This window comes from Electrona antarctica (genome assembly GCF_951216825.1).
Source record: "Electrona antarctica genome assembly, chromosome: 8".
In the NCBI taxonomy this organism is placed as follows: Eukaryota; Metazoa; Chordata; class Actinopteri; order Myctophiformes; family Myctophidae; genus Electrona; species Electrona antarctica.
Genome location: NC_136789.1, coordinates 32,387,229 through 32,459,317, shown reverse-complemented (window position 1 = coordinate 32,459,317; position 72,089 = coordinate 32,387,229). Strand labels below are relative to the sequence as shown.

General features: G+C 40.8%; 2 protein-coding genes across 2 annotated transcripts in view; one reads left to right on the top strand and one right to left on the bottom strand.

Annotated features, from left to right (window-relative positions):
* The window catches only part of LOC306928158 (uncharacterized protein), a 16,555-nt gene extending 177 nt beyond the window's left edge, over window positions 1-16,378 (top strand). Inside the window, exons 1-6 of the mRNA XM_079508085.1 lie at window positions 1-22; window positions 147-194; window positions 13,011-13,565; window positions 15,054-15,196; window positions 15,402-15,514; window positions 15,939-16,378. The exon at window positions 1-22 is cut by the window's left edge and continues 177 nt beyond it. Of these exons, the coding sequence (XP_079364211.1) occupies window positions 1-22; window positions 147-194; window positions 13,011-13,565; window positions 15,054-15,196; window positions 15,402-15,514; window positions 15,939-16,068 (1,011 nt within the window). The 3' untranslated portion in view covers window positions 16,069-16,378. The remainder of the gene's footprint in view (window positions 23-146; window positions 195-13,010; window positions 13,566-15,053; window positions 15,197-15,401; window positions 15,515-15,938) is intronic.
* Window positions 16,379-32,759: 16,381 nt separating this feature from the next.
* Window positions 32,760-62,296, bottom strand: slc25a14 (solute carrier family 25 member 14). Its single transcript, XM_079507771.1, has 9 exons — window positions 62,103-62,296; window positions 56,312-56,509; window positions 52,650-52,788; window positions 51,123-51,217; window positions 49,987-50,072; window positions 45,549-45,644; window positions 40,470-40,594; window positions 34,919-35,132; window positions 32,760-33,554 (listed from the first exon to the last, which is right to left on the bottom strand). The coding sequence occupies exons 2-9, from the start codon at window positions 56,373-56,375 to the stop codon at window positions 33,513-33,515; spliced, it is 861 nt and encodes a 286-aa protein (XP_079363897.1). The 5' UTR covers window positions 56,376-56,509; window positions 62,103-62,296; the 3' UTR covers window positions 32,760-33,512.
* Window positions 62,297-72,089: the final 9,793 nt, after the last annotated feature.

The window sequence follows — 72,089 nt, the reverse complement described above, 5'->3', positions numbered from 1 at the left end:
TGGTCCTCCAAAATCATTGCAGGTGAGGATGTTTAAAAAGCTATGACACGTGTAGTGTGAAATGTGATTTAAAAGTGGAGCTTGAAAGTTGTGAATTGTGAATGTGTTTTAAAATAATGTAATGTTTTGTTGTGATTTTCCCTCAGATCTGGCTAAGCAGGTGAGCGTCCTTCAGAACAACGCTGTGGATAAAGGTAATTACCACCAGTGGTGGAAAGTAACTAAGTACTTTTACTTAAGTACAATTTTGAGGTATTTGTACTTTACTTGAGTATTTCCAATTTCCAGTACTTTTACTTCTACTCCACTACATCTCAGAGCCAAATTTGTACTTTTACTTCACTACAAGTATTTGGAAACTTTAGTTACTAGTTACTTTGGAGATTTTAATTTTGGTTAGAAAACATACATTAACCACTTCAACCCTATACATTTTGGCAATTTGAAAATAGCCGATCTACAAGCTCACAATGCGTCACAACGCGACGCATTGTGAGCTTGTAGATCGGCTATTTTCCATAGATTTTGTACACATTTTGAACTTGTGAAATGGGACATTCTGCACATTGAGTACTTTTACTTTTAGTACTTTAAGTACATTTTGATGCTGATTCTTTTGTACTTTTACTCAACTACATTTTCATTTCCTTATTCCTTGTCCTTATTTTTACACAACAAGGTTATTGTATTGGTTTGTAATGAAAAGGCATTTTTTCTTTTTAAATTATTGTTATATATGCCTATAGCGATTTTTAACTGGAGGGTGGGCCGGGGGCCGTTTGGTAATTGGTAAAAATGCTTTTTTCCCCCACGACAAAGCAGGCTATATTTGACTCTGCAAGGCTGAAGGCACAAAAAGGTCAGGGCAGAACCTCTCCCCTGAAATGTTCACATTGGTATATATATATATATATATATATATATATATATATATATATATATATATATGATAGATGATATAATTGAATATAAACTGATGTGGAAAAACTCAGCGCAGAGGTTCTGCCCTGGTCTCCATGCCTTCAGCCTTTAAACAGCAATTTTTACCAATTTCCCTAATGCCTCCACCCACCAGTTAAAAGTGGCTAGAATGATATAAAGCAATAGACCTACATTAATGTGTTTTATATGATAGCACTCATTGCTATAGAGTGTTTGTTCAAATTGTTCAGGTCTCCATGTCTCTCCAGCTCTTTATTAGCCCATTTAGGCCTGACATCGACATTTAAAAGATGTCTTCTACATCATGACAGTTTTCTATTTCAGTGGTGCTCAATATTTCATGTCAAGGACACCAAAAATGATATTGGCCGCCGACCCCCATCTGAAAATATGTTGTTCCATACTTATATTCAAAGACTTGAGGCACATTTTCACGATTTTTCAACAATAGCAGCTCTACAAGCTCATAGCGCGCCACCGAGTGCCGCGCTATACTAGCTTGTAGATCTGCTATTGTTGAAAAATCGTGAAAATGTGCCTCAAGTCTGCTGTTTTTCAATAGCTAAAGCATAACATAATGCTTAAAACACCAAAGGGGGTTCCCTTCCCGCCCAGGATGGGTTAAACAAAAATGGATTGGCATACCAATGTTATGATAGAGAACGCAGTCAGGATACAGATTGAACACGTGGAATTGTAAGTGATGACACAAAGAAATGAGCAGACACATTTTTTAACTGGAACACTATAACAAATTGAAGCTCATAAATAGCTATACTCTCCTGATTGACTGAATCTTTGTCACCTATACTGAAAATATATCTGAATGAATCTTGGATCTGTTTATTGGAGATAAACTGGAGACTGGAGAGACATGGAGACTCGAACAAATACTATATAGCAATGATTACTGTCACAATATAGTGATTTAACTTTTTTTGTTTGTTTTTGTTTTAACCAAACAATAGCACTTACCCTACATTTGATATGTTGCCATTGACATGCACGAATGGAAAAAAGGCAATAGCTCCCATTCAAATGTTTCCTTTTCAAGTAGCCCATCATAAATGTTATATAAATGAAACACTGATGTGAAGCATTACAGCCCCCGGAGATACACATTGAAAACTAAAGAAATCACACCCATGGTGACGTGAGCGCTGCCTTTGAGTAGTTCATTTTGTTATGCAATATACAGTATGACCTATAGGGCAGTGGTCCTCAAAGTGGGTTCTGGGGACCCCCCAGGGGTCCTTGAGGGAGTTCCAGGGGGTCCCCAGCTAAATGATCATTTGTAACCAAATGGACCCTTATGGGTCTGTACGAATGGTTTAATTTGTACACACACTGAGTTAAATTAACATTGATTTGACACACAGAGCCAAATTTGTACTTTTACTTCACTACAAGTATTTGGAAACTTTAGTTACTAGTTACTTTGGAGATTTTAATTTTGGTTAGAAAACATACATTAACCACTTCAACCCTATACATTTTGGCAATTTGAAAATAGCCGATCTACAAGCTCACAATGCGTCACAACGCGACGCATTGTGAGCTTGTAGATCGGTTATTTTCCATAGATTTTGTACACATTTTGAACTTGTGAAATGGGACATTCTGCACAATGAGTACTTTTACTTTTAGTAATTTAAGTACATTTTGATGCTGATACTTTTGTACTTTTACTCAACTACATTTTCATTTCCTTATTCCTTGTCCTTATTTTTACACAACAAGGTTATTGTATTGGTTTGTAATGAAAAGGCATTTTTTCTTTTTAAATTATTGTTATATATGCCTATAGCGATTTTTAACTGGAGGGTGGGCCGGGGGCCGTTTGGTAATTGGTAAAAATGCTTTTTTCCCCCACGACAAAGCAGGCTATATTTGACTCTGCAAGGCTGAAGGCACAAAAAGGTCAGGGCAGAACCTCTCCCTGAAATGTTCACATTGGTCTATATATATATATATATATATATATATATATATATATATATATATATATATATATATATAGATGATATAATTGAATATAAACTGATGTGGAAAAACTCAGCGCAGAGGTTCTGCCCTGGTCTCCATGCCTTCAGCCTTTAAACAGCAATTTTTACCAATTTCCCTAATGCCTCCACCCACCAGTTAAAAGTGGCTAGAATGATATAAAGCAATAGACCTACATTAATGTGTTTTATATGATAGCACTCATTGCTATAGAGTGTTTGTTCAAATTGTTCAGGTCTCCATGTCTCTCCAGCTCTTTATTAGCCCATTTAGGCCTGACATCGACATTTAAAAGATGTCTTCTACATCATGACAGTTTTCTATTTCAGTGGTGCTCAATATTTCATGTCAAGGACACCAAAAATGATATTGGCCGCCGACCCCCATCTGAAAATATGTTGTTCCATACTTATATTCAAAGACTTGAGGCACATTTTCACGATTTTTCAACAATAGCAGCTCTACAAGCTCATAGCGCGCCACCGAGTGCCGCGCTATACTAGCTTGTAGATCTGCTATTGTTGAAAAATCGTGAAAATGTGCCTCAAGTCTGCTGTTTTTCAATAGCTAAAGCATAACATAATGCTTAAAACACCAAAGGGGGTTCCCTTCCCGCCCAGGATGGGTTAAACAAAAATGGATTGGCATACCAATGTTATGATAGAGAACGCAGTCAGGATACAGATTGAACACGTGGAATTGTAAGTGATGACACAAAGAAATGAGCAGACACATTTTTTAACTGGAACACTATAACAAATTGAAGCTCATAAATAGCTATACTCTCCTGATTGACTGAATCTTTGTCACCTATACTGAAAATATATCTGAATGAATCTTGGATCTGTTTATTGGAGATAAACTGGAGACTGGAGAGACATGGAGACTCGAACAAATACTATATAGCAATGATTACTGTCACAATATAGTGATTTAACTTTTTTGTTTGTTTTTGTTTTAACCAAACAATAGCACTTACCCTACATTTGATATGTTGCCATTGACATGCACGAATGGAAAAAAGGCAATAGCTCCCATTCAAATGTTTCCTTTTCAAGTAGCCCATCATAAATGTTATATAAATGAAACACTGATGTGAAGCATTACAGCCCCCAGAGATACACATTGAAAACTAAAGAAATCACACCCATGGTGACGTGAGCGCTGCCTTTGAGTAGTTCATTTTGTTATGCTATATACAGTATGACCTATAGGGCAGTGGTCCTCAAAGTGGGTTCTGGGGACCCCCCAGGGGTCCTTGAGGGAGTTCCAGGGGGTCCCCAGCTAAATGATCATTTGTAACCAAATGGACCCTTATGGGTCTGTACGAATGGTTTAATTTGTACACACACTGAGTTAAATTAACATTGATTTGACACACAGAGCCAAATTTGTACTTTTACTTCACTACAAGTATTTGGAAACTTTAGTTACTAGTTACTTTGGAGATTTTAATTTTGGTTAGAAAACATACATTAACCACTTCAACCCTATACATTTTGGCAATTTGAAAATAGCCGATCTACAAGCTCACAATGCGTCACAACGCGACGCATTGTGAGCTTGTAGATCGGTTATTTTCCATAGATTTTGTACACATTTTGAACTTGTGAAATGGGACATTCTGCACAATGAGTACTTTTACTTTTAGTACTTTAAGTACATTTTGATGCTGATACTTTTGTACTTTTACTCAACTACATTTTCAATTCCTTATTCCTTGTCCTTATTTTTACACAACAAGGTTATTGTATTGGTTTGTAATGAAAAGGCATTTTTTCTTTTTAAATTATTGTTATATATGCCTATAGCGATTTTTAACTGGAGGGTGGGCCGGGGGCCGTTTGGTAGTTGGTAAAAATGCTTTTTTCCCCCACGACAAAGCAGGCTATATTTGACTCTGCAAGGCTGAAGGCACAAAAAGGTCAGGGCAGAACCTCTCCCCTGAAATGTTCACATTGGTCTATATATATATATATATATATATATATATATATATGATAGATGATATAATTGAATATAAACTGATGTGGAAAAACTCAGCGCAGAGGTTCTGCCCTGGTCTCCATGCCTTCAGCCTTTAAACAGCAATTTTTACCAATTTCCCTAATGCCTCCACCCACCAGTTAAAAGTGGCTAGAATGATATAAAGCAATAGACCTACATTAATGTGTTTTATATGATAGCACTCATTGCTATAGAGTGTTTGTTCAAATTGTTCAGGTCTCCATGTCTCTCCAGCTCTTTATTAGCCCATTTAGGCCTGACATCGACATTTAAAAGATGTCTTCTACATCATGACAGTTTTCTATTTCAGTGGTGCTCAATATTTCATGTCAAGGACACCAAAAATGATATTGGCCGCCGACCCCCATCTGAAAATATGTTGTTCCATACTTATATTCAAAGACTTGAGGCACATTTTCACGATTTTTCAACAATAGCAGCTCTACAAGCTCATAGCGCGCCACCGAGTGCCGCGCTATACTAGCTTGTAGATCTGCTATTGTTGAAAAATCGTGAAAATGTGCCTCAAGTCTGCTGTTTTTCAATAGCTAAAGCATAACATAATGCTTAAAACACCAAAGGGGGTTCCCTTCCCGCCCAGGATGGGTTAAACAAAAATGGATTGGCATACCAATGTTATGATAGAGAACGCAGTCAGGATACAGATTGAACACGTGGAATTGTAAGTGATGACACAAAGAAATGAGCAGACACATTTTTTAACTGGAACACTATAACAAATTGAAGCTCATAAATAGCTATACTCTCCTGATTGACTGAATCTTTGTCACCTATACTGAAAATATATCTGAATGAATCTTGGATCTGTTTATTGGAGATAAACTGGAGACTGGAGAGACATGGAGACTCGAACAAATACTATATAGCAATGATTACTGTCACAATATAGTGATTTAACTTTTTTTGTTTGTTTTTGTTTTAACCAAACAATAGCACTTACCCTACATTTGATATGTTGCCATTGACATGCACGAATGGAAAAAAGGCAATAGCTCCCATTCAAATGTTTCCTTTTCAAGTAGCCCATCATAAATGTTATATAAATGAAACACTGATGTGAAGCATTACAGCCCCCGGAGATACACATTGAAAACGAAAGAAATCACACCCATGGTGACGTGAGCGCTGCCTTTGAGTAGTTCATTTTGTTATGCAATATACAGTATGACCTATAGGGCAGTGGTCCTCAAAGTGGGTTCTGGGGACCCCCCAGGGGTCCTTGAGGGAGTTCCAGGGGGTCCCCAGCTAAATTATCATTTGTAACCAAATGGACCCTTATGGGTCTGTACGAATGGTTTAATTTGTACACACACTGAGTTAAATTAACATTGATTTGACACACAGAGCCAAATTTGTACTTTTACTTCACTACAAGTATTTGGAAACTTTAGTTACTAGTTACTTTGGAGATTTTAATTTTGGTTAGAAAACATACATTAACCACTTCAACCCTATACATTTTGGCAATTTGAAAATAGCCGATCTACAAGCTCACAATGCGTCACAACGCGACGCATTGTGAGCTTGTAGATCGGTTATTTTCCATAGATTTTGTACACATTTTGAACTTGTGAAATGGGACATTCTGCACAATGAGTACTTTTACTTTTAGTACTTTAGGTACATTTTGATGCTGATACTTTTGTACTTTTACTCAACTACATTTTCATTTCCTTATTCCTTGTCCTTATTTTTACACAACAAGGTTATTGTATTGGTTTGTAATGAAAAGGCATTTTTTCTTTTTAAATTATTGTTATATATGCCTATAGCGATTTTTAACTGGAGGGTGGGCCGGGGGCCGTTTGGTAATTGGTAAAAATGCTTTTTTCCCCCACGACAAAGCAGGCTATATTTGACTCTGCAAGGCTGAAGGCACAAAAAGGTCAGGGCAGAACCTCTCCCCTGAAATGTTCACATTGGTCTATATATATATATATATATATATATATATATATGATAGATGATATAATTGAATATAAACTGATGTGGAAAAACTCAGCGCAGAGGTTCTGCCCTGGTCTCCATGCCTTCAGCCTTTAAACAGCAATTTTTACCAATTTCCCTAATGCCTCCACCCACCAGTTAAAAGTGGCTAGAATGATATAAAGCAATAGACCTACATTAATGTGTTTTATATGATAGCACTCATTGCTATAGAGTGTTTGTTCAAATTGTTCAGGTCTCCATGTCTCTCCAGCTCTTTATTAGCCCATTTAGGCCTGACATCGACATTTAAAAGATGTCTTCTACATCATGACAGTTTTCTATTTCAGTGGTGCTCAATATTTCATGTCAAGGACACCAAAAATGATATTGGCCGCCGACCCCCATCTGAAAATATGTTGTTCCATACTTATATTCAAAGACTTGAGGCACATTTTCACGATTTTTCAACAATAGCAGCTCTACAAGCTCATAGCGTGCCACCGAGTGCCGCGCTATACTAGCTTGTAGATCTGCTATTGTTGAAAAATCGTGAAAATGTGCCTCAAGTCTGCTGTTTTTCAATAGCTAAAGCATAACATAATGCTTAAAACACCAAAGGGGGTTCCCTTCCCGCCCAGGATGGGTTAAACAAAAATGGATTGGCATACCAATGTTATGATAGAGAACGCAGTCAGGATACAGATTGAACACGTGGAATTGTAAGTGATGACACAAAGAAATGAGCAGACACATTTTTTAACTGGAACACTATAACAAATTGAAGCTCATAAATAGCTATACTCTCCTGATTGACTGAATCTTTGTCACCTATACTGAAAATATATCTGAATGAATCTTGGATCTGTTTATTGGAGATAAACTGGAGACTGGAGAGACATGGAGACTCGAACAAATACTATATAGCAATGATTACTGTCACAATATAGTGATTTAACTTTTTTTGTTTGTTTTTGTTTTAACCAAACAATAGCACTTACCCTACATTTGATATGTTGCCATTGACATGCACGAATGGAAAAAAGGCAATAGCTCCCATTCAAATGTTTCCTTTTCAAGTAGCCCATCATAAATGTTATATAAATGAAACACTGATGTGAAGCATTACAGCCCCCGGAGATACACATTGAAAACTAAAGAAATCACACCCATGGTGACGTGAGCGCTGCCTTTGAGTAGTTCATTTTGTTATGCAATATACAGTATGACCTATAGGGCAGTGGTCCTCAAAGTGGGTTCTGGGGACCCCCCAGGGGTCCTTGAGGGAGTTCCAGGGGGTCCCCAGCTAAATGATCATTTGTAACCAAATGGACCCTTATGGGTCTGTACGAATGGTTTAATTTGTACACACACTGAGTTAAATTAACATTGATTTGACACACAGAGCCAAATTTGTACTTTTACTTCACTACAAGTATTTGGAAACTTTAGTTACTAGTTACTTTGGAGATTTTAATTTTGGTTAGAAAACATACATTAACCACTTCAACCCTATACATTTTGGCAATTTGAAAATAGCCGATCTACAAGCTCACAATGCGTCACAACGCGACGCATTGTGAGCTTGTAGATCGGTTATTTTCCATAGATTTTGTACACATTTTGAACTTGTGAAATGGGACATTCTGCACAATGAGTACTTTTACTTTTAGTACTTTAGGTACATTTTGATGCTGATACTTTTGTACTTTTACTCAACTACATTTTCATTTCCTTATTCCTTGTCCTTATTTTTACACAACAAGGTTATTGTATTGGTTTGTAATGAAAAGGCATTTTTTCTTTTTAAATTATTGTTATATATGCCTATAGCGATTTTTAACTGGAGGGTGGGCCGGGGCCGTTTGGTAATTGGTAAAAATGCTTTTTTCCCCCACGACAAAGCAGGCTATATTTGACTCTGCAAGGCTGAAGGCACAAAAAGGTCAGGGCAGAACCTCTCCCCTGAAATGTTCACATTGGTCTATATATATATATATATATATATATATATATATATATATATATATATATAGATGATATAATTGAATATAAACTGATGTGGAAAAACTCAGCGCAGAGGTTCTGCCCTGGTCTCCATGCCTTCAGCCTTTAAACAGCAATTTTTACCAATTTCCCTAATGCCTCCACCCACCAGTTAAAAGTGGCTAGAATGATATAAAGCAATAGACCTACATTAATGTGTTTTATATGATAGCACTCATTGCTATAGAGTGTTTGTTCAAATTGTTCAGGTCTCCATGTCTCTCCAGCTCTTTATTAGCCCATTTAGGCCTGACATCGACATTTAAAAGATGTCTTCTACATCATGACAGTTTTCTATTTCAGTGGTGCTCAATATTTCATGTCAAGGACACCAAAAATGATATTGGCCGCCGACCCCCATCTGAAAATATGTTGTTCCATACTTATATTCAAAGACTTGAGGCACATTTTCACGATTTTTCAACAATAGCAGCTCTACAAGCTCATAGCGCGCCACCGAGTGCCGCGCTATACTAGCTTGTAGATCTGCTATTGTTGAAAAATCGTGAAAATGTGCCTCAAGTCTGCTGTTTTTCAATAGCTAAAGCATAACATAATGCTTAAAACACCAAAGGGGGTTCCCTTCCCGCCCAGGATGGGTTAAACAAAAATGGATTGGCATACCAATGTTATGATAGAGAACGCAGTCAGGATACAGATTGAACACGTGGAATTGTAAGTGATGACACAAAGAAATGAGCAGACACATTTTTTAACTGGAACACTATAACAAATTGAAGCTCATAAATAGCTATACTCTCCTGATTGACTGAATCTTTGTCACCTATACTGAAAATATATCTGAATGAATCTTGAATCTGTTTATTGGAGATAAACTGGAGACTGGAGAGACATGGAGACTCGAACAAATACTATAAAGCAATGATTACTGTCACAATATAGTGATTTAACTTTTGTTTGTTTTCGTTTTAACCAAACAATAGCACTTACCCTACATTTGATATGTTGCCATTGACATGCACGAATGGAAAAAAGGCAATAGCTCCCATTCAAATGTTTCCTTTTCAAGTAGCCCATCATAAATGTTATATAAATGAAACACTGATGTGAAGCATTACAGCCCCCAGAGATACACATTGAAAACTAAAGAAATCACACCCATGGTGACGTGAGCGCTGCCTTTGAGTAGTTCATTTTGTTATGCTATATACAGTATGACCTATAGGGCAGTGGTCCTCAAAGTGGGTTCTGGGGACCCCCCAGGGGTCCTTGAGGGAGTTCCAGGGGGTCCCCAGCTAAATGATCATTTGTAACCAAATGGACCCTTATGGGTCTGTACGAATGGTTTAATTTGTACACACACTGAGTTAAATTAACATTGATTTGACACACAGAGCCAAATTTGTACTTTTACTTCACTACAAGTATTTGGAAACTTTAGTTACTAGTTACTTTGGAGATTTTAATTTTGGTTAGAAAACATACATTAACCACTTCAACCCTATACATTTTGGCAATTTGAAAATAGCCGATCTACAAGCTCACAATGCGTCACAACGCGACACATTGTGAGCTTGTAGATCGGCTATTTTCCATAGATTTTGTACACATTTTGAACTTGTGAAATGGGACATTCTGCACAATGAGTACTTTTACTTTTAGTACTTTAAGTACATTTTGATGCTGATACTTTTGTACTTTTACTCAACTACATTTTCATTTCCTTATTCCTTGTCCTTATTTTTACACAACAAGGTTATTGTATTGGTTTGTAATGAAAAGGCATTTTTTCTTTTTAAATTATTGTTATATATGCCTATAGCGATTTTTAACTGGAGGGTGGGCCGGGGCCGTTTGGTAATTGGTAAAAATGCTTTTTTCCCCCACGACAAAGCAGGCTATATTTGACTCTGCAAGGCTGAAGGCACAAAAAGGTCAGGGCAGAACCTCTCCCCTGAAATGTTCACATTGGTCTATATATATATATATATATATATATATATATATATATATATATGATAGATGATATAATTGAATATAAACTGATGTGGAAAAACTCAGCGCAGAGGTTCTGCCCTGGTCTCCATGCCTTCAGCCTTTAAACAGCAATTTTTACCAATTTCCCTAATGCCTCCACCCACCAGTTAAAAGTGGCTAGAATGATATAAAGCAATAGACCTACATTAATGTGTTTTATATGATAGCACTCATTGCTATAGAGTGTTTGTTCAAATTGTTCAGGTCTCCATGTCTCTCCAGCTCTTTATTAGCCCATTTAGGCCTGACATCGACATTTAAAAGATGTCTTCTACATCATGACAGTTTTCTATTTCAGTGGTGCTCAATATTTCATGTCAAGTTCACCAAAAATGATATTGGCCGCCGACCCCCATCTGAAAATATGTTGTTCCATACTTATATTCAAAGACTTGAGGCACATTTTCACGATTTTTCAACAATAGCAGATCTACAAGCTAGTATGAGCTTGTAGATCTGCTGTTTTTCAATAGCTAAAGCATAACATAATGCTTAAAACACCAAAGGGAGTTCCCTTCCCGCCCAGGATGGGTTAAACAAAAATGGATTGGCATACCAATGTTATGATAGAGAACGCAGTCAGGATACAGATTGAACACGTGGAATTGTAAGTGATGACACAAAGAAATGAGCAGACACATTTTTTAACTGGAACACTATAACAAATTGAAGCTCATAAATAGCTATACTCTCCTGATTGACTGAATCTTTGTCACCTATACTGAAAATATATCTGAATGAATCTTGGATCTGTTTATTGGAGATAAACTGGAGACTGGAGAGACATGGAGACTCGAACAAATACTATATAGCAATGATTACTGTCACAATATAGTGATTTAACTTTTTTGTTTGTTTTTGTTTTAACCAAACAATAGCACTTACCCTACATTTGATATGTTGCCATTGACATGCACGAATGGAAAAAAGGCAATAGCTCCCATTCAAATGTTTCCTTTTCAAGTAGCCCATCATAAATGTTATATAAATGAAACACTGATGTGAAGCATTACAGCCCCCAGAGATACACATTGAAAACTAAAGAAATCACACCCATGGTGACGTGAGCGCTGCCTTTGAGTAGTTCATTTTGTTATGCTATATACAGTATGACCTATAGGGCAGTGGTCCTCAAAGTGGGTTCTGGGGACCCCCCAGGGGTCCTTGAGGGAGTTCCAGGGGGTCCCCAGCTAAATGATCATTTGTAACCAAATGGACCCTTATGGGTCTGTACGAATGGTTTAATTTGTACACACACTGAGTTAAATTAACATTGATTTGACACACAGAGCCAAATTTGTACTTTTACTTCACTACAAGTATTTGGAAACTTTAGTTACTAGTTACTTTGGAGATTTTAATTTTGGTTAGAAAACATACATTAACCACTTCAACCCTATACATTTTGGCAATTTGAAAATAGCCGATCTACAAGCTCACAATGCGTCACAACGCGACGCATTGTGAGCTTGTAGATCGGTTATTTTCCATAGATTTTGTACACATTTTGAACTTGTGAAATGGGACATTCTGCACAATGAGTACTTTTACTTTTAGTACTTTAAGTACTACATTTTCAATTCCTTATTCCTTGTCCTTATTTTTACACAACAAGGTTATTGTATTGGTTTGTAATGAAAAGGCATTTTTTCTTTTTAAATTATTGTTATATATGCCTATAGCGATTTTTAACTGGAGGGTGGGCCGGGGGCCGTTTGGTAATTGGTAAAAATGCTTTTTTCCCCCACGACAAAGCAGGCTATATTTGACTCTGCAAGGCTGAAGGCACAAAAAGGTCAGGGCAGAACCTCTCCCCTGAAATGTTCACATTGGTCTATATATATATATATATATATATATATATATATATATATATATATATATATATATATATATAAATACAGTGAGGGGAAAAGGGGTGGGTGGTGGGGGGGGGAAATCAGATTTTACTTCAATGTGGAATGTGTCTCAAATGTTTCATCATCTCACCACTGTCATTGGTGTAAAGTAACTAAGTACATTTACTACTGTACTGCGTCTTTTCTACTTTTGGTACTACATTGCAGCATTGACCCTGGAGATGGCCCAACTGAAGGCTGACCTGACCCTGGAGATGGCCCAACTGAAGACTGACCTGACCCTGGAGATGACCCAACTGAAGATGACCCAACTGATGGCTGACCTGACCCTGGAACTGGAGATGACCCAACTGAAGACTGACCTGACCCTGGAGATGACCCAACTGAAGACTGACCTGCCCCTGGAGATGACCCAACTGAAGACTAACCTGACCCTGGAGATGACCCAACTGAAGACTGACCTGACTGAAGGTCAGTCTTCCCTGGATCTGGAGATGACCCAACTGAAGACTGACCTGACCCTGGAGATGACCCAACTGAAGACTGACCTGCCCCTGGAGATGACCCAACTGAAGACTAACCTGACCCTGGAGATGACCCAACTGAAGACTGACCTGACTGAAGGTCAGTCTTCCCTGGAACTGGAAATGACCCAAATGAAGACTGACCTGACCCTGGAGATGACCCAACTGAAGACTGACCTGACCCTGGAGATGACCCAACTGAAGGCTGACCTGACCCTGGAGATTACCCAACTGAAAAGTTAAGTAAAGAAGCTGAAATGTAAGACAGCAGGAGAGAGAAGTTAAACACGATTTTGAATAAATATTAAATTGTGTATTATTGATATTGTAATCATTACCAGGGATTTAGAGGTAGAAAATCTGAGTAAACCCATCACTACTGCTGATACACAAATCTTAACAAATCTTATTATATACTCTCCTCTAAGAGTAGTAGTAGTAGTAGACAGTATCATAAACATTGAAATACTTCACTGAAATACCAGAAAGGTATACTTGAGGATAGGCTAAACAGTGTTGGGAAAGTTCATTTATGAACTAGTTCAGTTCACAGTTCAGAAATTTAAAAAGGAACTAGTTCTGTTCATAGTTCCTAATTCAACATTTTGAACTAAAGTTCATGGTTCCAAAAAATGAACTATTTGTTCTTTTTTGTTCTTTTTTCTTTATTTTTTTTATTATTGCCACAGCCCGTAGCCATATAGAAGCCGCCCCGCGTCCGAAACGGTTGAGAAATGACAGAGTTACCGGGTGCCGGTGGTTGCACCTCTCAGTTCACACGGGTGTGATTTTTTTTTTACATTTTGGGAAAGAAATAGCTCTTAGCAATGTGAAATGCCACCGAATTTAAGGATTGATCCTTTTCCTTGTCTTTATTATGGGCCAACTTGTGAAAGCTACATGCTTTTATTGTGAAGGGTCTCAGTTCTTACAGCCTGCAAGCTCACAGCCTCACAGCCACAGCCTACAAAATAGTTGTAGATCAACTATTTTCAGCATGGAACACGTGTACGACGAAGAATAAATCAGGCATCACTGCGCTTCTGTGGAGGGAGGGAGATATATTTTGTTGGCCGAACGAGGCGATTATGTATGGACAGTTGGACACGTACGACATACCTCATCGACGCAAAAATAACAAGCAATTGGAATCTATTTTCCGTGGCACATTATAAACACGTTTACTTTACCTCCTCAGTGTTTGGGTCGGGACATGTAGGACTGTATGTGTCTGCTGTCTGCGTGCATATGTGCGCTGCGCGCTCCAGTGAAATTGTGCGGCTTGAGAAAGATTAGTTACTTAATTTGTGTTGGATAAGGGCTTATTGGTGGGTTTTCCGCTAGATATTAAGGAGTGGTTAGGGTGTGTTTTAGCGGGGGTTTCGCCTGGAAGGCTCACTCACTTTTGAACGAAGTTGAACGTGAGAAAGTGACGTTCACACACGCCAGAAATGAACGCGTTCACAATGACGTTCATCAGGCAGAAATACAGTACGTTCAGTTCACGTTCAGCCGAAATAGGAACGCGTTCGTGAACTATCGTTCAAAGAACGCGTTCGGGTACATCACTGAGGCTAAATAGTAGAAAACACCATTGATATAATAAGTGAATAGTTTTACCCTCCACTCCATCTCTGACTACTATTATTATTACAACTGTATGTGTTAGAATTGATTATCAGTACATTGAAAATCCATCAGTAAATGTCCTGTTTGATGTTTTTAGACCAGTGTCCCTTTGGATGGATGAGGACAGGAGACAGCTGTTACTACTACAGCGAGTACGAAACGAAAACATGGCAGCAAAGTAGAGACTACTGTCAGAACCAACGAGCCGATCTGGTGGTCATCAACAGTAGAGAAGAACAGGTTAGAGTTTGTTTGTGTGTGTGTGTGTGTGTGTGTGTGTGTGTGTGTGTGTGTGTGTGTGTGTGTGTGTGTGTGTGTGTGTGTGTGTGTGTGTGTGTGTGTGTGTGTGTGTGCGCGTACATGCTGTAACCTACTCCATCTAGTTGAGACACACATCTAGTATTGTACACATTGTACTTCAGTAACCAGCTGCTTGTCTGTCCAGGACTTTCTTGACAGACTCGTTGTCAACAGAGACAAGATGGTGTGGTTTGGATTGACCGACAGAGAGACAGAAGGAGTGTGGAAGTGGGTGGATGGAACACCACTGACCACAACGTAAGACTTTACCTTCATTATTCTACTGAGGCCGATTCTATAAACACCTTCTAAATACTGACCTACGTTTTCTGAGAAACTTCAAATATTTATATAGCAGCATCACATGTTTTTAATACTGTACATACTGTAGTACAGAACCCCAAGAGGGGTTCCCGCCCAGAATGGGTTAAAGAAAACATTTTAACTACATTTATTTATACTACATTTCACATTATTTAATCTTCATATTTATTTCTAAATGGAATCAAAGTCTATAATACAACAGTTACTCTGTATCCGTTGTCTATTTCATTGTCCAGTTAATTTGTACGTAAATATATAATGTAATATAATTTGAAGTCATGATTAAAAAAAACTAAACATTCAGATGAAATCCTTGTTGTGAAGGTATTGTAATGTATTAATGTTTCTACTTCTACAGGTACTGGAAGCCTGGTCAGCCTGATGACTGGAGACAAGGAGAAGACTGTGCTACGTTGGAGAACGATGGAACATGGAACGACATTCCATGTGGGTTAACACGCAATTGGATTTGTGAAATAGTTTTATAGAGATATGCATTAACTAGTAATAGTTGTGTATGTGCAGCACCTGATTAACCCTTTGTGGTGCCTGGAGCTACCACCCGCATGTGGGGGGGTGAGGGTGGGGGGTTTCAAATAGACAATGAGCTTGTAGATCTGCTATTTTGGTAAATGTTCCCCCCATAATAGTCATGCTGGGGTTCAAGAGGATAATTCATATTTCCATTATTCAGATAAAGGGGAGACTATGTAATGTAACATGTAATCAATAACAGCCATCTGTTCCATTTTAACACCACAGACAGATAGATCAATAAAGTGTTTGTGATGAAACTGGGTTTGGTCCAAATCAGTTTGTTACAGTTAAAGGACCACTTCACCACTTTTCAACCTATCTTCATATAATAGGTCCTCACTAATAATTCTCAAAGATTCTCAAAGATGGCCAGAAATGTGTTTCCGTCAGTGTTGTTTTTGACAGCAAATTTTGATTTTAGTTTTAGTCATAGTCTCTTGAATAGTTTATGTAGTTTTAGTCACATTTTAGTCGCAAATTTAGTAATGTGTTTGTGTTAGTCTAGTTTTAGTCGACTAAATATAAGATTTTAGTCGACTAGATCTACAGTTGATTTAGTCAAACAAAATGTATTTTGGCAGGCCTTGATGCCGTCGTAATGACGGCATAACTTGCTGAAAATAGCCGATCTACAAGCTCACAATGCGTCACAACGCGACGCATTGTGAGCTTGTAGATCGGTTATTTTCCATAGATTTTGTACACATTTTGAACTTGTAAAATGGGACATTCTGCACAATGAGTACTTTTACTTTTAGTACTTTAAGTACATTTTGATGCTGATACTTTTGTACTTTTACTCAACTACATTTTCAATTCCTTATTCCTTGTCCTTATTTTTACACAACAAGGTTATTGTATTGGTTTGTAATGAAAAGGCATTTTTTCTTTTTAAATTATTGTTATATATGCCTATAGCGATTTTTAACTGGAGGGTGGGCCGGGGGCCGTTTGGTAATTGGTAAAAATGCTTTTTTCCCCCACGACAAAGCAGGCTATATTTGACTCTGCAAGGCTGAAGGCACAAAAAGGTCAGGGCAGAACCTCTCCCCTGAAATGTTCACATTGGTCTATATATATATATATATATATATATATATATATATATATATATATATATATGATAGATGATATAATTGAATATAAACTGATGTGGATAAACTCAGCGCAGAGGTTCTGCCCTGGTCTCCATGCCTTCAGCCTTTAAACAGCAATTTTTACCAATTTCCCTAATGCCTCCACCCACCAGTTAAAAGTGGCTAGAATGATATAAAGCAATAGACCTACATTAATGTGTTTTATATGATAGCACTCATTGCTATAGAGTGTTTGTTCAAATTGTTCAGGTCTCCATGTCTCTCCAGCTCTTTATTAGCCCATTTAGGCCTGACATCGACATTTAAAAGATGTCTTCTACATCATGACAGTTTTCTATTTCAGTGGTGCTCAATATTTCATGTCAAGGACACCAAAAATGATATTGGCCGCCGACCCCCATCTGAAAATATGTTGTTCCATACTTATATTCAAAGACTTGAGGCACATTTTCACGATTTTTCAACAATAGCAGCTCTACAAGCTCATAGCGCGCCACCGAGTGCCGCGCTATACTAGCTTGTAGATCTGCTATTGTTGAAAAATCGTGAAAATGTGCCTCAAGTCTGCTGTTTTTCAATAGCTAAAGCATAACATAATGCTTAAAACACCAAAGGGGGTTCCCTTCCCGCCCAGGATGGGTTAAACAAAAATGGATTGGCATACCAATGTTATGATAGAGAACGCAGTCAGGATACAGATTGAACACGTGGAATTGTAAGTGATGACACAAAGAAATGAGCAGACACATTTTTTAACTGGAACACTATAACAAATTGAAGCTCATAAATAGCTATACTCTCCTGATTGACTGAATCTTTGTCACCTATACTGAAAATATATCTGAATGAATCTTGGATCTGTTTATTGGAGATAAACTGGAGACTGGAGAGACATGGAGACTCGAACAAATACTATATAGCAATGATTACTGTCACAATATAGTGATTTAACTTTTTTGTTTGTTTTTGTTTTAACCAAACAATAGCACTTACCCTACATTTGATATGTTGCCATTGACATGCACGAATGGAAAAAAGGCAATAGCTCCCATTCAAATGTTTCCTTTTCAAGTAGCCCATCATAAATGTTATATAAATGAAACACTGATGTGAAGCATTACAGCCCCCAGAGATACACATTGAAAACTAAAGAAATCACACCCATGGTGACGTGAGCGCTGCCTTTGAGTAGTTCATTTTGTTATGCTATATACAGTATGACCTATAGGGCAGTGGTCCTCAAAGTGGGTTCTGGGGACCCCCCAGGGGTCCTTGAGGGAGTTCCAGGGGGTCCCCAGCTAAATGATCATTTGTAACCAAATGGACCCTTATGGGTCTGTACGAATGGTTTAATTTGTACACACACTGAGTTAAATTAACATTGATTTGACACACAGAGCCAAATTTGTACTTTTACTTCACTACAAGTATTTGGAAACTTTAGTTACTAGTTACTTTGGAGATTTTAATTTTGGTTAGAAAACATACATTAACCACTTCAACCCTATACATTTTGGCAATTTGAAAATAGCCGATCTACAAGCTCACAATGCGTCACAACGCGACGCATTGTGAGCTTGTAGATCGGTTATTTTCCATAGATTTTGTACACATTTTGAACTTGTGAAATGGGACATTCTGCACAATGAGTACTTTTACTTTTAGTACTTTAAGTACATTTTGATGCTGATACTTTTGTACTTTTACTCAACTACATTTTCAATTCCTTATTCCTTGTCCTTATTTTTACACAACAAGGTTATTGTATTGGTTTGTAATGAAAAGGCATTTTTTCTTTTTAAATTATTGTTATATATGCCTATAGCGATTTTTAACTGGAGGGTGGGCCGGGGGCCGTTTGGTAGTTGGTAAAAATGCTTTTTTCCCCCACGACAAAGCAGGCTATATTTGACTCTGCAAGGCTGAAGGCACAAAAAGGTCAGGGCAGAACCTCTCCCCTGAAATGTTCACATTGGTCTATATATATATATATATATATATATATATGATAGATGATATAATTGAATATAAACTGATGTGGAAAAACTCAGCGCAGAGGTTCTGCCCTGGTCTCCATGCCTTCAGCCTTTAAACAGCAATTTTTACCAATTTCCCTAATGCCTCCACCCACCAGTTAAAAGTGGCTAGAATGATATAAAGCAATAGACCTACATTAATGTGTTTTATATGATAGCACTCATTGCTATAGAGTGTTTGTTCAAATTGTTCAGGTCTCCATGTCTCTCCAGCTCTTTATTAGCCCATTTAGGCCTGACATCGACATTTAAAAGATGTCTTCTACATCATGACAGTTTTCTATTTCAGTGGTGCTCAATATTTCATGTCAAGGACACCAAAAATGATATTGGCCGCCGACCCCCATCTGAAAATATGTTGTTCCATACTTATATTCAAAGACTTGAGGCACATTTTCACGATTTTTCAACAATAGCAGATCTACAAGCTCATAGCGCGCCACCGAGTGCCGCGCTATACTAGCTTGTAGATCTGCTATTGTTGAAAAATCGTGAAAATGTGCCTCAAGTCTGCTGTTTTTCAATAGCTAAAGCATAACATAATGCTTAAAACACCAAAGGGGGTTCCCTTCCCGCCCAGGATGGGTTAAACAAAAATGGATTGGCATACCAATGTTATGATAGAGAACGCAGTCAGGATACAGATTGAACACGTGGAATTGTAAGTGATGACACAAAGAAATGAGCAGACACATTTTTTAACTGGAACACTATAACAAATTGAAGCTCATAAATAGCTATACTCTCCTGATTGACTGAATCTTTGTCACCTATACTGAAAATATATCTGAATGAATCTTGAATCTGTTTATTGGAGATAAACTGGAGACTGGAGAGACATGGAGACTCGAACAAATACTATAAAGCAATGATTACTGTCACAATATAGTGATTTAACTTTTGTTTGTTTTCGTTTTAACCGAACAATAGCACTTACCCTACATTTGATATGTTGCCATTGACATGCACGAATGGAAAAAAGGCAATAGCTCCCATTCAAATGTTTCCTTTTCAAGTAGCCCATCATAAATGTTATATAAATGAAACACTGATGTGAAGCATTACAGCCCCCAGAGATACACATTGAAAACTAAAGAAATCACACCCATGGTGACGTGAGCGCTGCCTTTGAGTAGTTCATTTTGTTATGCTATATACAGTATGACCTATAGGGCAGTGGTCCTCAAAGTGGGTTCTGGGGACCCCCCAGGGGTCCTTGAGGGAGTTCCAGGGGGTCCCCAGCTAAATGATCATTTGTAACCAAATGGACCCTTATGGGTCTGTACGAATGGTTTAATTTGTACACACACTGAGTTAAATTAACATTGATTTGACACACAGAGCCAAATTTGTACTTTTACTTCACTACAAGTATTTGGAAACTTTAGTTACTAGTTACTTTGGAGATTTAAATTTTGGTTAGAAAACATACATTAACCACTTCAACCCTATACATTTTGGCAATTTGAAAATAGCCGATCTACAAGCTCACAATGCGTCACAACGCGACACATTGTGAGCTTGTAGATCGGCTATTTTCCATAGATTTTGTACACATTTTGAACTTGTGAAATGGGACATTCTGCACAATGAGTACTTTTACTTTTAGTACTTTAAGTACATTTTGATGCTGATACTTTTGTACTTTTACTCAACTAAATTTTCATTTCCTTATTCCTTGTCCTTATTTTTACACAACAAGGTTATTGTATTGGTTTGTAATGAAAAGGCATTTTTTCTTTTTAAATTATTGTTATATATGCCTATAGCGATTTTTAACTGGAGGGTGGGCCGGGGGCCGTTTGGTAATTGGTAAAAATGCTTTTTTCCCCCACGACAAAGCAGGCTATATTTGACTCTGCAAGGCTGAAGGCACAAAAAGGTCAGGGCAGAACCTCTCCCCTGAAATGTTCACATTGGTCTATATATATATATATATATATATATATATATATATATATATATGATAGATGATATAATTGAATATAAACTGATGTGGAAAAACTCAGCGCAGAGGTTCTGCCCTGGTCTCCATGCCTTCAGCCTTTAAACAGCAATTTTTACCAATTTCCCTAATGCCTCCACCCACCAGTTAAAAGTGGCTAGAATGATATAAAGCAATAGACCTACATTAATGTGTTTTATATGATAGCACTCATTGCTATAGAGTGTTTGTTCAAATTGTTCAGGTCTCCATGTCTCTCCAGCTCTTTATTAGCCCATTTAGGCCTGACATCGACATTTAAAAGATGTCTTCTACATCATGACAGTTTTCTATTTCAGTGGTGCTCAATATTTCATGTCAAGGACACCAAAAATGATATTGGCCGCCGACCCCCATCTGAAAATATGTTGTTCCATACTTATATTCAAAGACTTGAGGCACATTTTCACGATTTTTCAACAATAGCAGATCTACAAGCTAGTATGAGCTTGTAGATCTGCTGTTTTTCAATAGCTAAAGCATAACATAATGCTTAAAACACCAAAGGGGGTTCCCTTCCCGCCCAGGATGGGTTAAACAAAAATGGATTGGCATACCAATGTTATGATAGAGAACGCAGTCAGGATACAGATTGAACACGTGGAATTGTAAGTGATGACACAAAGAAATGAGCAGACACATTTTTTAACTGGAACACTATAACAAATTGAAGCTCATAAATAGCTATACTCTCCTGATTGACTGAATCTTTGTCACCTATACTGAAAATATATCTGAATGAATCTTGGATCTGTTTATTGGAGATAAACTGGAGACTGGAGAGACATGGAGACTCGAACAAATACTATATAGCAATGATTACTGTCACAATATAGTGATTTAACTTTTGTTTGTTTTCGTTTTAACCAAACAATAGCACTTACCCTACATTTGATATGTTGCCATTGACATGCACGAATGGAAAAAAGGCAATAGCTCCCATTCAAATGTTTCCTTTTCAAGTAGCCCATCATAAATGTTATAAAAATGAAACACTGATGTGAAGCATTACAGCCCCCAGAGATACACATTGAAAACTAAAGAAATCACACCCATGGTGACGTGAGCGCTGCCTTTGAGTAGTTCATTTTGTTATGCTATATACAGTATGACCTATAGGGCAGTGGTCCTCAAAGTGGGTTCTGGGGACCCCCCAGGGGTCCTTGAGGGAGTTCCAGGGGGTCCCCAGCTAAATGATCATTTGTAACCAAATGGACCCTTATGGGTCTGTACGAATGGTTTAATTTGTACACACAGAGTTAAATTAACATTGATTTGACAACATAAATTGGGGGTCCCAGAGATAGAAATGCCATTAAATGCGGGTCCGTAAACTAATGCATGTCAAACCGGGGGGTCCTTGAAATGAAAATGGTTGAAAATCACTGCTGGAGCCGTAAAAGTCTTCTCTTATGGGGGTCCTTGGCATATCTTTTCAAATGGGGGGTCCATTATTATCATTTTGGGGGTCCTTGTCCAAATGGGGGGTCCATTATTATCATTTTGGGGGTCCTTGTCCAAATGGGGGGTCCATTATTATCATTTTGGGGGTCCTTGTCCAAATGGGGGGTCCATTATTATCATTTTGGGGGTCCTTGTCTTGACATGGGGGGTCCATTATTATCATTTTGGGGGTCCTTGTCCAAATGGGGGGTCCATTATTATCATTTTGGGGGTCCTTGTCCAAATGGGGGGTCCATTATTATCATTTTGGGGGTCCTTGTCCAAATGGGGGGTCCATTATTATCATTTTGGGGGTCCTTGTCCAAATGGGGGGTCCATTATTATCATTTTGGGGGTCCTTGTCCAAATGGGGGGTCCATTATTATTTTTGGGGGTCCTTGTCCAAATGGGGGGTCCATTATTATCATTTTGGGGGTCCTTGTCCAAATGGGGGGTCCATTATTATTTTTGGGGGTCCTTGTCTTGACATGCAAAAGTTTGGGAACCACTGCTCTAACTAATGGCACTAATGGCCCATCCTTGATATATTATATATTGATATATATATTGATATATATATATTGATATTATATATTGATATTATATATTGATATATATATTGATATTATATATTGATATATATATTGATATTATATCTTGATATATATATTGATATATATATTGATATATATATTGATATTATATATTGATATATATATATTGATATATATATTGATATTATATATTGATATATATATTGATATATATATTGATATATATATTGATATTATATATTGATATATATATTGATATATATATATATTGATATATATATTGATATTCTATATTGATATTCTATATTGATATTATATATTGATATATATTATATATTGATATATATATTGATATTATATATTGATATTATATATTGATATATATTATATATTGATATTATATATTGATATATATATTGATATTATATATTGATATTATATATTGATATATATTATATATTGATATATATTATATATTGATATATATATTGATATTATATATTGATATTATATATTGATATATATTATATATTGATATATATTATATATTGATATATATATTGATATTATATATTGATATTATATATTGATATATATTATATATTGCCCATGCAATCCAGAATATTAGTCACAAAGATTTGTCATGGTTAATAATGTACCATGATTGGGTCAATTGTACAGAAAATGTATTTCTCAAAGCAAAATGTGGATGTGTGTTTTCTTCATTACAGCGAGAACGAGAGTCGCCTTCTCTGGCTATTCTCTAGGATCAGGACACCTCATTGCCCCTGAGGAGGATCAGGACACCTCATTGGAGGATCAGGACACCTCATTGCCCCTGAGGAGGATCAGGACACCTCATTGCCCCTGAGGAGGATCAGGACACCTCATTGCCCCTGAGGAGCAAACTGTAAAATTCCATCCTCTCACAGACATTGGCCATAACTACAGTCCGTATACAGGTAAATATTTATTATGGGGCTACAATTAGACCCTCAAAAATATTATCTCTTTTGATGAATTGAAAATGGTGGGCCCTATTGTAAAGTGTAATGCTTTATGGTGTCGTCCACTCACTGTTAACAGTTTTTGTATCGAGTTGTACTTGAAATGTACTGTAATTCTGCAAACTGTTAATAACTCAATCAATCAATCAAACTCTGTAGACGGGCCACCCAGCCAGGCTGACATAAGTTTGAATGATCTTTTTTTTGTTCATGAGATGTTATTTATGTCGCTTCACAATATCACCTGCTATAAACTGCCGTGAATAAATACAAATAAGTTGAAAGTCCAATAATCCTCTGTTGAACCAACAGGTGACTTCACAGCGCCTGTATCAGGCCTGTACTTCTTCACGTTTTCCTATCATGCCATCGGGAAACGTGAGGTCTTCCTTCAAAAGAACGGGAGCGGTGCTATTGGCATGGGCATGGCCACCGCCGCTGAGAACAGAGCAAGAGACCCCTACGCATCCGGCACGGGTGGCAATGCAGTGATCGAGTGGCTGAATAAAGGAAGCACGGTGCGTGTGCGCATTAAAGGTGACTCGCATATTTGGGGAGACATGTGGAGGCATACTTCAGTGGCTTTCTGTTGTTTGAGTTAAACCCACAGGTTATTATTGACTGAGTGGGTATGTTTCATGTTGTACACAATTAAAATCTCCAAAGAAACTAGTAACAAATAATTGTAGTGAAGTAAAAGTACAAATTTTGGCTCTGAGATGTAGTGGAGTAGAAGTAGTAGTAGTTTCTGTTTTCTGGTGTATGTGTGTTTTTTGTAAGATTTCAAATCTGGTTTGCAAGAAATTCTAGAAAATAAGTAAATCAGTAACTATATATACTCTGCATCAGTACAGGCAATTATAGTGTTTATTATAACCTCAAACAAATTGCAACAGAAACTCTTTCAACTTTTTTGTTTCATAAATATGTTAGTAACAACGTGGACAATTTTTCTAAGAAATCCCAGTGGTGTGGGACAACACAACGCAATTCTGATTGAAGTATCAATCAATCAATCAACCTTTATTGATATAGCACATTTACACAACCGAAATTGAAAGTGCTTCACAGTAGACAGATCATCAAGTAGCGTGTGAGGTGATTAAAATGGACATTTCACTCATGTTCACTTGAGGTAAAAGTAAATCTCTTCAGAGCATACTGCACTCCCCTGTACCGCCCCCTTGTGGGTTAAATTTAAGAAAGTAAGCATGCATAAACTGCAGGTTGCCCCAATGCCTATAATGATTGCATTGTTAATAGGTGAGTCAATTTAGGAAGAAATATCCCTTAACCCCAAACAAATTGATACAAAAGGTTTTTCACTTGATTCTGGTAGTATTGGCCATGCTAAATAACATACTAAAAGTCTACCAAAATCTACCTTCAGGAAAGGCTTCATTTTCAAGATGACGTCCAACATGGCAGCCGTGGCAGCCAGCCAAGCTTAAATTGGCTATACTGTATATCTCAATAGAATATATTTATATTAATGATTTGTCAATTGATTCTGGTACCTGTGGACATGCTTATGAACATAACAAAAATCTAGGAAAATATACCTTTGGGAAAGGCTTCATTTTCAAGATGGTGTCCAAAACGGCGTCCGGGAGCTTAAAATTGCTATATCTCAATCCATCTTGAAAATGAAGCCTTTCCTGAAGGTAGATTTTGGTAGACTTTTAGTATGTTATTTAGCATGGCCAATACTACCAGAATCAAGTGAAAAATATTTTGTATCAATTTTTTCTATTGAGATATACAGACTACAGTATAGCGGTGCCGGCTTCCATTTTGAACGGCATCTTGAAAATGAAGCCTTTCCGGAAGGTGTATTTTCCTAAATCTTTTGTATGTTCATAAGCATGTCTACAGGTACAAGAATCAAGTGAAAAATCTTTTGTATAATTTATTTTCAATTGAGATATACAGTATAGCTGTTTATAAGCTTTATAAGCCTGCCATTTTTAACGTCATCTTGGAAATGACGCCTTTCCAAAAGGTATATTTTCCTAAATTTGTAGTATGTTCTTAAGCATGTCCAGAGGTACTAGAATAAGTTGAAAAATACTTTGAAAATGTTTTCCCATTTGATATATGGCCATTTTAAACTCTGTCTGGGACGCAATCTTGAAAATGACGGCTTTCTGGAGAGTAGATTTTGGTAGACTTTTAGTATGTTATAACCTTTTGTATAAATTTTTTGGGGGTTAAACCTTATATTGATTCACCTATAAAGATTTTCAATAGATTTGGCCACTGTGGCCATAGTGTCATACAGTAAATCAGTGTCATACATATTGTGAGGAAAACCTGGAGACTGACATTCAGTGATTGGGTCTTATGATCAAAATGAGAACATTATAATGGTGTGTAAAAATGAACACATTTCCCACGGACATAGTGATGATGGTGGTGTGGCCAATGTCGTTCACAATAAATCTGTTCAGGTGTTTTCATATTTAGACGTGAGGACGATTTTACAAATGTCTTCTAAATCATGATAGGTTTGTCAGTCGTTCTCAAACAATTTAATGTCAAGGAACCCCAAAAATATATGTAATAGGCCACCGACCCCCATCTGAAATTATGTAGTTCCAGGGACCCCCCAAGAAGCACAGATCTGAGTTAAAAACGTTCTGAAAGAATATATATTCAAAGATTTGCGCCACATTTTCACGATCTTTCAAAAATAGCAGATCTACAAGCTCATAGCGCGGCACTCAGTGCCGCGCTATGAGCTTGTAGATCTGCTATTTTTCAATAGCTAGTATAGTATAACATAATGCTTTAAAACACCAAAAGGGGTTCCCGCCCAGAATGGGTTAAAGCTCTGCCACTATGATAATTAATAGACAAATATCCAAGTATCCTGTTGACAAAGTCACGTTTTTAATATAATAATTCAAAGCAACAGAAGAGGATAAATCATTAACACACTGTGCATCAAAACGGACAAACTCGTTTCCTGGTGCATTTCAGGACAAAAGGAACGTAATTACAAGGCACCAAAAGCCTGATGAAACTAAATGAATTGAACACCGAAGACCTTCATATCATCGCTGTCGAGACGGCTGTCGAGACAGACATCACTGTGCGACGGTGGTGTGAAAAAGCGTTCGCTACTTGTGAGAACATAGATTTGCCAGGTTAAACGTGTCTAAGTGTGTGTGTGTGTGTGTTTTATAAATACTAAACCAAAGAAAAGTATAAACGAGAGCTTGCGACAAAAATAATAACATTGGAACATATTCATTTTTTACATTATCTGAAAAGTAACAGTTTTGCACATACAAGGTTTACACCAGACAGCAGCAGCAATCAGTTACACATGTGTTTATTACTCCCCCATGCTGACGACAGCACCAACTATTCCAGTACCGTTATGTCGAGAGTTGAGCCAGAAGGCAAAGCTCTCCGTCTACCGAGCAATCTTCGTTCCTACTCTCACCAATGTTCATGAAGTGTTCCTACTCTCACCTATGGTCATGAAGTGTTCGTACTCTCACCTATATGGTCATGAAGTGTTCCTACTCTCACCTATATGGTCATGAAGTGTTCCTACTCTCACCTATATGGTCATGAAGTGTTCCTACTCTCACCTATGGTCATGAAGTGTTCCTACTCTCACCTATGGTCATGAAGTGTTCCTACTCTCACCTATAGTCATGAAGTGTTCCTACTCTCACCTATGGTCATGAAGTGTTCCTACTCTCACCTATGGTCATGAAGTGTTCCTACTCTCACCTATGGTCATGAAGTGTTCCTACTCTCACCTATGGTCATGAAGTGTTCCTACTCTCACCTATGGTCATGAAGTGTTCCTACTCTCACCTATGGTCATGAAGTGTTCCTACTCTCACCTATAGTCATGAAGTGTTCCTACTCTCACCTATGGTCATGAAGTGTTCCTACTCTCACCTATGGTCATGAAGTGTTCCTACTCTCACCTATGGTCATGAAGTGTTCCTACTCTCACCTATGGTCATGAAGTGTTCCTACTCTCACCTATGGTCATGAAGTGTTCCTACTCTCACCTATAGTCATGAAGTGTTCCTACTCTCACCTATGGTCATGAAGTGTTCCTACTCTCACCTATGGCCATGAAGTGTTCCTACTCTCACCTATGGTCATGAAGTGTTCGTACTCTCACCTATATGGTCATGAAGTGTTCCTACTCTCACCTATAGTCATGAAGTGTTCCTACTCTCACCTATGGTCATGAAGTGTTCCTACTCTCACCTATAGTCATGAAGTGTTCCTACTCTCACCTATGAAGTGTGGGTCACTCATGACCCAAAGAATAAGGTTGCGAATACAAGCGGCCGAAATGAGTTTTCCCTAGAGATAGGGTGAGAAGTTCAGTCACACGACGTGAGAGACTAGGAGTAGAGTCGCTGCTTCTTCGACCTGGAAAGGAGCCAGCTGAGGTGGTTCGGGGCATCTGGTTAGGTTAGGATGCCTCTCGGGCGTCTCCCTATAGGGAGGTCCTCGAGGCACGTCCCCACTGGGAGGAGACCCCCGGGGCAGACCAAGGCTCTGGTGGAGCTGTTGCCCCCGTGACCCGACTACGGATAAGCGGTTGAAGATGGATGGATTAAGTCGGGTATAAAACGGAGTGCAGCCACGCATACCATAAGCCTCTAGGACCGAGGCCGATTCTAAAAGAAATGTCTTCTAAATCATGACAGTTTTCAGAAAAAAATTATGTTTCTATATCAGTCGTTCTCAAACTATTTCATGCCAGATGCAAAGACTTCACTGGGAAAGAATATATTCAAAGATTTGCGCCACAATTTCACGATTTAAAAAAAAATAATATATATAGCAGATCTACAAGCTCGTAGCTTTTAAGGATTTTGTTATACTTTGTTTGTTATACAGATCTACAAGCTGAAAATGTAGCGTGGCACCGAGTGCCACGCTACATTTTCAGCTTGTAGATCTGCTATTTTCTTTAATAGCTAAAGTGTAACAAAATCCTTAAAACACAAAATGGGGCTCCCTTCCTTCACGTCAAGGACAACCCCACATTGATAGTATGTATTTGTAGTCCATGAACCCCCCCCATATTTGTAGTCCGTGAACCCCCCCCATATTTGTAGTCCGTGAACCCCCCCCATATTTGTAGTCCGTGAACCCCCCCCATATTTGTAGTCCGTGAACCCCCCCCATATTTGTAGTCCGTGAAACCCCCCCATATTTGTAGTCCGTGACCCCCCCCATATTTGTAGTCCGTGAACCCCCCCCATATTTGTAGTCCGTGAACCCCCCCCCATATTTGTAGTCCGTGAACCCCCCCCATATTTGTAGTCCGTGAACCCCCCAAAAATCCAAACCAGTCACGTGTAACAGTGCAAACAAACAATGTTACAGAAATACATTCAAAACATTCAACTGATAATGCAACCATAATGGAGAGAAAAAGCAGATCTACAAGCTCGTAGCTTTTAAGGATTTTGTTATACTTTGTTTGTTATACAGATCTACAAGCTGAAAATGTAGCGTGGCACCGAGTGCCACGCTACATTTTCAGCTTGTAGATCTGCTATTTTCTTTAATAGCTAAAGTGTAACAAAATCCTTAAAACACAAAATGGGGCTCCCTTCCTTCACGTCAAGGACAACCCCACATTGATAGTATGTATTTGTAGTCCATGAACCCCCCCCATATTTGTAGTCCGTGAACCCCCCCCATATTTGTAGTCCGTGAACCCCCCCCATATTTGTAGTCCGTGAACCCCCCCCATATTTGTAGTCCGTGAACCCCCCCCATATTTGTAGTCCGTGAAACCCCCCCATATTTGTAGTCCGTGAACCCCCCCCATATTTGTGGGGGGATGGTCCTCACCCTAATGCTCATTATAAGATGGTCCTCACCCTAATGCTCATTATAAGATGGTCCTCACCCTAATGCTCATTATAAGATGGTCCTCACCCTAATGCTCATTATAAGATGGTCCTCACCCTAATGCTCATTATAAGATGGTCCTCACCCTAATGCTCATTATAAGATGCCACCATTTCCACAGACCACCACAGGGACGTGCACACATGGACATCAAAGGGGGCTTCAGCCCCTGCCCTTTTACCCGTCTGTAAAACAACTGCCCTTTTACCCGTCTGTAAAACAACTGCCCTTTTACCCGTCTGTAAAACAACTGCCCTTTTACCTGTCTGTAAAACAACTGCCCCTTTTACCCGTCTGTAAAACAACTGCCCTCTCCAGACCACAAATGCAGCATTTACTATAGTGGAAGAAATGCAAATGCCCTCCTCTCCTTTCCATGCCATGGCGGAAGGCAGCACAGCTATTTTCGTCCGAAAGTGCCCGATTTCAGCCCATGCCCCTCTAGCACCAGTAGAAAGACATGGTGACATCTTATGAGCATTAGTATAGAGCAATTATATGAAGATAAGATATATGATATGATAATGAGCATTTGTGAGGAACAATTAACATAATATATAATATGATGCCATTAGTGACCAATTACGACGATAAGGTTGAAAACGGGTGAAATCCTCTCATTGAATGACCTGAACAAAAAGAGGTTGCCAGGTTTACAGCAGGTCAGAGTTCAGCTGAAACACACTTTAAATTCACCCAGAATCATCATATCTCAACAATGAAACATTGCATTAATTAATTCATATATTTCATAAAACAATAAATACATTGCTTCACAGTGGCGTGCACAGACATTTAGAGGGGCAGGTGCTCAAGTGGAAAAAAGGGCACCTTGTGCAGCGCGTGGAACCGGCCGGTTGCCTTAATAGTGTGAGATTTATAGATTTTGGGGCCTAAATAATATATTAGAAGCTTTATTTTAATCAAGAATTGATCAATGTCACCATGGGCCACATACTGTACACTGTACACTTTTTTTCGGCCACATTGCTGTCCAGAGGGCAAAGGGCAGGTGCTCTAGCACCACCTAGTGTCCATCTGTGCACGCCACTGTTGATTCATAACATCGCATTCATTAAATTAAACAGAAGTCGCTCAAAGGCTTTTGGTTCAGATCACTGACCGACTCGATGACGTCACAAATAAATTAATGAATAAATAATAAGGAGTCTATAATAAATCTCACTGATATGGATTTGGCATTCTTTTCTTTTTTTAAAGGTAGGGTAAGTGATATTGTTTTGGCTAAAACAAAAACAAAAAATTCTTAAAAAGTTACAGCTCTATATTGTGATCGCAATCATTTCTATGGAGTTGTTCAGTAACGGGAGTCTCTCCTGCTCTTTAATAAACAGAAGATACATTTTATAATGCATCGAAATTTAAAAATTGTCTTCTAAATCATTTCATGTCAAGGACCCACAGAATTATATGTAATTGGCCACCGACCCCCATCTGAAAATATGTAGTTCCAGGGACCCCCCCCCCCCCCCCCAGAAGATTTTAGTTAAAAACCTTCGCTCTGAAAGAATATATATATTCAAAGGTTTGCACAACATTTTCACGATATTTCAAAAATAGCAGACCTACAAGCTCTATGAGCTTGTAGGTCTGCTATTTTTAAAATATCTACAGTATAACATAATGCATCCCGACTATGCATAATGCATCCCGACTATAGAATCAACCTGGGGACCACCACCCTGACTATAGAATCAACCTGGGGACCACCACCCTGACTATAGAATCAACCTGGGGACCACCACCCTGACTATAGAATCAACCTGGGGACCACCACCCTGACTATAGAATCAACCTGGGGACCACCACCCTGACTATAGAATCAACCTGGGGACCACCACCCTGACTATAGAATCAACCTGGGGACCACCACCCTGACTATAGAATCAACCTGGGAACCACCACCCTGACTATAGAATCAACCTGGGGACCACCACCCTGACTATAGAATCAACCTGGGGACCACCACCCTGACTATAGAATCAACCTGGGGACCACCACCCTGACTATAGAATCAACCTGGGGACCACCACCCTGACTATAGAATCAACCTGGGGACCACCACCCTGACTATAGAATCAACCTGGGGACCACCACCCTGACTATAGAATCAACCTGGGGACCACCACCCTGACTAAGAATCAACCTGGGGACCACCACCCTGACTATAGAATCAACCTGGGGACCACCACCCTGACTATAGAATCAACCTGGGGACCACCACCCTGACTATAGAATCAACCTGGGGACCACCACCCTGACTATAGAATCAAGGTGGTGACCACTGTTGTGTTCAGACTCTGGGGGGGATATTGGCTAAGATTGGCACTACAATCTTATTAAACTTATGTTAACCGATATATTGATTTGTACCTTATGTATGAGTGAGCAGATACATGTGATAATACGGGCACATTTCCCAATAATTCTGACCCAATGAGGCAATCTGGTACACTTCCCCTTCTTGAGATTCTAACTCCCTTTTCTGTGGAATGTCTTGACCTCCGACTTTCCTGTTACTGACAACATTGACACATCATCATAGGTCACCAGGTCATAGGTCACCAGGTCATAGGTCACCAGGCCATTAGTGCACTTTTTCAGTGGAAGAAAATTAATCTTCACTTTCCTACATTAATAACTGCATGGTCAGGGACCACATGCAATATCTTCACGGACCACCAGGGGTCCACCTTGGGAGTTTGACATACTGATACTGATATTCATTTAGTTCTTGTTGTTTTTATTCCACCTTTTGCCAGGGAAACTATACATCTTCAATACAAGAAATACAATAACAGAATCTACAGCTTGGTTGACTACAGATAACCAACACACCAACATAGTCAACGCAAAAATGTAGGCTATGCTTATCAACAGATTGTCAGTCAATACTTCCGCCTAGTGGACATGAAGCTGGGTAAAGTGAACACTTGGACGAAGTACACATTTGGGACGCAAATTATTTCCGGGTCAAGACCAGAGGACAGAGTGTGGACTGGAGTGGGCGGGAATAAGTTGGGCAGAAAATAAGGATTTATTGGAATTTGGCTTGTATAGCTTAATCATTTTAATACCTTGACATCATTCACAGTTGATCACGTGACCACCCGGTCACATGATTAAAAAAAAAACATTCCATAACTTTTGGAGGGAGTGCGTTCAAGGGCGGTTTGTCTAAATATGATACAAAGAAAACACGATAAATAACAACAACAACAAACAAACAAACAAACAAACCTGTTAAGAAGGTGTATAAAAGCGTAAAGACAGTCAAATTAAAGTGTATAATAATAATAATTATTATTATCTGGTGGAGAGTGAAGGTCCATTGTTACCATGGTTACAAGGGAAGCTTCTTCAGCTGTTCAAAGGTCATGAAGAACTGAGGGTGACGACGTTAAAGAAAACATGGGACTTCAAATCAGCATCATTAAAACTCATTCAGTGCCACCTGGTGGACACCAGTTTTGGCCCTCGTTGCCACCGAAGCCCATTATAAAGAAAAGAAAGAAAATGTAATTATCCGCCAGATGGGGCAGCAGAGAGTCCCCCCTCCTGCTCCCATCTGGGAACTCTCAGGCAGACTTGATGCCCGGCCACAAAACGTCCTGTTGCGTCCTGTGGCATGGAATGAGTTAATAACTCCATCACCATTATTTATGTGTATCCCATGTAGACCTGAGGACGATTCTACAAATGCCTTCTAAATCCTGACCGTTTTCTGAAGAACCATCATGTTTCTGTCAGTGGTTCTCAATCTATTTCATGTCAAGAGCACCCCAAACATTATATGTAATCGGCCGCCGACCCCCATCTGAAAATATGTAGTTCCAGGGACCCCCCCCCCCCCCCCCTCCCAGAAGCAAAGGTTTTAGTTCAAAACCTTCTCCGTGAAAGCATGTATTCAAAGATTTGCGCCACAAAAAGTGTTTTGTATTGATTGTACAGTTAGGACCCTCTCGAAAACGAGATACTATATCTAAATGGGGTATTCCTAAATAAAGAATTTCAAACTCCCAAGTCCCGACAAAGCCTAAGTGGAGGCCAGGGCCACTGACTATTATTCAATTTTGCGTTCACAACAGTGTTGATTTCGTCGACTAAAACTAAGACGAAAAATGTTCGTCGACTACCTTTTTCCACTGACAAAAACTAAATGGAAACTAAATAAAAACTGAGCTGTGATGACTAAAACTAAGACTAAATATATTGACAATTTCGTCAACAAATAAAAACTAGACTAAAATGTTATGAAGGGACTAGTGGACAAGAGATCCAGTATAAGTCATTTCACACTTGGTTGCATGCTGGAAATAGCAGATCTACAAGCCCACAGCACGTTGTGAGCTTGTAGATCTGTTTGTAGATCTGCTATCTGTAAAATCAGTCATTACGACGGCATCAAGGCCCGCCAAAATACATTTTAGTCGACTAAATCACCTGTAGATTTAGTCGACTAAAATCTCCTGACATTTAGTTGACTAAAACTAAACTAACACTAAAACATTCCAGGTGACTAAAATGTGACTAAAACTAAATTAAAACTATTCAAGAGACTATGACTAAAACTAAAATAGTAATTTGCTGCCAAAAACAACACTGGTTCACAATTATAGTAATACAAACACACACACACACACGCGCGCACACGCACACGCACACGCACACGCACACACACACACACACACACACACACACACACACACACACACACACACACACACACACACACACAGCGAAGGATACGATGATGTTCCAGGGCCCCAGTCGGAGCCAGTTGGGCCAGAAGCCCTTGTAGAGCGCGCTGAAGCCCTCGTTCCGGGCGGTGACCATGAGGCCGTCCAGCGTGCCGCGGTACAGCGGCCCCACCGACACCCCACGCTGGTTCATCATCCTGGTCCGAACCACGTCCACCGGGTTGGACGCCAGCGCCCCCGCAAGGCCGCACGAGAAACTGGAGCTGCAGAGAAAGAAAGGACATGATAAAACACGCTTTACAGAGAGAGAGAGAGTGTGTGTGTGTGTTTGTGTCATGATTGTGTGAATGCAACCTTGACTGTACCTTTAATATTGTGTCTGTGTGTGTGTGTGTGTGTGTGTGTGTGTGTGTGTGTGTGTGTGTGTGTGTGTGTGTGTGTGTGTGTGTGTGTGTGTGTGTGCGTGTGTGTGTGCGCGTGCGTGATTGTTTTATAACTATAGAACCAATGAAAGTTATTAACAACAACTTGTCACTCAATAATACCTACATTGTATCCATTGAAACAGAGCTAAAAAAATGTCTTAGTTATTTTTACATTTGCTGAAAAGTAACAGTTTTGGACAGAGGCTAAGAGAGGCTTCCACAACAACATCCTATAGGCTAAGAGAGGCTTCCACAACAACATCCTATAGGCTAAGAGAGGCTTCCACAACAACATCCTATAGGCTAAGAGAGGCTTCCACAACAACATCCTATAGGCTAAGAGAGGCTTCCACAACAACATGAAATGATTACTATATTTACCCAGGGTATCTGGGCTAAGCTCAAGAACTTGTTTCCAGCCAGGCCCTGCTCATAGAACATTTCATCGTAGTGGTTCAATGCCTTGTTCAAGGGCACTTCAGCGGTGGTAATTTTAACGTGTCGGACCGCTGATTCGAACTGGCGACCTTCCGGTATCAAGACCGCTCTGCAATCCGTTCGGCCACCGCTGCCACATCCTATAGGCTAAGAGAGGCTTCCACAACAACATCCTATAGGCTAAGAGAGGCTTCCACAACAACATCCTGTTTACACGACAGTGCTACTGGGCTAGCCTAGCTTGGCTCATGAGACAGCTCATGTCCCGCTTACTTATTCAGTGACTCCTGCATGGATAATAATCCCATGATCCCCCCCCCCCCCCCCCAGCCCCCTCAAAAAATAAAAAAATAAAGAAAGTTTTTACTCTGTCCCAAAAATTGAGGAGACACTGTGGAGGCACTGGGGGGACAGTGGGGACACGGTGGAGGCACTGGGGGTCCATTGGGGAGGCACTGTGGGGACACTGGGGAGGCTCTGTGGAGGCACTGGCGGGACACTGGCACTGGGGAGACACTGGGGAGGCACTGGGGAGGCACTGGGGGGGCACTGGGGAGGCACTGGGGAGGCACTGGGGGGGCACTGGGGAGGCACTGGGGGGGCACTGGGGGGACACGGTGCAGACAGAGTTGGGACAGAGTAAAAAAAAAATGTTTTTTTTTTTTTTTTTGGCGCCCCTCCCCCATGGCGCTCGAAGCCGTTGCTTCGTCGGCCTGTAGGAAGAACCGGGCCTGGTTCTAGCCATGGTTCAGTGGTTCTAATGCTATCGATGCACTGAAAGGGACAACATCACGTTTAATCAGATCATTGCACTGCAGTAGCTACACTAAATCCAACCAACTCGAACGTCATTCTTAAACGGCCACGTAAGTGGTTCATGAGAGACTTGAGGCATCATGCCCCCTACTACACAAAATAATAATGATAATAATATGCACTCGAGATTACTTTTGTTTTGTTATTTTGGTTACACAACTAAGCAACAAAACTTTGTTTTGTTCAGGTAAAACTGTCTACAACTACAAGCACCGTCATAAGACACAGAGTTGAAGGCATCACTGCACAACAACTGACATTCAATTAATAATTTTTTGTCTGCATGTATCACTGAAGGTACAGCAAATGCATGGGACGAGGATCTGTAAACATTAGCTGATAATAATGACAGCCAGTGACACAAATTAAGCTAATTTCCCAAATGATTAGCACAGTTGAAAATGGCAGATCTACAAGCTCACAAACTGAAGGTGGTGGTAAGTTTTGGTAAGTGTTCAGTTTGAGTGAACAAATAATGGTCTGTAAAGTACAACGTATTGATATTGTATTTATGAATAAAATCTGTGTTAGTCATGCAAATAAAGTTAAAAAAAAAGTGAACTTGGCATTAAAGACTGCAAATAATAATAATAAACAACATCAGCAGCAACTACTATGTCTGCTTGTCAAGCCACCATATCACCATGTCCATTATCTGGCTTGGTTCTGGCTGTTGTTAAAGTCAACAAGGGTGCAAAACCTCATTCCATAAACAAGATAGTGATAAATTGCTCGATCCATCTTCTGTCATTACCAATGAGTACTAATCTGTTGTGTCGTGAGTCTAGCTTTCAATGGTGTCACTGGTCGCTAGCTGTACTAAACACTGTAGCCTCAGAGCAAGCCAACAAACAACATGGTGCCCAGAACGAGTCCTTCTAAGGTAGGCTCTGCCCAAACTCCGCCCATTTCTCTTTCCCTATAGGCTAAGAGGCTTCCACAACAACATCCTATAGGCTAAGAGGCTTCCACAACAACATCCTATAGAGCGTCGCAGCAGAGACTGACATTTTGTCGGGACTCCCGCGGGACACGGGATTCCCGCGGGATTCCCGTGGGATGGGATTAATATTTGTATTAATCCCGTGATCGGGACGGGACGGGAATGAAAGTCAACGGGAGCGTGCAGGAGCGTGAATGAAATGAAATGAAATGAAATGAAATTAAATTAAATCTATATTTACCCAGGGTATCTGGGCTAAGCTCAAGAACTTGTTTCCAGCCAGGCCCTGCTCATAGAACACATTTCATCGTAGTGGTTGATGCCTTGTTCAAGGGCATTTCAGCGGTGGTAATTTTAACGTGTCGGACGGCTGATTCGAACTGGGAACCTTCCGGTATCTAGACCGCGCCGCTATCCGTTCGGCCACCGCTGCCACAGAACGTTGGTCGCGCTGCCAAGTTCCAACCAAAAGAACAGAAGCACCCATTTTTGTTGTAGTCATCTTTCTGTGAGCCAACACTCTTTTGACTTGCTGACGCAAATCAAAAGAACTACATACATAGTAAGGTTGGGCGATATGCCAATGTTTTTCAATCGCCCATCGTCTGTCCAAAAATCGCCGATGGACGATATATTCGCGTCATAAAAGTAAAGTGAGAACAGCTCACTGCAGGTCGCAAAAAAGCCAGATCTACAAGCTCCCAAGGCACCGCTTCCTGCCTGTTTTTCGCGATTGACGATAGATTCGTATCGTCACCCAAACCTAATACATAGTTACCCATAATCCAGCAGTGCTAGTGCTTCCACAACACAAAAACCTCCTCCATGCAATCCAGTCGGGCTGGACGTCTTATACAGTTTTATATGAAGACATCGCAATGCGGCCGTGTATGATTCTGCATCGCGCCGGTGCCGTGATTGAATCGATTATTTATAGACAGATCATCCTGATGCATTTGTTTCCCCTGGCAGTGGCAACGTTGCAACTTTCAATTGTGATGCTACGTTAGCTACATGCTAACGCTGTTACTGTAGCTAGCTCCCTGAACAGCTGTCTGAGCGAATGTTCTACAATACATCGTCTCCCTTCTTTCTCCCAACCGAGTCGCATACACCAGTGGTTCCCAAACATTTTCATGTCAAGGACCCCTAAATCGACATTTATTAGCCCGCGGACCCCCATTTGAAAAGATGCCAGGGGCAGGGACCCCCATAAGAGAAGATTTTTTATTACGGTTCTAGCTGTGATTCTCAACCATTTTAATTTGTAGAGTGTACAAATGGAACAACATTTGGTTCCATTTGTACACTCCCATAACATAATTTGTTACAGACCCATAAGGGTCCATTTGGTTCCAAACTATAATTTAACTGGGGACCCCCTGGAACTCTCAAGGACCCCTGGGAACCACTGCCATACACATAGACTTGTACAATGAATAATTATTCATATAGAGTTAAATTAACACTGAGGTTGTTTTTTTATCTTAATTGACAAAGCACTTGTTAACTGTTAAGCTTTAAGTTCTGTTCAGGGAAAAAACGTGTCATAGGACTTAAATTAAGTATCAGGACTGTATTTGGTAGTCAAAGTTAAATCCAACACTTATTTTAATTGTATTGGTAGGCTAGCTGTCTTGAGAAGCCAGAAGTGATAGATAGATAGGCCTATAGATGGATAGATGGATCGATCGATCAATTGCCTAATGACTACAAAAAAAACAAAAACAGGAGCGGGATGGGAGCGGGAGTAATTTCGAGTGGGAGCGGGATGGGATCAGGAGTCATTCTACAGGAGTGGGACAGGATGGGATTTTTTTTTAACTCTGGCCCAGGATTGGGACAGGACAGGATTTTTTTCTGTGGGAGTGGGACAGGACAGCTTTGTGCTTTGTGATTAATTTCCTGGGCCAGGCGTCGTCATGAAAGGGGGCGGGACTGCAACGCTCTATAGGCTAAGAGGCTTCCACAACAACATCCTATAGTCTAAGAGAGGCTTCCACAACAACATCCTATAGGCTAAGAGACTTCCACAACAACATGCTATAGGCTAAGAGGCTTCCACAACAACATCCTATAGGCTAAGAGGCTTCCACAACAACATCCTATAGGCTAAGAGACTTCCACAACAACATGCTATAGGCTAAGAGACTTCCACAACAACATCCTATAGGCTAAGAGACTTCCACAACAACATGCTATAGGCTAAGAGGCTTCCACAACAACATCCTATAGGCTAAGAGGCTTCCACAACAACATTCTATAGGCTAAGAGGCTTCCACAACAACATCCTATATGCTAAGAGGCTTCCACAACAACATTCTATAGGCTAAGAGAGGCTTCCACAACAACATCCTATAGGCTAAGAGGCTTCCACAACAACATTCTATAGGCTAAGAGAGGCTTCCACAACAACATTCTATAGGCTAAGAGAGGCTTCCACAACAACATCCTATAGGCTAAGAGGCTTCCACAACAACATTCTATAGGCTAAGAGAGGCTTCCACAACAACATCCTATAGGCTAAGAGACTTCCACAACAACATTCTATAGGCTAAGAGGCTTCCACAACAACATTCTATAGGCTAAGAGACTTCCACAACAACATTCTATAGGCTAAGAGACTTCCACAACAACATCCTATAGGCTAAGAGACTTCCACAACAACATTCTATAGGCTAAGAGGCTTCCACAACAACATCCTATAGGCTAAGAGGCTTCCACAACAACATCCTATATGCTAAGAGGCTTCCACAACAACATTCTATAGGCTAAGAGGCTTCCACAACAACATCCTATAGGCTAAGAGGCTTCCACAACAACATCCTATAGGCTAAGAGGCTTCCACAACAACATCCTATAGGCTAAGAGGCTTCCACAACAACATCCTATAGGCTAAGAGGCTTCCACAACAACGTTCTGGCCACCCCCTGTCATTGTAGACAGACAGACAGACAGACAGACGTGTGCGTACGTACATGAAGTGCGTCAGTATGGTGTCTCCCATGGCTCCAGAGCCAATCAGGTGCTTCTTTGTGATGTCATAAACGGGAAGCTCCACCCCCACCACGATGGCGGCGCGTTGGGCTGTGGGGATGACGCCCTGAGGAAGACGAGGAGAGGAGAGGAAGATGAAGATATACAGTAGGACCGGTGGTGGAAAACAGGCTTTCTGGTGCGTGCGTGTGCGCGCGTGTGACTGTGTGCGTGTGTGTGTGTGTGCGTTAGGGCTTTAAGCAACTAGTCGACTATTCAACTAGTCGACTATTCAACTAGTCGACTAGTAAATCCACTAGTCGACCTTGTTGGTACTAGTTGACTAGTTGATAAGAAAAAAATATGTTTGTTTTTTTGTTTTGTTTTTATTTTGTAGGCCTCAAGATCAGGTAGATTATAGTTATAGGTCCTCATTCACAACGGCGTTTACGCTCATACCGTTACGTAACGTGAGCGGAGCGTGAGCGGACAGGCATTTACGTGGATTCCCACATTACGTGGGAATTCATGAACTTGAACGTGAACTTGACGGTGACGTCGGATGGTCGGAATCTCCGCTATAAGCTGCGCCACCTCAGAGGGTCGTGTACTGCTTGCGTAGATTTATTCAGAAGGCTTTAGTCTTCATGCTGACTCAATTAAAAGTCCCCAAACCTCAGATAAAATATGTAGGCATGTGTCAACATTGGTCAGCACATAAAAAAAATGATAGCTTATATAAAAGCCAAGTATCACTTGTATGCCTAAATGCAAGCATTCTAGAGGCAGGTTAGCCTAGAGTCCCATACAGAAACTGCCCCTGCAAGCCCGACACGCAACGCGTTGTGAGCTTGTAGATCGGCTCTCGCGGACTCGCGCTGCATGTTAAAAAACAAACTCACAATTATTATAAGAACATACACTTATCTGCATTCTGCACTGTACGAATCCAACGTTGTTTAGTGTAGTAATGCCTGCAGTAGGCCTATTGAAATTGTTTTGTTATGGAGCTCCTTTGAGTCACACTGTCGGTGTGTGTGTGTGTGTGTGTGTGTGTGTGTGGACAGTCCAATCTGGGTGAAATTCACATTGGAAAATGAATATAACGGCGAGCCTGGCCCGGACAGAACAGATTATTTCTATGGTTCACAGACATGCCGGTCTGACAGACAGACAGACAGCAGTCACGAGGGCTAATTAGCCCTATAAAAATATAGAAGTCCACATTATTGCATCAGCGCGTGCAATTCGGCCAGTCATAGTTTTAAGCCAGTGCACCTTAATTAATTATAATATGGGGAACTTATAGCTATAGGCTGTAGGCTACTATATTGATCTCATCATGAGATCAATCAAGTTTGGTGCCAAATGTCCCGTGAATCATTTTAATATGACGACATCATGAAATGAACCTGCACTTAGATCTGACAAAGAGGAGGCTACCCGCCGTATATGGTTGAACATTTAAATAGCTATAGGCCTATGCCTACGTGTCCATGATCAGAACAAATCCATTCTCCACATGGCATTCAGACAGATGACAGTGAGATGATATTAATCTATTCCCCGCATGAATCAATGCAGCTCTGATAAAAATATCGGATATATGTTTTACCTCTGCAAAGGTGTGAGTGAGCAATTGTTCAATAGAAAAGAAAAGGCTTTATAATATAATTGCCAAGTATAGGCTAGCTTGTTGCCTTGGTCCCGAACTTAAATAAATAAATGGCCAAGCTGCATTTTATACCGTAAGTCAGCTTGCCATTGCTGTAGCGGTGCGGAGCAGCGTTCACCGTTTTGTAAGCTTGGGAAAATGATTTATATAGTTTAATGGTAGGCTATAGACAATATAAAGAATCACGCACAAATGTAATGGTATATGGATGTAAAAAAAGAGACTGCAGGTGGTGGTCGTCGCTCCGGCGCTTGACATGGTCAGATCATTTTCTTTTAATTTCCTGTCCTTTGATGGATTGAGTGTCAGTTTGTACAGTTTGTATGGTAGGCCTATAGTGGTATACTTTATACAATGGTGCAAAAACTTGTTTGTGGTCCTGTGGAATTATGAAATGAATAGAGGGCTATATTCATGATATATCTGCACAGCACTGACTGACCGCGGCAGTATAGCCTAATTTCTTTCCAGCAATCATTTTTATTTTAATTTGTGAAGCCACTATACTGGAAAATATCATTATTTTGTTGCATTCCGTCAGGAGGACCTCTATTTCGTTTGAGCTGTACGGCCTATAGTTCTTTTTTGTTTTTTTTACTGCAGTCTGCTGAGTCATGCTTGACGCCTTTTATGGTGTGAAATGGGGCGTGGATCAATGCAAATGAAGTTATCCGCTGATTTTCCGATCATTTGGCACCCGCTCGCATTCACCTGCGTACCTCACAACATACACCTGCGTACCTGTGGTACACACCGCTCTTTGAATTGCACGGCAAAACAACGTTGCGTGATCGGACGGAATTTCCCGCATCTGTTTACGCTTCCGTTACGCTTCCGTTACACTCTGGTGTATTTCTCCTTTGTGAATGAGGACCATAGTCACCAATGTACACAGGTAGCTAAACAACTAGTCAACTAGTCAACTAGTCAACAACTAGTTTACTAGTTGCCTAGTAAACTAGGCAACTAGTCAACTAGAAGAAGGCCTAGTGTGTGTGTGTGTGTGTGTGTGTGTACTTAATATTTTATTATGTCTAGGATGCACAATGTTTCGCAGAACAAGTCCCACCAACATACTGTATCACATACAAATTAAACCTTTGGGATTCTATATTCTGCCAGTAGATGGCGGTGGTGCTCCATAACAGAAACTAGCAGCTATGGTACACAGCAGCCTACAATAAGAGGATTGGGCGATATATAAAGCAATGTGGGCACCGCAATTTATGTTCCTAAATGTAACAATAAAAAAGGGCGCCGTTCCGTAATGTAAACATGATTTAACCCATTTTGACCTGAGATCAGATTCTAAAAATGTCTTCTACATCCTGACAGTTTTCTGAAAAAGCTATGTTTCTATGTCAGTGGTTCTTCGATTTTTCAAAAATGGCAGACCTACAAGGTCGTAGCGTGCCACTCGGTGGCGTGCTATGAGCTTGTAGATCTGCTATTTTTCAATAGCTAAAGCATAACATAATGCTAACACCAAAAGGGGTTCCCGCCCAGAATGGGTTTTAAACATGCTTGAACATTTGACATTATCCCATTAACCCATTTCGACCTGAGACCAGATTCTACAAATTCTAAATCTTCTAAATCATGACAGTTTCAGAAAAACCTATGTTTCTATGTCAGTGGTGCTCAACCTATTTCATGTCAAGGACCCCCAGAATGAAATGTAATTGGCCGCCGACCCCCATTTGAAAATATTTTGTTCCAAAAGCAAAGATTTGAGTTAAAAACGTTCACTCTGAAAGAATATATATTCAAAGATGTGCACCACAGTTTCATGATTTTTTCCATAAAGAATAGCAGATCTACAAGCTCGTAGCGCGGCACTCAGTGCCACACTACGAGCTTGTAGATTATAGTATAACATAATGCTATGAGCAATATTATGTACATTTTAATGACCTTTTTTTTTTTATTCAGACAGCCAGACAGAGTAAAGGGGCCAAAAAGTGCATTTAAAGATGTTCCTAGAAGGTTTGTCATTGGTCGAAAAAAAACCCAGTCGAAATGACTAACCAATCAGGAAGCAGATAGGCAAATTGACCAATGGCAAAGCATCTAGGAAAATCTTTGAATGCAGATTGCGGCCCCTATAGAGCGTCGCAGTCCCGCCCCCTCGAGAGACCCGGAAAATAAATCCCGTTCATTTTCCTCATAGACTTTTCAGAAAGTATTTATTTAAAGACGTTTACGCCGCGGACAAAGACAACTCTTGTCGTGACAAATCATGACAATAAACACAATGTTTTGGGCCAAACAAAGAATTAAAAAACGGCAGGTTACAACACATTTTGTTGTTGTTTTTCTTCTTTGTAATTATTTGTTTGGTCCAAAATATTGTGTTTGTTGTCATGATTTGTCACGACTCGAGTTGGCTTCGTACGACGCTTATAAGGTCTTTAAATAAATACTTTTTGAAATGTCTATGGGAAAAAAAATGTATTGGGAATTATTTCCTGGGCCTGGCGTCGTCATGCAAGGGGGCGGGACTGCGACGCTCTATAGATGTGTCACAGAGACTACATTTTTTTGGGAGCGATTCACAAAAAAGAAAAAAGGGCATATTCAATTATTGCTTATAGCAGCTTTAGAACACCAAAAGGGGTTCTCGACGTCCTGAATGGGTTTAAAGATGAAGTGAAGCTCTCACTAACCCTCCAGAGGCCTCTGGTTTAAAGATGAAGTGAAGCTCTCACTAACCCTCCAGAGGCCTCTGGTTTAAAGATGAAGTGAAGCTCTCACTAACCCTCCAGAGGCCTCTGGTTTAAAGATGAAGTGAAGCTCTCACTAACCCTCCAGAGGCCTCTGGTTTAAAGGTGAAGTGAAGCTCTCACTAACCCTCCAGAGGCCTCTGGTTTAAAGATGAAGTGAAGCTCTCACTAACCCTCCAGAGGCCTCTGGTTTAAAGGTGAAGTGAAGCTCTCACTAACCCTCCAGAGGCCTCTGGTTTAAAGGTGAAGTGAAGCTCTCACTAACCCTCCAGAGGCCTCTGGTTTAAAGGTGAAGTGAAGCTCTCACTAACCCTCCAGAGGCCTCTGGTTTAAAGGTGAAGTGAAGCTCTCACTAACCCTCCAGAGGCCTCTGGTTTAAAGGTGAAGTGAAGCTCTGGTTTAAAGGTGAAGTGAAGCTCTCACTAACCCTCCAGAGGCCTCTGGTTTAAAGATGAAGTGAAGCTCTGGTTTAAAGGTGAAGTGAAGCTCTCACTAACCCTCCAGAGGCCTCTGGTTTAAAGGTGAAGTGAAGCTCTGGTTTAAAGGTGAAGTGAAGCTCTCACTAACCCTCCAGAGGCCTCTGGTTTAAAGGTGAAGTGAAGCTCTCACTAACCCTCCAGAGGCCTCTGGTTTAAAGGTGAAGTGAAGCTCTGGTTTAAAGGTGAAGTGAAGCTCTCACTAACCCTCCAGAGGCCTCTGGTTCCCTCCGTCTGGTAGATGTTCATGAAGTTGGACATCATGCTTCCTTGTAGCAGACTGCCTTGAGCCTGCATCCTGATCTGCACGCACACACACACGCACGCACGCACGCACGCACGCACGCACGCACGCAGAAAAATAGAAGAAAAGACAAGAAAAAAAAAGGTTAGAATTGTACCTGCACAGCAGTTAACCCATTTTGACCTGAGATCAGATTCTAAAAATCTGATCTTCTACGTCCTGACAGTTTTCTGAAAAAGCTATGTTTCTATGTCAGTCGTTCTTCGATTTTTCAAAAATAGCAGACCTACAAGCTCGTAGCGCGCCACTCGGTGGCGCACTACGAGCTTGTAGATCTGCTATTTTTCAATAGCTAAAGCATAATATAATGCTAACACCAAAAGGGGTTCCCGCCCAAAATGGGTTAACAATCTAATGGAGGGTATGCACATGCTTAAAGGACAACTTTAGTTTTTTTTCAACCAAGGTTCATGTTTTAGGTTGTTGTTAGAGAAATTAAAAGATGAGTGTAAAGGAATTTTAGCTGTTTTTGACAGGGGGAGGGGGCATTCGAACATGGGGCTAAATATGTATTTTTTTTACAAAGTTTTATAGCGATTTATTTTTTTATTATTTACTATAGTCCTACTAGACCCCAAGAAATTACATTTTGTCAAAAAAGATCACGGGATATACTGAATGTGTCAAACGCTTACTGACAGCGGTGGCCGAACGGATTGCGGAGCGGTCTTGATACCGGAAGGTCGCCAGTTCGAATCAGCGGTCCGACACGTTAAAATTACCACCGCTGAAGTGCCCTTGAACAAGGCATTGCACCACTACGATGAAATGTTCTATGAGCAGGGCCTGGCTGGAAACAAGTTCTTGAGCTTAGCCCAGATACCCTGGGTAAATATAGTAATCATTTCATTTAATTTCATTTAATTTCATTTAATTTCATTTCATTTCACATATTGAGCCTATGACACACAATGTGGCTTACCCCCCAGTAGGCTACCTTCACATTCAGTAGATCCTGTGATCTTTTGTGGCCAGATGTAATTTCTTGGGGTCTAGTAGGACTATAGTAAATAATAAAATAATAAATCGCCATAGCATTCTGTAAAAAAAGACGTATTTAGCCCCATGTTCGAATGCCCCCGCCCCCCTGTCAAAAACAGCTAAAATCGCGGCAATGATTATTTTATTTTTTTTTAAATTTCTCTAACAACCTAAAACATGAACCTTGGTTGAAAAAAACTAAAGTTGTCCTTTTAAGTGAATGGCACAACATGCAAAGTGAGTTTAACATTGTTTAACGTTATTTAATTTAATCAGAACTTCCGGGTCATCAAACTTCCGGGTTTGATGACGATGTCACGCGCATACCCTCTATTTCCCGGGGTTATTTAACCCCTTTTGGTGTTAGCATTATGTTATGCTTTAGCTATTGAAAAATAGCAGATCTACAAGCTCGTAGCGCGCCAAGGTCTGCTATTTTTGAAAAATCGAAGAACGACTGACATAGAAACATAGCTTTTTCAGAAAACTGTCAGGATGTAGAAGACATTTTTAGAATCTGATCTCAGGTCAAAATGGGTTAATCCATTCAATTATAGCGCCCAATCGATTTATAGCAACGGAGCACTTTTACAGACGGACCGGACGTTATACCGGATGTGGCTGGAGCAGCTAAATGTAGTATTACTAGTATTAGCAGCTAAATGTAGTATTACTAGTATTAGCAGCTAAATGTAGTATTACTAGTATTAGCAGCTAAATGTAGTATTACTAGTATTAGCAGCTAAATGTAGTATTACTAAATGTAGTATTACACAACACATCAGAATATCAGGAAAAGGAAACCAAAAGGTATACATGTTAATTACATATAGCTTACAAATAGAAGCTAAGACAAATTTCAAAACGATCTAAAAACAGTTACATATTGTGGGGGTCTGTGTGCTCACCAAGGTACCAATGTGGTCAATTTTAAGTTTCAGAGTTAACTTTTGGTACCTTGAATTTGGTGAAATGACTTGACCGGATGTGGTATAGACTATAGGGCTCAGAGTCCCATTTCAGAAATGATAAGATGTATTTAGGACAATCTCCAAGCATGGCTTTATACAAGAACAGATGAGATCTCATTTCTACATTTGAGCAAATATGGTGCAGCACTAGTTGGCTGTCCAATTCATGTTAGCTTTGATGTTTAAAGCCACAGTAGTTATGGCTCAAAGGGGCCACATTTTGACACGTTAAAATTACCAACGCTGAAGTGCCCTTGAACAAGGCATTGCACCACTACGATGAAATGTTCTATGAGCAGGGCCTGGCTGGAAACAAGTTCTTGAGCTTAGCCCAGATACCCTGGGTAAATATAGTAATCATTTCATTTAATTTCATTTAATTTCATTTAATTTCACATATTGAGCCTATGACACACAATGTGGCTTACCCCCCAGTAGGCTACCTTCACATTCAGTAGATCCTGTGATCTTTTGTGGCCAGATGTAATTTCTTGGGGTCTAGTAGGACTATAGTAAATAATAAAATAATAAATCGCCATAGCATTCTGTAAAAAAATACGTATTTAGCCCCATGTTCGAATGCCCCCGCCCCCCTGTCAAAAACAGCTAAAATCGCGGCAATGATTTTTATTTATTTTTTTAATTTCTCTAACAACCTAAAACATGAACCTTGGTTGAAAAAAACTAAAGTTGTCCTTTTAAGTGAATGGCACAACATGCAAAGTGAGTTTAACATTGTTTAACGTTATTTAATTTAATCAGATAGGACTTTTCTGTTGAGGCCAGAAAGTAGTTATTTTTGCCACTCAGTAGGCGTTCCCGCATAACTTCCGGGTTTGATGACGATGTCACGCGCATACCCTCTATTTCCAGGGGTTATTTAACCCCTTTTGGTGTTAGCATTATGTTATGCTTTAGCTATTGAAAAATAGCAGATCTACAAGCTCGTAGCGCGCCAAGGTCTGCTATTTTTGAAAAATCGAAGAACGACTGACATAGAAACATAGCTTTTTCAGAAAACTGTCAGGATGTAGAAGACATTTTTAGAATCTGATCTCAGGTCAAAATGGGTTAATCCATTCAATTATAGCGCCCAATCGATTTATAGCAACGGAGCACTTTTACAGACGGACCGGACGTTATACCGGATGTGGCTGGAGCAGCTAAATGTAGTATTACTAGTATTAGCAGCTAAATGTAGTATTACTAGTATTAGCAGCTAAATGTAGTATTACTAGTATTAGCAGCTAAATGTAGTATTACTAGTATTAGCAGCTAAATGTAGTATTACTAGTATTAGCAGCTAAATGTAGTATTACTAGTATTAGCAGCTACATGTAGTATTACTAAATGTAGTATTACACAACACATCAGAATATCAGGAAAAGGAAACCAAAAGGTATACATGTTAATTACATATAGGTTACAAATAGAAGCTAAGACAACTTTCAAAACGATCTAAAAACAGTTACATATTGTGGGGGTCTGTGTGCTCACCAAGGTACCAATGTGGTCAATTTTAAGTTTCAGAGTTAACTTTTGGTACCTTGAATTTGGTGAAATGACTTGACCGGATGTGGTATAGACTATAGGGCTCAGAGTCCCATTTCAGAAATGATAAGATGTATTTAGGACAATCTCCAAGCATGGCTTTATACAAGAACAGATGAGATCTCATTTCTACATTTGAGCAAATATGGTGCAGCACTAGTTGGCTGTCCAATAGAGCGTCGCAGTCCCGCCCCCTACCATGGCCCAGGAAATGAATCACAAAGCATTTTTCCCATAGACATTTCAAAAAGTATTTATTTAAAGACGGTTACGCCGCGGACAAAGCCAACTCGAGTCGTGACAACTCATGACAACACAAACAATTTTTTGGGCCGAACAAATAATTAGAAAGAAGAAAAAAACACTTTATTGTGTTGTTTTTCTTCTTTGTAATTATTTGTTTGGTCCAAAATATTGTTTGTGACTCGAGTTGGCTTTGTCCGCGGCGTAACCGTCTTTAAATAAATACTTTTTGAAATGTCTATGAGGAAAATGAACAGAGAATCATTTCCTGGGCCATGGTAGGGGGCGGGACTGCGACGCTCTATTCATGTTAGTTACTCTGATGTATTTTCTACAAGAGATACTTTTAAGAGAGGTTTAAGTCGAGTGCTTTGATGTTTAAAGCCACAGTAGTTATGGCTCAAAGGGGCCACATTTTGAACGTAATAATGTTCAGCAACTACAGACTGTAGACAATACATATTTTCATGGAAAAAATGAGAATCGTGTGAGAATTGTGATCTCAATTCTTGTGAAGGAAAAAAAATCGAGACAAGTCGTGCAGAGCAAAAATCATGCAGCGTGTGTGTGCGCGCGTGTGTGTGTGTGTGTGTACCTTCAGGACATCCGTAGGGTTGGCCAGAGAAGACGACAGAACTCCAGAAATGACCCCACAGAACACATTCAGCACCATGGTCTCATCTGCAACACACACACACACACACACACACACACACACACACACACACACACACACACACACACACACACACACACACACACACACACACACACACACACACACACACACACACACACACACACACACACACACACACACACACACACACACACACAAATTATTTTATTTGGATCTGCACAAGAGGCACAATACAATAGACCCAAACACTGATCAGAATTATGTTACATCATATGGTCCAACCAGATATAACTGCTGCACATGCTTAACACACAGAGGGAAAAAAAGATAGCACATTGATGACATACTATTACTTGACACTACTAGACAGGATGTTTTTATTTTTTTTAAGCCACCTAGGGATAAATGAAACAGCGCCTTCTCCAGATAGACAGACTGCCCATAATAGCTGAGACAGCTTTTTTGCATTTGTCTTTTGCAATCCACCCAATTGCAGACCCCTGAGCACAAGTTTATGGACATGGCCCAGACTTCCAAATACAAGGACAATAAGTTGACAGTTATATCCCAAGGCCATAATACGTTCCACCAGAAGCTGATATTTCATATGTTTGGATGTAAAACAAGTATATACAAATCAAATGGGCAGCCAATTTCAAATATAGTGATTGATGAACAAGTTTGGATGTAAAACAAGTATATACAAATAAAATGGGCAGCCAATTTCAAATATAGTGATTGATGAACACAATATCTGGGGTATTTGGAATATCTTGTAGTGAATTGACATGTGTGTCATTGTGATCAAACCAGTCTATTTTTACAGTGCTGTGTTTATACATTCTTGTTGTCCTGTCCTGTACTCCTCTGATCTTGTCTGAGACCAGGTCCACCAGACGGTCATGTCTGGCAATGTACAGTCCTTTATAGTGGCTGCAGCCATTTATGATATATTCTACCGGTTGGTAAAGCGGCTTTAAAGGCCGACTTCATCACCGCAATGAGGCACATTGCGAGCAGCAATCTGGTTACATCCATAATAATAATAACCTTTCTTCCCTACACACACACACACACACACACACACGTACCTTCCGGTCTGTCAACGAACATCCTCTTCAGAGTGTTGTAGGTTCCTATCTTGATGGTTCCATAGGAGGCTTGTCTGAGCAGAGCAGGAGAGATCCTGGACACACACACACACACACACACACACACACACACACACACACACACACACACACACACACACACACACACACACACACACACACACACACACACACACACACACACACACACACACACACACACACACACACACACACGCACACGCACACGCACACACACACACACACAATAGGGACTTTAAGCAACGACGGCTACGGCAGTCGGCTCTGGCAACCGGAAATGGATCAGTGCTCGATACATAAACCTGCTCTCCGTTGCAGCCCTTTCTACTACGGAAGAACCTACACTTACACATAGTGTCTACAACGCCATGTCATAACCATGTTTATTGAAATTATAGCCGTCATACATTTACACCGATTGCTCCATCACCTCTCTTATGCTGTGTAATGTGTTGGCATGCTCTGAATGAAGAAATAACACTAATGTCACATTAACCAAGTTTATTAAAACGGTTTTAGAATAACACAGAATTGCTCCAGCACCTTCCTCTTTCCACTGCTGATCATGTCCAGTGCATGTAAGAATTAAGCAATATCGGCAAGTTCGCTGACGCGTGACGCGGTGTTTAAAAAAAGGTGTTTATGTTTGACACACGCTGCATAGACGCGTCACCATGGGAACCAATGTTTGCTTAACGATTTTTACGTACTTCCGCCTAGCGGAGCCGTCCTGAAAACAGTCGTTGCTTAAAGTCCCTAATGTCAATCCCCAACAACTGCGGGTCCATTGGGTTCCATCTGTACTCTCTCAGAGGTGCTGACCCCTTAAGGGTCCATTTGTTACACTCTGAGTTACAGACCTGTAAGGTCTGGACCTCGGTTTGAGAACTACTGGTCTATTACAGTTAGACACCCCCTGAAACCCAAATAAAGGCGTTTTTTGAAGATCCAGATCTGTGGCTCTAGCCTGGGTCTTCTGATACTAGTAAAGATCGCTATGATGTTGACAATTTTTTTATTTTCTTTCTAAATGTCCTATACTGGGTTTTGCGATGTTATATTAGCCAGAATCTTCATGGTTTGAAATTGTTTATTTGCTAAGGAGACATTGAAAGCTGTTTCACCGTGCAATTCAATGAGGATACTCATTTTAGATGATCACTTTTCAGATCAATGTACGGCAGCAGCTATTGGATAAATCTGACCATTATAAAATAATTGCACCCACTACAGCTGCATGTTGTATGTCACAATGTTGTGATGAAGTTGAATTGATGTGATTTTTTCATTAACATGATTGACACTGTAAATGCTAAACCCATTTTGGGCGGGAACCCCTTTTGGTGTTAGGATTATGTTATGCTTTAGCTATTGAAAAATAGCAGATCTACAAGCTCATAGCGCGCCACCGAGTACAGAGCTTTGACTCCTCCTTCTAGGACTCACCCAGAGTACAGAGCTTTGACTCCTCCCTCTAGGACTCACCCAGAGTACAGAGCTTTGACTCCTTCCTCCTTCCCGATGCGGAACAGAGCGTGGAACATCCCTCTGTACCTGACCTCTGTGTACTGAGCCTGACCTTGAACCTGGAGACGGGTTTTAGTCAGGTCGATGGGGAACGTACCTGGACGCACGCACACGCACAAACACGCACACACACACACACACACGCACACACAAAAAACATTAAAAAAAAACATACAGACGTATTGTAATTAACAAAATAACCCAATAAGTCATGTGAGAGAAGGGAGAAGAGTCTGGGACGTGTGGAGCGTAGTCCAGGGTGTTTTAAAGAAGGGAGAAGAGGCCCAGGCGGTGGCGTAACCGTCTGGGCACCCGACTGGTAATCCAGTCGCAGTGTGCCGCGGGTTCGACTCCCGAGCCCGACACAGCCTTTACTGCATGTCTTCCCCCATCTCTCTCCCGTTTCCTGTCAGCCTACTGTCTGTCCCTTCAAAAACCAATAAAAGGCGTAAGCCGCAAAAAATATCTTAAAAAAAACAAAAAGAAGGGAGAAGAGTCTGGGACGTGTGGAGCGTTGTCCAGAGTGTTTTAGAGAAGGGAGAAGAGTCTAGGATGTGTGGAGCGTTGTCCAGGGTGTTTTATAGAAGGGAGAAGAGTCTAGGATGTGTGGAGCGTTGTCCAGGGTGTTTTATAGAAGGGAGACGAGTCTGGGATGTGTGGAGCGTTGTCCAGGGTGTTTTAGAGAAGGGAGAAGAGTCTGGGACGTGTGGAGCGCTGTCCAGGGTGTTTTAGAGAAGGGAGAAGAGTCTAGGATGTGTGGAGCGTTGTCCAGGGTGTTTTAGAGAAGGGAGAAGAGTCTAGGATGTGTGGAGCGTTGTCCAGGGTGTTTTAGAGAAGGGAGAAGAGTCTAGGATGTGTGGAGCGTTGTCCAGGGTGTTTTAGAGAAGGGAGAAGAGTCTAGGATGTGTGGAGCGTTGTCCAGGGTGTTTTAGAGAAGGGAGAAGAGTCTAGGATGTGTGGAGCGTTGTCCAGGGTGTTTTAGAGAAGGGAGAAGAGTCTGGGATGTGTGGAGCGTTGTCCAGGGTGTTTTAGAGAAGGGAGAAGAGTCTGGGATGTGTGGAGCGTTGTCCAGGGTGTTTTAGAGAAGGGAGAAGAGTCTGGGATGTGAGGAACGTTGTCCAGGGTGTTTTAGGGAAGGGAGAAGAGTCTGGGACGTGTGGAGCATTGTCCAGGGTATTTTAGGGAAGGGAGGAGAGTCTGGGACGCGTGGAGCGTTGTCCAGGGTGTTTTAGAGAAGGGAGAAGAGTCTGGGATGTGTGGAGTGTTGTCCAGGGTGTTTTAGAGAAGGGAGAAGGGTCTGGGATGTGAGGAACGTTGTCCAGGGTGTTTTAGGGAAGGGAGAAGAGTCTGGGATGTGTGGAGCATTGTCCAGGGTATTTTAGGGAAGGGAGGAGAGTCTGGGACGCGTGGAGCGTTGTCCAGGGTGTTTTAGAGAAGGGAGGAGAGTCTGGTATGTGTGGAGCGTTGTCCAGGGTGTTTTAGAGAAGGGAGAAGAGTCTATACGTGTGGAGCGTTGTCCAGGGTGTTCCCTCCAAGACGGGTCCAGATAGATGGCTTCCCACCTTAGCGAAAATGGGTCCATTTGGTTGTGAGCTTGTAGATCGGCTATTTCTGGCACACAGCTAAGGGCACGACACACTGTAGGACTTTTAAAGTCGTCGGGGGGGGCATCAGATCGTTTTCACACTACACAAGTCTCTTCTTGAAATCGTCTGTCATAAATAACAGAGGAAGGATAAAAGGATCACACACTGCAAGATGTTTCACCGGACTCGTCGCCGATCGTGCAGGTCCCAACGCAAATCTTGAGGCCGCAACAGGTGGTATTGAAATATTTGTTGTCGGGAACAGCCAGGTCAAAGAAAAGCCTGCCAGATATATAGAAACGCTCGGGGAGGATTCGCGGAGTGCTAGAATTGCGGGGTGTTTTGTCGGCGGGGGCCGAAACATGTCGGCGACAGCATAATCGGGGGAAATATCTTGCCGTGTGTGTAGCAGTATAGCCTTAAGTATAAATTGTGCTTTAGGGACTAAATGGAATGACTGAAGTTTAATCTGTGTGTGAGAGAGAGAGAGGGAGAGGGAGAGAGAGAGAGAGAGAGGGAGGGGGAGGGGGAGAGGGAGAGGGAGAGGGAGAGAGGGAGGGGGAGAGGGAGGGAGAGTAATAGGAGACTGGGAGAAAGACATGCTGTACCGCTTACACTGCGCACGCACGCACGCACGCACGCGCAGACAGACAGACAGACAGACAGACAGACATTCGAATCTAAATGACAGGCAAATTCTCTGCGTTTGGTTTACAAGATACGCTGATCTACAAGACGTCGAGGCGGTGCATCCCGACACGTTGTATAGGCTTGTAGATCCGCTATTTTGATGAGCGGGCAGTCAGCGTTTTTTGTCTTGCCGTTGGATGTGTCCGGTTGCCTTTTATGGTCTTAAACAATGGCGTGGAACAATGCAAACGGGCTACACGGGAGAGCGCGTGAGACTCGCAAACTAAAATGAGACACACCTGCGATCCGCACGCGCACACATCGATCCGCACGCGCACACATCGATCCGCACGCGCACACATCGATCCGCACGCGCACACATCGATCCGCACGCGCACACATCGATCCGCACGCGCACACATCGATCCGCACGCGCACACATCGATCCGCACGCGCACACATCGATCCGCACGCGCGCACATCGATCCGCACGCGCACACATCGAGGCTCTCCATCCGCAATCCTCTCATGAATGGCACGCATAATTGAACGTATGCAATATACACGAAATATACGATCAGGTTAAAATACACAAGATTTACGACCAGTTTAGTGAATGAGCCCCTATAAACTACATCACAATTAGCTGTCAAAATGAACGTGTGTGTGTGTGAGAGAGAGAGAGAGAGAGCAGTGTGTGCGGTACAGAATGTCTATCTCAGTCTCATATGTCTGTCTCACTCACTCACTCACTCACTCACACACACACACACACACACACACACACACACACACACACACACACACACACACACACACACACACACACACACACACACACACACACACACACACACACACACACACACACACACACACACACACACACACACACACACACACACACACACACACACACACAACTTCAGATTGCATCCAGAGTCTTGTCTTGTCTCTAAAACACAATTTATACTATACCTTTCTCAAGACAGATTCTGATCATTCTACATATTATGTAGTGTTGCTGTTGTTGTTAGTGGGAATAAACACAGAAGCACTCTCTCCCAACACACACACGGTGCCCCCAGAGCAGGGGTGGGCAACTGGTGGCCCGGGGGCCACATGCGGCCCCCCACCTTCACTTAATGTGGCCCTCAGGTTAATGTCAGAATACTGATATAACATTGGTTTCACCTGTTTACAATTCCACAACATGCAAACATGTACCCGCTTTAATTACTTCTAATATTAGAACTACTAAACTAAATTAGTAGCTCATTGCAAGTATAATTAAAGGCATTTGAAATTACATTACATACACAACGCGTTTTGAGCTTGTAGAGGAAAGAAGAATAAGAATACGTTTTTTTTTACACAGGTTCCCAGATTGTAAAAAAAACGTACCGAACTCAGCCACTATGGAGGCCATCCCTCCATAGATGAAGGGCTTCCAGTTGAGGCCGCTCATCTCTGTCGCCGCCCCGCTGGCAGCGGCGGCAGCTGCAGCCGCGGCGGCCGCGGCGGCACCCTGCACCTGGTGGAGGCCGACGAGGAGCAGCAGCAGCAGCACGCAGCACAGCAGCTGCACGCCACGCAGCACGCCTGGAAAGATACAGATACAGTAGAACGTCATTCATACAGAGGTTGGGGTCATATACAAGACCCTACATCAGGGGTGGGCAACTTTGACGATGGCGAGGGCCACTATATTTCCACATTCACTCCAGAGGGCCACATGTAGTGCATATTACTGTCGTAGCAAAAATAGCCGATCTACAAGCTCAAAACGCGTCGCAATGCGACGCGTTTTGAGCTTGTAGATCGGCTATTTTTGCTATATTTGAATTGAAAACCTGAATATCTTTTTGCTATTTTTTTATTGGAATCCTGAAAAGTAACCTTTTTTATGAAAAGACAATAACATTTTAATACTATTAAGTACTAGTCATACTAGTCATGAAGTAATTAAAGCGGGTTTGGAATTGTAACAGCTGAAATAAATACTATATCAGTATTCTGATATTAACATGCGGGCCGCATTAAGTGAAGGTGGGGGCCGCATGTGGCCCCCGGGCCGCCAGTTGCCCACCCCTGCCCTACATGGTCTGTGCCCGCCCCCCCCCCCCCCTAAGTGAATTCATCAAACGAAAGCCCGATAGGGGAATCAGTACCAGAGCAACAACTCGAGGAGACTGCCGCACCGGCAAACAACATTCTGTAAAATGGAATGAACTTCCTCTGCATATAAGGGAATGTGCTACATTTTCCTCCTTTAAATACAATCTGAAAAAATGGTTGCTTGAAAGTCAAAGCTGCAACCATTCATGATTATTTTAGGTGTATCTCTTTTTTATGCTGTGTTAGAGAGCTTATTAGAGTAAACCTACCCTAATAATAGTTTAATCTTTTCTTATTTTGTATTCTTACTAGTCTTATTATGTTTGAAATGTACTAGGTATCTGTATGATAGGTCCTGTATGTCAGTCCTGTTTCTATTGTTTGATGTTTGATGTCTGGGGACTGCAGATGGAAATTAGCATGTTTTGCTAAATCTGGTATATTTACACTGCATTTTTAATGTAATGTTCATTAATATACACTGTCCCGACTAAATAAACGAATAAAGTAAAAGTAAAAGCTCTGTCTGCACCCCGCACAGCACACCTGAAAAGATACAGTACAGTACAACGTCATTTATACAGAGCTCTGCAGCACGCGCAGCACGCCTGGAAAGATACAGCACTAACGTTATACATACAGAGCTCTGCACCCCGCGCAGTATGCCTGGAACACAGTAGACCAGGGGTGCCCACACTTTTTGACTTGAGAGCTACTTTCAAAATGACCAGCTCGGCAAGATCTACTCACATTTTAGTCACCCGGAATGTTTTAGTGTTAGTCTAGTTTTAGTTGACTAAATGTCATGAGATTTTAGTCGACTAAATCTACAGTTGATTTAGTCGACTAAAATGTGTTTTGGCGGGCCTTGATGCCGTCGTAATGACTGATTTTACACTTGCTGAAAATAGCCGATCTACAAGCTCACAACGCGTCGCAGAGCTTGTAGATCTGCTATTTTTTAGCATGCAACCAAGTGTAAAAGGACTTTACTGGTATATGGGATCTCTTGTCCACTAGTCCCTTCCTAACATTTAGTTTTTATCTGTTGACGAAATTGTCATTACATTTAGTCTTAGTCATCATAGCTTAGTTTCCATGTAGTTTCCATGTAGTTTCCATGTAGTTTTCGTCAGTGGAAAAGGGTAGTCGACAAACATTTTTCGTCTTGGTTTTAGTCGACGAAAACAACAATGTCTTTTAGATGGGTCCCAGGGACATTTTGATGAGTCCCAATTCAGCGACATTAGGAGTCATATTTTTGCCATTTTTTTTTTTTTTTACAAATTGCAGCATTTAACTCCCATTTAATTTTATATGGTTATAATTCAATTCAATTCAGTGTCAAATCAAAACAAGTTGTCTCAAGACACTTTACACATAGAGCAATGATGTGGTTATATTCACGTAGAGCAATGATGTGGTTATATTCACGTAGAGCAATGATGTGGTTATATTCACGTAGAGCAATGATGTGGTTATATTCACGTAGAGCAATGATGTGGTTATATTCACATAGAGCAATGATGTGGTTATATTCACGTAGAGCAATGATGTGGTTATATTCACGTAGAGCAATGATGTGGTTATATTCACATAGAGCAATGATGTGGTTATATTCACGTAGAGCAATGATGTGGTTATATTCACGTAGAGCAATGATGTGGTTATATTCACGTAGAGCAATGATGTGGTTATATTCACGTAGAGCAATGATGTGGTTATATTCACGTAGAGCAATGATGTGGTTATATTCACGTAGAGCAATGATGTGGTTATATTCACATAGAGCACTGATGTGGTTATATTCACGTAGAAAACAGAAGAAGAAATGATTATTATAACTAAAGCTATAGCAAAATAAACTAGAATAAAATACAGTACAGTAGTGCATCACGTGGATGCAGAGGTCGTTGTTTTATTGCGTCCCTTAACTATAAACTGTGTTTTGGGATGCAAAATGCACCCTACTTTAATCTCTGGGAGCACGCCTGGAAGATGCACAGTGCAGGTACGTCATGGCTGATAAAAAACTCAGCTTCCCATCATGCAGCTGTGCAGTGTGAAGATACACAGTGCAGGTACGTCATGGCTGATAGAAAACTCAGCTTCCCATCATGCAGCTGTGCAGTGTGAAGAAGATACACAGTGCAGGTACGTCATGGCTGATAGAAAACTCAGCTTCCCATCATGCAGCTGTGCAGTGTGAAGCCCAACAGCGCCACATGGCTTTTGGGCATTTATTTATTATGTATTCTCTCTATTATTAAGGTTATTGTAGAGGTCAATTTGTATTGGGGGCGGGGCGGGGGTCGCGAGACATGGCCAAAGCATTTCCGGGGGTCCCCAGCCAAAAACGTTGAGAACCCCTGAACTATAGCATCATAGAATGCAGAGACAGTGTAGTGTCTCAGTAAACTATAGGATCATAGAATGCAGAGAGACAGTGTAGTGTCTCAGTAAACTATAGCATCATAGAATGCAGAGACAGTGTAGTGTCTCAGTAAACTATAGGATCATAGAATGCAGAGAGACAGTGTAGTGTCTCAGTAAACTATAGGATCATAGAATGCAGAGAGACAGTGTAGTGTCTCAGTAAACTATAGGATCATAGAATGCAGAGAGACAGTGTAGTGTCTCAGTAAACTATAGGATCATAGAATGCAGAGAGACAGTGTAGTGTCTCAGTAAACTATAGGATCATAGAATGCAGAGACAGTGTAGTGTCTCAGTAAACTATAGGATCATAGAATGCAGAGAGACAGTGTAGTGTCTCAGTAAACTATAGGATCATAGAATGCAGAGACAGTGTAGTGTCTCAGTAAACTATAGGATCATAGAATGCAGAGAGACAGTGTAGCGTCTCAGTAAACTATAGGATCATAGAATGCAGAGAGACAGTGTAGCGTCTCAGTAAACTAGGGTCACAGGTTATTGCTTAATGTAAATCGCTCTGGATTAAGAGCGTCTGCTAAATGCCTAAATTGTAAACCAATAACCTATAGCATCTGTCTATAAACAATATGCTATCAAAACAATAATCTGTACATTGAAACTATTATGATACCACCAGGTAAACAATGAAGCACTATTTTATTTTCCACAGCAAACCGTAAATCGCGACAGAACAATCGATATTGAGGAAATAAGCCACGATTAGCAGGCGGGCCCTACCTGAGAGGCGCACATGATGAGAAGAACCCAGCATCTTGCATCAACTAACAGTTTTTTTTTTGTATCCTGAATGTTGCTTCTATGAGCCCCCCCCCACCACCACCACCTACCCTACCCACCCCAGTCTCCTCTAGAGAGGCCTGGCGGTCTTCTGCAAGATCGTACAAGAGGAAATCTGTTCTGAATTTGATTTGCCGGACGGGGTCAAATACGATGTGAAATTGAAGTATAGATTTAAGGTTTAAATCAAAGATGAAAGACTCAAGCTCCGGGGTTGATTGCGTATGGTTGGTTGGATGGATGTATCTGGATGGACACTATGCTGCTCTCAGCCTCAGCAGCACTGCAGAGAGATGCTCTCAGCCCACCTCCTCCTATAAACACAACGCCCGCATAGGGTAGTTGTTGTTGCCACGTGTTACCACACAAAAGGCCTCTTTTTTTCTCCTTCTCAGTTTTCACACACAACCAACCTTTTGTGATGTAAATCAGTGTCTTTTCACTACCACTGCTCATGTGCAAAGGTATGTGTAGGCTGTCTGATTCTGCCAACGGCATTATTGTAATTCTGTCTAACCCTTTATTGAGTTCCCTGCCTAGTTCCGCTGCGGTGGCCGAACGGTTTGCGGAGCGGTCTTGTTATCGGAAGGTCGCCAGTTCGAATCCCCGGACCGGCACGTTAAAATTGCCACCGCTGAAGTGCCCTTGAGCAAGGCATTGAACCCCTACCATGAAATGTTCTATGAGCAGGGTCTGGCTGTAAACAAGCATCTCGAGCTTAGTCCATTCACCCTGGGTAAACAAAGAACTTTGCTTTGCTTTGCTTTAGGGTTTGTTTCTAAACTGTGGAACCTAAGCCTGCATATTATGAATTTATGAGGACAAAATGTTCATATATTTTCAAACATTTTCAAAACTAGCCAATATAGCAGGTTTACAAGCTCAAAGCACGTCAGGATGTGACACGCTTTGAACTTGTAGATCTGCAATTTTCACTGTTCAGGATTATTTTCGTTTTATACCGGTAAGTAATTTGTCACAACTGCTCCGCTCCGTCCACATTTCTGTCATTGGAGCGACAATTTATCAGCAAATTCAATTTCATAATTCTGCCTACAGCCAAAAGCCATGATTAAACATGCTGAAATCACGTACAAAATACAGATCAATTTAACCAGAACTAACCCAATTTCCCCTTTATATTATTCAAACATGAAATGATTTAAAAAAAAATATATAGGCCTATTATTATTAATGATAATATGCCTTACAAACAAATCAAGGGGAAAGAAAATACCCGTTGTTAAAAGGCGACGCCACATCCGTGGCTTCTAACAGCCTATTGGCTGTTATCTCATGGAGGGCGGGGGGAAGCAAAGCATGATTGACAGCTACAGTAACATTGTGATAAAACATGAATATGTACATAAAATGTTATTAGTAAGTCATTAGCCAGAAAAAGACGAAAACGTTCAATTTGACAGTTTTTAATTCCTTTTTGTTATTATATTTGTAAAGTATGAAGCATTGTATGAACCTAAATACTATCTAATCTATTTTATCCATTACTGTTGTGTACAATTATACGTTTATAAATCATTGTTGTTGTTTGTTTTTGCCTATAGTAGCATGCATCAAACATGAAAGCATGAAACAGGTGCATAATCATAAAAATAATAATAAGTAAAAAAAGAAGAGAACGGATTTGGCTAAATGTCCATGGCTATCATTTTAGTCTCGCGAGACTACTATCCAGGAAAGGGGGGAGTAACGTCACCGTCGCATCCTTGTACCCATCATCCTGTAGTGCGCACATTAAAATCAACCGGTTTTACAAAATAAACACTTTCCTCATTTACACTTTAAAACGCCTCTGACGTCACCAGAGACGCCCCCCGCCTACCTGCTGTGGTGCGTGGAGGACTCGGCGGGAGGACGGAGGTCTGGAAGGTCTGGAAGGTCTTTGGTTTCTCACAGAAACACAGAAATTATGTTAGAAATTAGAAAGCCGGAGATAAAAGTCAAACTGTTGCTTCCATCATCCGCAAAAAACACTAGAGGAGACCGGAAGTCTCCGCCCATTTCTCTTCTTCTGTTGTTGACTCTATAGTGGTGGTTTGGAGTGTTAGCACCTACTGGCACTATATAGACACTGTTCATTTGGACAGCAACTGTATCTAGGCCTATTTATGAAGGTTTTGGTTATAGTCTTTTGAATAAAATGAATTTGGTTTTAGTATTTAGTAAATATATTTTTGACGGGCCTTGATATTTATACATTTGTCTTAGTTCTACTGGATCTCGTCTCCACTAGTCCCTTATAGGCTACCTAACATTTTAGTCTAGTTTCTAGTTTCTATTTGTTGATTATTAAATTATACATATATTTACAGTTAGTCATCATCATAGCTTAGATTGTATTTAGTTAGGCCTACTCCGTCATAGTTTTAGTTGACAAAATTAAAAACAGCAATAATGAGGAAGATTTTTCAAATGATGGATGCTCCCAAAATATAATATGTGAATAGCAAACATTCTAAGCATAGAGAATTAAACAGAAATCTACTAAACAGTTTAATGATTGGGTTGGGTGATGTCACTTTGCACTACGAAAGGGCACTACAGTACAGATCAGGTGTCTACAACCTTTTTCCACATGTTTTAATTTCCGTGATAGTGATAGTGATAGTGATATATGACATTCCAAACTGATTTTGATTGTCCTGATGGGATACACATAGCAACCTTAGAAATATTTTCTTTCACATCAAAACTGGGAGTAATAACCCACCTACCTCCCATCCCCAGTCATGAGTTAGGATTTTGAAATGTACAATTATGTGCAGGATGTCATTTGTAGTTGAAAGCAAAGATTTATGATAGTGTTCTATCGAGCAGTCGATAGAACCCCCGCAAGGGGGGCCGCAAGGGTCCCAGATATAAATGGCATTAAATGGGGGCATTAAATGGGGGTCAGTAGCCTATGCATGTCAAACTGGGCATCCTTTTCAAATGGGGTCCTGCCCTGAAAAGGAATTTTCAGGGCAAGACCTCGACCTCACGCGTGCGGACTCGGCCCCCAGCCTGGTACCCTAGTCAAAATATGGCCCTCGATGAAAATTAATTGGGGAACCCTGTCATAGGGGTAAGACAACTCCCTTCTCTACAGTCTATTTATGAGCAGGCTACACTAAAACAAGCTAAAAAGAAATCGTCAGTGATGTTACCCATGTTTTAAATGGCGAGTTTGTACTTCTGCCCTCTGGGAGAAGATACAAAGAACCAAAGTGGAAGTAGCCTACATCAGATTTAAAAAGTCGTTTGTACCAGCATCAACCAAGATGTTGAACGAGGCTCTGAAACAGCAGTAACTGTGTGAGGCTAGATTATCCACATCATGTGTGCAATTTTGTAATGTTGTGTCTTCATCTGTAATGTATTTTTGTTTGTCATTGATGTTTTATGTGTGGCTGTAGCTGGGGTGAAGGCCCAAGACAAATGTCCCTCGTGGACAATAAAGTTTACGTTGACCTTGACCTTGAGATGTGTGTAGACTTGTGCGAGTGTGCCAGTGATCACTGGTCCCCATGTGCCAATGTTGGCACACCCGTGCCTGAGGTTGCCTATACCCCTGGACTACATGGTACAAAGAAAGATTAACGTGGCATTAGCGCCATCTGCTGGGCTGTACTACAAACAGTTCCCCAGTGCAAAACGGTCCATTGACCGTGTCCATCCAGCCATGCACAGGTCACGTTCTAGAAGAACCGTATAGAGCTCTCAAAGGACCGACAATCATAAAACTCTGAGTGTACAAATAGAACCAAATGGACCCTTTGGTCCTGTGTTTGACCGTACTCTGTAGCCTATACTGTTTGCATTTCTGCCAATAAAGTATTCAATTAAGAATCAATCAATCAACCACGCTTTATACCCGTCTATTTGGTTCTATAACTCAAGGTTATAGACATGCAAGGGACCATTTATCCATTTCTACACTCTCAAGAGTTATAAGACTGTATTGGGTGCAATTGGAACCCCTTCAGGGAACCCTGGGGATCCCTGGACCATCTAAATCAGGGGTCGATCTTCAATGTTTTTCAGGTCAAGGACCACTTTAGCAGAGAGATACGAAGCAGGCCGACCCCCACACTACACTTGTTTGTATTGTGTTGCAGATTAATCCCCCCCCCCCACCCCCTCCACACACACACACACACACACACACACACACACACACACACACACACACACACACACACACACACACACACACACACACACACACTGACCCCTGGTTCAGCAGCATCTAGAGAGGCAGAGAACAATGTGAAGGTTCACTGAGGTCGCAGCTCTGGATGGTTCACTGTCAACAAGGCACAACACACGTGCGCCCACCCACGCACGCACGCACGCACGCACGCACGCACGCACGCGCGCACGCACGCGCGCACACGCACACGCACACACACACACACACACACAGAGTCTGGTATGATACTGCCACAACATAGGCCTACACTGCTATTCATTCAACCAGAATCCACCTAGCATCCACCCAGAATCCACCCAGCATCCACCCAGCATCCACCCAGAATCCACCCAGCATCCATCCACCCAGCATCCACCCACCCAGCATTCAACCAGCAACCCACAGGAAGTGGAAGTAGAGCAAAGAGGATGTGAGGAAAACGTATTATTATTATTTTGTGGGTGGCGTTGGCGTCTGCAGTGTTAAGATTGACAGCAAGATTTAGTTTAGTCATAGTTTTAGTCATAGTCTCTGGAATAACATTCCATTCTGTTTTAGTCATAGTTTTAGTCATAGTCTCTGGAATAACATTCCATTCTGTTTCAGTCATAGTTTTAGTCATAGTCTATGGAATAACATTCCATTCTGTTTTAGTCATATAGGCTATTTGAGTCATCTGATTGATCTGAAATGTGATAGTTTTAGTGTAGCTTTACGAAAAGTAGTACCTGTTTACTCGCACGCAATCAACATTAAATTACTGTCTTGGTTCTACTGGATCTCTCTTCTCCACTAGTCCCTCCCTAACATTTTAGTCTAGTTTGTATTTGTTGACAAACTTTTGCCATAGTTTTAGTCATCAAAGCTTAGACTTTATTTAGTTTTCTAAAAAAGTGCTGGCACGTTCATTCACGTGTGACTTTTGTTTATCTTTTGTTTAGGCTGAAATATGTTCCGTTCAGTGTGTTTGGCAGTGTTTTTAGGCCAATTGCACCTGGTTCTCCAAGTTCACCTGGTACAGATTATTATATTTATATTATGTTGTTTTGTTCTTGATTCACCTGGTATCCTAGATTAATGAGACACTACACTGTCTCTCTGCATTCTATGATCCTATAGTTTACTGAGACGCTACACTGTCTCTCTGCATTCTATGATCCTATAGTTTACTGAGACGCTACACTGTCTCTCTGCATTCTATGATCCTATAGTTTACTGAGACGCTACACTGTCTCTCTGCATTCTATGATCCTATAGTTTACTGAGACGCTACACTGTCTCTCTGCATTCTATGATCCTATAGTTTACTGAGACGCTACACTGTCTCTCTGCATTCTATGATCCTATAGTTTACTGAGACGCTACACTGTCTCTCTGCATTCTATGATCCTATAGTTTACTGAGACGCTACACTGTCTCTCTGCATTCTATGATCCTATAGTTTACTGAGACACTACACTGTCTCTCTGCATTCTATGATCCTATAGTTTACTGAGACGCTACACTGTCTCTCTGCATTCTATGATCCTATAGTTTACTGAGACGCTACACTGTCTCTCTGCATTCTATGATCCTATAGTTTACTGAGACGCTACACTGTCTCTCTGCATTCTATGATCCTATAGTTTACTGAGACGCTACACTGTCTCTCTGCATTCTATGATCCTATAGTTGACTGAGACGCTACACTGTCTCTCTGCATTCTATGATCCTATAGTTGACTGAGACGCTACACTGTCTCTCTGCATTCTATGATCCTATAGTTGACTGAGACGCTACACTGTCTCTCTGCATTCTATGATCCTATAGTTTACTGAGACGCTACACTGTCTCTCTGCATTCTATGATCCTATAGTTTACTGAGACGCTACACTGTCTCTCTGCATTCTATGATCCTATAGTTTACTGAGACGCTACACTGTCTCTCTGCATTCTATGATCCTATAGTTTACTGAGACGCTACACTGTCTCTCTGCATTCTATGATCCTATAGTTTACTGAGACGCTACACTGTCTCTCTGCATTCTATGATCCTATAGTTTACTGAGACGCTACACTGTCTCTCTGCATTCTATGATCCTATAGTTTACTGAGACGCTACACTGTCTCTCTGCATTCTATGATCCTATAGTTTACTGAGACGCTACACTGTCTCTCTGCATTCTATGATCCTATAGTTTACTGAGACACTACACTGTCTCTGCATTCTATGATCCTATAGTTTACTGAGACACTACACTGTCTCTCTGCATTCTATGATCCTATAGTTTACTGAGACGCTACACTGTCCCTCTGCATTCTATGATCCTATAGTTTACTGAGACTCTGCATTCTATGATCCTATAGTTTACTGAGACGCTACACTGTCTCTCTGCATTCTATGATCCTATAGTTTACTGAGACGCTACACTGTCTCTCTGCATTCTATGATCCTATAGTTTACTGAGACACTACACTGTCTCTGCATTCTATGATCCTATAGTTTACTGAGACGCTACACTGTCTCTCTGCATTCTATGATCCTATAGTTTACTGAGACACTACACTGTCTCTCTGCATTCTATGATCCTATAGTTTACTGAGACGCTACACTGTCTCTCTGCATTCTATGATCCTATAGTTTACTGAGACGCTACACTGTCTCTCTGCATTCTATGATCCTATAGTTTACTGAGACACTACACTGTCTCTCTGCATTCTATGATCCTATAGTTTACTGAGACACTACACTGTCTCTCTGCATTCTATGCATGTGATCAGTCATCAGTGGTGGAAACAAAGTAAAAAGTAAAAGTGTAAATACTGCAATGTAGATCCGTTACAAGTTAGATGTTGCGTATTACAAATGTACTCAAGTACAAAAGTATCGTCATCAAAATGTACTTACTAAAAGTAAAAGTACTCTGTGAAACCATTTCACAAGTTCAAAATGTCTACAAAATCATTTGAAAATAGCCGTCTACAAGCTCACAATACGACACATTGTGAGCTTGTAGATCGCTATTTTCAAATGGCCGAAATGTACATAGGGCTGAAGTGGTTGATGTATTTGTTTTCTTATAAAAATTGAAATCTACAAAGTTACTAGTAACTAAAGTTTTGAAATAAATGTAGTGGAGTAAAAGTTAAATGTTTGGCTCTGAGATGTAGTGGAGCAGACGTAAAAGTATTGCATGGGAATTGGAAATACTGAAGTAAGTACAAATACCTCAACATTGTACTTAAGTACAGTACTTAAGTAAACGTACATTAGTTACTTCACACATGTGATTTAACCTACTTACTGTAAGTCACTCTGAATAAAGACCCATGCATTCCCACTGAGCACTACAACCATATTGTTCACCATTATATTTTTGGTGTGAACTCCGTCGTCCACTTCACTTAGAACCATTAAAAAACTGTCCTTATATTGTCCCAACCAGCTCAGTGGCCTTGTGGTTAGAGTGTCCGCCATGTGACTGGGAGGTCGGGATTCAATCCCCGGCCGGGTCATACCAAAGACTCTAAAAAATGGGACCCAGTGCCTCCCTGCTTGACACTCAGCATCAAGGGTTGGATTGGGGGTAAGTCCCTGCGACATACTAGCGTCATGTCCAGGGGGTGTACTTGTACATCAAGCTGCCTCACGCTACAGAAACAGGAGATAGGATCCTGCCCTATGGGCCTCATGGCTCGGCAAGGCTACTTAATATTGTCCCAAGGACAAAAAAATAAAAAATACAGGTCACAGGTCACATCATGGGTCACAGTCAAAGTATTGTACACTTGTGAGAGAGGCACTGTCTGTAAATTCTGAAATCCACAGTCCGCTATATTTGGGTCACACCGAGCAGTCTAATCCAGGGAGGTACGAATATTGCAGTATTCTATAAAGGGTCTCCATGCCTTAGGCTTAGTGAAGCCTTCGGAGGTTCCTCTGAGAGAGCATTTTATTTTTTCTAAGCTTAAAGGACAACTTTAGTTTTTTTCAACCAAGGTTCATGTTTTAGGATGTTATTAGAGAAAGTAAAAGATGAGTGTTATTTTTTTTTTCATTTGCTGCTTTCTTTCGTTTTAGGGATTTTAGCTGTTTTTTACAGGGGGGCGGGGGCATTCGAGCATGGTGCTAAATTTGTATTTTTTTACAAAATATTATGGAGATTTATTTTTTTATTATTTACTATAGTCCTAATAAACCCCAGGAAATGACATCTGGCCACAAATAAATCACAGGATCTACTGAATGTGAAGGTAACCTACTGGGGGGAAGCCACACTGCCACACTGGGCTCAATGTCAGTTTGACACATTCAGTAGATCTCGTGATGTTTTGTGGCCAGATGAAATTTCCTGGGGTTTATTAGGACTATAGTAAATAATTAAAAAGGAAATCGCTATAAAATGTTGTAAAAAAATACATATTTAGCCCCATGCTCGAATGCCCCCGCCCCCGTCAAAAACAGCTAAAATCCCTAAAACGAAAGAAAGCAGCAAATGAAAAAAAAAATAACACTCATCTATTAGTTTCTCTAATAACAACCTAAACATGAACCTTGGTTGAAAAAAACTAAAGTTGTCCTTTAAGAAGTACATCACATCGTCAGATTGAGGGAGATGGTGTATTTGGCGACTTCCAAGCAGTGGCGTGCACAGATAGACACTAGGGGGTGCTAGAGCACCCCCTGCCCTTTTGGCAATGTGCCCTTTTGAAAAAAAAAGAAAAAAAAACTTTTTTTTCCCTACTTTTTTTTTGATTTTTCAAAAATAGCAGACCTACAAGTTCATAGCGCGCCACTCGGTGGCGTGCTATGAGCTTGTAGATCTGCTATTTTTCAATAGCTAAAGCATAACATAATGCTAACACCAAAAGGGGTTCCCGCACAAGGTGCCCTTTTTTAACTTGAGCAGCTGCCCCTCTAAATGTCTGTGCACGCCACTGCTTCCAAGATAGAATACTTGTGTTGTTTTCTATCCAGATAAATATTGAATGATTTCTATTCAGTTATATGTAAATAGAATATCATATTGAATGTTTTCTATTCAGAAATATTTAAATATGATATCTTATTGAATGTTTTCTATTCAGAAATATTTAAATATGATATCTTATTCAATGTTTTCTATTCAGATTATGTAAATACAAATAGAATATCATATTCAATGTTTTCTATTCAGACAAATGTAGATCTGATATCTTATTGAATGTTTTGTGTTCAGATGCAGTTGAAGAGACGTCTGGTGTCGTTGTTCCTGTGCTGTGTGTCCTGCGTGTCTTCTCTCTGCTGCCTGAACCACACCCACCTGGACTGGACCAATAGAACCAGGTGAGTTAGCCACACCCACCTGGACTGGACCAATAGAACCAGGTGAGTTAGCCACACCCACCTGGACTGGACCAATATAACCAGGTAAGATAAGGGGGCTCCATAGGCCTACTCCCAGAGTAATATAGGAGTGGCGACAATAGCGTTGACTCCTATTGTAACAATGACATGCGGAAGTGCTCATTCTATCTCAATGGGATAGTTCCAGCCATAGGAGCAATGTTTGGCACGCTTTGCGGCGAGATCAAAGCGTTTCCGCTTTTTTGCCGACGCTGCAAGTTGATCGAAGCCACGCACAAGCGTCATTTCCACCCACAAGCTGTTTAAAAACCCGGAAGAGATGCCTGGTCTGGCGTTTTTTGACACGACAATGTGCCCGGCCGCGCCCTTATATGGTGCTAACTAGGCCTACAAAAGGACGTCAATCTGTGTGGTCTCAGTACTTTCGGTGGTCACATATATATATTCACACTGCATTTGCAAGTGACCAAATTGGATCTGTCACAGATCTGCAGTGGCAGCCAAATCTAGCCTGAATCAGCTGTCAGTCAAGTCATATGGAATCCAATTTAGATCAGGTTGTTGCATTCAGACTGAGACAGATCTCCTGAAATCAGATTTGAATCAGATTTGAAACCACCTCTGAATGTGGCTCAAGTAAAGTCACATTGGAAAAAAATCAGATTCCATGTGACTTGTATGTCACCTGTCTGCATTTAGACTTATTTAAACAAATCGGACTCCAGTCTGGATGTGGCACCGATCTGATTCAGGCTAGATTTGGCTGCCATGTAAATGGGGCCCTATGGTCACCTATATTCAACACACATCCATGTCTTTACTGATCTATGTTTGCTGTGTGGCCATTCAGGCCAGGCCAGTGAAAGCATTGGGAGCACAAAGATAGCCTCGATACACAGGCTTTCATTTCGTCTGCGCGAAAAATGAAAGCCTGGATTTACGCATGGGCTGCACTGGCCTAAACGTGGGAGTCAACCCTTCCGCGTAGGCGTCGCTTCAAATGATGTGACGTCAGGGCTCTGAGCGGTGTGCACCCCTCAAAATAACACCGTGAGGAAATCATTACCAGTGGAACTTCAAACGAGGCTATGCGAGGAAAATGAGGAGAATGGCTGAAGAAATCTGCAAATCTGAGCCGCGGCCCTCCCATCTAGGCCAGAAATGTCTAGCGTTAGCTCAGGCTAATACAAAGACCTCTCTCCACTGCTTGTGGCCATGCATAAACACAAAGGCTCCTCACTGGCAGGTGAACCATGGTAGGTACAACATTATGTCCTCCCGGTGGGGGCTCCTCTCCGGCAGGTGAGCCAGTAAGGGCACAACAGTACGTCCTCCCGGTGGGGGCTCCTCTCCGGCAGGTGAACCATGGTAGGTACAACAGTACGTATCCTCCCGGTGGGGGCTCCTCTCTGGCAGGTGAACCATGGTAGGTACAACAGCACATCCTCCCGGTGGGGGCTCCTCACTGGCAGGTGAACCATGGTAGGTACAACAGTACGTCCTCCCGGTGGGGGCTCCTCACTGGCAGGTGAGCCAGTAAGGATACAACAGCATGTCCTCCCGGTGGGGGCTCCTCACTGGCAGGTGAGCCAGTAAGGATACAACAGCACGTCCTCCCGGTGGGGAGGACGTAGGACAGCAGTAGGAGGAGCTAGTTGGCAACTAACTATAACTAACTCTCTCTCTCTCTCTCTCTCTCTCTCTCTCTCTCTCTCTCTCTCTCTCTCTCTCTCTTCAGGAACCTAATGTCGATCTTCCAGCAGTTGTACGAGAGGCTTGTCAGAATGCTGCGGAGGGCTCTGTGACTTCCCGCCTACGCAGTGCTGCCGGCCAATCAAAATGCTCCGCTTGGCTCCAGTTGACATGTTTTGAGCTGTGCTCTCCTGGAGACATTTGGAAAAGTAAAGAATCTTGCAGGCCTACTGTATTTTTGGGATACTCTAAAACTTTCACATGATATATTTTACTCCACTACATTTCTAGGAAGGGAAAAAGTACGTAGCCTAATATGAATTAACCTATTTCATAGTGAAAATAGCCGATCTACAAGCTCACAACGCATCGTAATGCGACACGTTGTGAGCTTGTACATATGCAGTTTTCACAATAGTTTTTATTTTTTATTTTTTTTACTTTGCACTTTTTACTTTCTAATACTTAAGTATTAGTTTTTTTAAACATGCATGCACTTTTGAATACTTTTGGTTTTTAAGTTCTCCAGTAGCTACTTTAACTCGCTAAATTACAACTTTCACATGCAGGGAAGTAATATGTGATAAAGTATAGTATAGTAGGTACTGGAGTTGAGTATT

Coding starts and splice junctions, on each gene's coding strand:
- slc25a14 (XM_079507771.1), bottom strand. CDS start 56,375: ATGAGCGGCCTCAACTGGAAGCCCTTCATCTATGGAGGGATGGCCTCC. Junction 35,133..40,469: donor ACCATACTGACGCACTTCAT/GTACGTACGCAC, acceptor CTTTCTCTGCAG/CTCCAGTTTCTCGTGCGGCC. Junction 33,555..34,918: donor TGGGGCCCTGGAACATCATC/GTATCCTTCGCT, acceptor CGTCACCCTCAG/TTCTTCATGACCTTTGAACA.